The sequence below is a fragment of the Rhinoderma darwinii genome, chromosome 1 (assembly GCF_050947455.1).
Source record: "Rhinoderma darwinii isolate aRhiDar2 chromosome 1, aRhiDar2.hap1, whole genome shotgun sequence".
In the NCBI taxonomy this organism is placed as follows: domain Eukaryota; kingdom Metazoa; phylum Chordata; class Amphibia; order Anura; family Rhinodermatidae; genus Rhinoderma; species Rhinoderma darwinii.
In genome coordinates this window covers 234329327-234401100 of record NC_134687.1, presented here as the reverse complement: position 1 = coordinate 234401100, position 71774 = coordinate 234329327, and the positions used below count along the sequence as shown (strand labels likewise).

General features: G+C 46.1%; 2 protein-coding genes across 9 annotated transcripts; both read right to left on the bottom strand.

Annotated features, from left to right (window-relative positions):
• Nucleotides 1-12533: 12533 nt before the first annotated feature.
• Nucleotides 12534-20805, bottom strand: LOC142759842 (perilipin-3-like). 4 transcript variants are annotated; one of them, XM_075862509.1, is made up of 8 exons: nucleotides 20700-20805; nucleotides 20417-20504; nucleotides 18925-19123; nucleotides 17546-17628; nucleotides 14507-14780; nucleotides 13893-14029; nucleotides 13618-13737; nucleotides 12534-13063 (listed from the first exon to the last, which is right to left on the bottom strand). In XM_075862509.1, exons 2-8 carry the CDS (start codon nucleotides 20471-20473, stop codon nucleotides 12704-12706), a joined length of 1230 nt encoding a protein of 409 aa, XP_075718624.1. In that variant the 5' UTR covers nucleotides 20474-20504; nucleotides 20700-20805; the 3' UTR covers nucleotides 12534-12703. The 4 variants fall into 4 exon arrangements, with proteins under 4 accessions (XP_075718624.1, XP_075718598.1, XP_075718617.1 ...); XM_075862483.1 differs by having other exon boundaries at nucleotides 13830-14029; nucleotides 20700-20803; XM_075862502.1 differs by having other exon boundaries at nucleotides 13830-14029; nucleotides 18925-19120; nucleotides 20700-20803.
• A 15817-nt stretch (nucleotides 20806-36622) lies between these two features.
• On the bottom strand, nucleotides 36623-46762 carry LOC142759805 (perilipin-3-like). Of its 5 annotated transcripts, none has more exons than XM_075862438.1 (8): nucleotides 46660-46762; nucleotides 46373-46460; nucleotides 42762-42960; nucleotides 40347-40429; nucleotides 38619-38892; nucleotides 37998-38134; nucleotides 37723-37842; nucleotides 36623-37152 (listed from the first exon to the last, which is right to left on the bottom strand). In XM_075862438.1, exons 2-8 carry the CDS (start codon nucleotides 46427-46429, stop codon nucleotides 36793-36795), a joined length of 1230 nt encoding a protein of 409 aa, XP_075718553.1. In that variant the 5' UTR covers nucleotides 46430-46460; nucleotides 46660-46762; the 3' UTR covers nucleotides 36623-36792. The 5 variants fall into 5 exon arrangements, with proteins under 5 accessions (XP_075718553.1, XP_075718518.1, XP_075718528.1 ...); XM_075862403.1 differs by having other exon boundaries at nucleotides 37935-38134; nucleotides 46660-46760; XM_075862413.1 differs by having other exon boundaries at nucleotides 37935-38134; nucleotides 42762-42957; nucleotides 46660-46760.
• Between the last annotated feature and the right edge of the window lie 25012 nt (nucleotides 46763-71774).

Genomic DNA, 71774 nt, shown 5'->3' with positions numbered 1-71774 from the left:
CTGTGCCACGCACGCTGAGGGACCTGTCGGGGAAAGTGGAGCTGTGGCGCCAAAAGGCAGACGATCTGGAGAATCGGCTGAGGAGGAATAATCTGAGGATCATAGGCCTCCCTGAAAGGTCGGACGGACCCAGGCCAGATGAATTTGTGGAGAAGTGGCTGAAAGACCTATTCCCGGATACAGTATTTTCAATGGCTTTTGCTGTGGAAAGGGCGCACAGAGTGCCGGCGAAACCACCACCACCCGGGGCGAACCCCAGGCCATTGCTGGCGAGATTGCTAAATTGCAAGGACCGAGATATGGTGCTGCAGGCTGCGAGGTGCAAAGGAGAGATCAGAGTGGAGAATACGACGGTGTCCATCTTCCCGGATTTCTCCCCGGAGTTACAACGACAGAGGGCCTCGTATATGCACGTCAAGAGACGACTTCGGGAGCGTCAGATCCCATATTCTATGGCGTTTCCCGCGCGACTGAGAGTAGTGGATGGAGAGAGATCCGTGTTTTTCACTACCCCAGAGGCGGCAGATGAGTGGCTCACCAGACATGGGCGGTCTCCTCGACGCTGACTTGAAGACCATGTTTTATACGCAGGGGACAGTGAGTTTACATGAATGTAATGTGCATTTTATGAGGGGTCCCTATGCAGTTGATATCTGTTCATGCACAAATATGGGTTATATCCTTGGAAGTATTCCTGATGTACTGAGTATATGTATGTACTAAGCCTTGAAGAAGATAAGGGGAGAGGGGCAGACATATTGATGTGTCATTGGAGTATAAGTGTTATCGTTTAAATAAGTGGATTAACTGCCCTCACATTTATGTAAGCTATGAGTAAGGGAACATGGAATCTTATATGGCTGAAATACAGCTTAAAGGGAATGTGTTGCCAGAAAAACATGTTTTGTTTTTTTTTAATTAAACATTTAGTGTGTAGGTGATTAAACATTGTTCACATTTTTTTTATTTTTTTCACGAGTCAGGAAATATTATAAATTAGATTCTAATTTATAATATTTCCCATTGCTGGTCACTAGATGGAGCTATTCCCAAAATTGCAGCATTGCAAAATTGGGTAAAAAGCCCTCGCTCTAGTGAGCTCTCAGCATCCCCCCCTCCTTTATCCTGGCTAGTGCCGGGATAAACGAGGGGTTTGAACGGTCTAACCTCCTACACTGTGTGTCGCCATTTTTTGAGCTAACACACAGTGTAGTAGGTTTACATACAGTAGTAAACGTACACAAACACGAACATACATTGAAATCTCTTACCTGCTCCTGCCGCCGCGGCTCCCTCCGGCCCGTCCGCTCCGTCTGCTGCCGCTGGTCCAAGTGCACAAGTCCGGAAGCCGCGACCGGAAGTAGTAATCTTACTGTCCGGCCGCGACTTCCGGTCCACAGGAAAATGGCGCCGGACGGCGCCAATTTCAAATTGGACTGTGTGGGAGCGGCGCATGCGCAGTTCCCACACAGACGGCGTACACAAAAGTGGATGGGACGGGACCCGTTCGCAGTCCCTATGGGACTGTGGCTGCCGTATTCCATGTCTGTGTGTGTCGTTAATCGACACATACAGAAATGGAACAAAAAATGGCAGCCCCCATAGGGAAGAAAAAGTGTAAAAATAAGAAAAAGTAAAACACAAACACACAAATAAATATAAACGTTTTTAATAAAGCACTAACATCTTTAACATATGAAAAAAAAAATTGTGATGACACTGTTCCTTTAACAAAGGGTGAAGCCATTGAAAGGTACTATTGTTTATCTTGATTCCTCTGTGTCACTAACCTCAACAGTGGAAACTTCCCCTTTTTTTGCATTCTTATGCCTTGTAGGCTTAAAGGAACAGTGTCACGACCAACTTTTTTTTTAATATGTTATGTGTTTTAGTGTGATAGATCAATAAATTTTATTAATGTATGTTGCTGTGTTGTACTTTTTACGTTTTTAATTGATTTACTTCTCTATGGGGGCTGCCATTTTTGTTTCCATTACTGTGTGTGTCGATTAACGACACACACAGACATGGAATACGGCAGCCACAGTCCCATAGGGACTGCGAACGGCTCCCGTCCCATTGACTGCCGTGTACGGCGTCTGTGTGGGAACTGCGCATGCGCCGCTCCCACACAGTCCTATTCGAAATTGGCGCCGTCCGGCGCCATTTTCCTGTGGACCGGAAGTCGCGGCCGGACAGTAATATTACTACTTCCGGTCGCGGCTTCCGGACTTGTGCACATGGAACAGCGGCAGCAAACGGAGCGGACGGGCCGGAGGGAGCCGCGGCGGCAGGAGCAGGTAAGAGATTTCAATGTATGTTCGTGTTTACTACTGTATGTAAACCTACTACGCTGTGTGTTAGCTCAAAAAATGGCGACACACAGTGTAGGAGGTTACACCGTTCAAACCCCTCGTTTATCCCGGCACTAGCCAGGATAAAGGAGGGGGGGATGCTGAGAGCTCACTAGAGCGAGAGCTTTTAACCCAATGTTGCAATGCTGCAATTTTGGGAAATAGCTCCATCTAGTGACCAAAAATGGGTAGTATTATAAATTAGAATTAATTTATAATATTTCCTGACTATTTCCTGACTCGTGAAAAAAATAAAAAAAATTTGAACAATGTTTAATCACCCACACACTAAATGTTTAATTAAAAAAAAACAAACATGTTTTTCGGGCAACACCATGCCTTTAAGCAGCTCCTGATGAGCTTAGTTGTTCAAAGTTATTGGTTTATGGTTATATACGGTTTTTCATGCCTGCTACATGATGACATGGGAACAGGGCCCCATTATCACTGCTCGCTGATTGTGGTGGGATGGTGCCTCCACATAGAGATATGGTATAGAAAGGAATATGGCGACACTTAAATTTATGTCCTGGAATGTGAGGGGGATGGGAACGCCGGGTAAGAGAAATATGATCTTTTCTGTACTACGGAGTCACATGCCTCATATTATTTGCCTTCAGGAAACGCATCTTACAGCAGATAGGGTGCATATGCTGAGTAAATCTTGGATTCAATGGGGGCAGCATGCCACTAGATCCTCAGCATCACGGGGAGTGTCACTGCTGGTACATAGGAATCTACGCTGGGAGGCATTACATACAAGAATAGATGCTGATGGCAGATATGTGCTAGTTCATGCTAATGTAAACTCTATCCCTTATGTTATAATTGGTATCTACAACACGCCACAGGGCTCAATAAATATAATCAGTGAGGCCATCTCATTTGCATCCACTTATCAGGATGCACGAGTTATATTAATGGGGGACCTGAACCTCACCATAGAGCCTCTGTTGGATCGCTTCACTGCCAGGACTGGCCCCCGGGACCCCATGAGTCCCACGCCGCTAGCATCTCTGATAGAGGAGATAGGATGGTTGGATCTATGGAGAGTGAGCCACCCGGGAATAAGGGAATAAACGTGCCATACTCCGCAGTTTAACGCATTGTCTCACATTGACTACGTGTTTGGATCTCCCGCCATTTTCTCAAGCATGGATTCTATAGAGCACCTGCCCAGGGGGGTGTCAGACCATAGCCCGATTCTTTTACAGTTAAATCAGCGGGCAGAGGGAATGAGGGGAGCTCTTAAAATACACCCATTTTGGTTGCAATTGTTTACGGGGAGTGACAGAATACCTGACCAACTAAATGTCTTTTTAGGGGCTCATTCACAAGAACAAAATAGTGCATTGGTATGGGATACACTAGAGGCATACCTGAGAGGGTGCTTGAGATCCTCTATATCCTATGTTAAACGCTCCTCAGCCAGACAAGAAGTGGATTTAGCACAACAATGCAGGGAATTAGAGGATACTTTTGTACGGGACCCAACCCAGGTTAATAGAGAAGCTTGGCTGGCAGCGGGTAGACAATATTTGCTTCTAGTCAAGGAGAAGGCAGCGAGAAGGATATTCTTCTCCAAACAATCCTTTTTTGAGCACGGTAACCAGTCGAGTAAGCTGCTTGCACAAATAGCGAAACAGAACACCATGTCTCCCCCAGTGCTACGTATATCCCAACCAAATCAGGGTACGGCTACTACGCCATTAGACATACTGAACAGATTCGCAGATTTTTATGGAGAGCTCTACACTTCGCAGGCACAGTACTCTATGGAGGAATTGAACACCTATTTAGATGGGGCAAACTTTCCAGTGTTGTCAGAGGAGAATAGAGTAAAGTTAGAGGCCCCTTTCTCGATACAGGAGATTGAAGAATGCTTATCTTCCATGACAAAAGGGAAAGCGTCGGTCCGGATGGACTCCCCCTAGAGGTGTATATTAAATATGCAGATGTTCTAACACCCCAGTTGTTAAATGTATTTGAGGACGCCTTTCAGAGGGGTGAGCTACCTGACTCGCTGAAAGATGCCACTATAGTGGTCATTTTGAAACCAGGGAAAAGTTCAGAGGAATGAGGGTCGTACCGCCCGATATCCCTACTCAATGTGGATTATAAAATTCTAACCAAACTTTTAGCTAATAGACTCAGCGGCGCTATCACAGACATTATTCATCCGGATCAATCCGGTTTTATCCCAGGCAAATCAACATCGGATAATATCCGCAGAGCTCAGGTGGTGACTCAGATAGGGTGGTGGGAGCAGCAGGATTGGGCGTTGGCCTCGTTGGATGCGGCTAAGGCCTTTGATTCAGTGGAGTAGCCCTTTTTGTTTGAGGTCCTCCGCAGATTTGGATTTGCAGAGAGCTTCCTTAAATGGATTAAAATCCTTTACAAAGATCCAAGAGCATCGGTGGTGGTCAATGGGATTTTGTCCCCCTCCTTCCGTCTCCATAGAGGCACGAGGCAGGGATGTCCCCCGTCCCCCCTTCTGTTCGCGGTGGCTATCGAGCCCCTGGCTATCCGCATCCGTCGTGATGCGGCTTTTCAGGGTATCCGCATAGGACCACGGGAGGATCGGATCGGTCTCTATGCTGATGACATGATTTTGTATATGGCTAATCCAAACGCCTCCTTACCTAGAGCAATGACAATACTGGAAGAGTTCGGACGGTTCTCGGGCCTATATATTAATTGGAGTAAGTAATTTCTTATGCCCCTTAGAACCGATAACTGTGGGTGGGACACGGATTTCCAGGGCCTGCAGGTGGTCTCCTGTTTTAAATACTTAGGAGTCTTTATAGTTAGGGATAGTGTCACTTCATATGATCTTAATATATATCCCCTGTTGACATATCTGAGAGATAAATTTGCTATCTGGAAGGCGCTCCCTATATTGACCGCAGGTAGAATAAATTTAATTAAAATGATAGTGCTGCCCAAAATGTTATATCTCCTAGAACACGCGGACTCCCTGGTCCCTAAACGCTTTTTCAGCCTGGTGGGCTCTTTATTTTCCTCATTTGTATGGGGGGCGAGTCGCCCCAAGCTTAAACATAGCACGCTCCAACGCCCCAAGGAACAGGCTGGGGCCGCTCTACCCGACATGTTCCTGTACTACTTGGCAGGCCAGCTAAGATATATTAAGGCATGGGTGGCTGAGGACCCCATGCCTAATGCGGAACTCCACTTAGCCCATTTTCTTCGGATCCCTTCTTTGTGGCCCATACTTGAGCCGCATGGATATAGCCCTAGGCACTCCTTGCAAATAATCAAACTAGCCAGGCAGGTCTGGTCCCATGCTAAGAAAGTTCTGGAATGGGAGGACATAGTTGCAGAAATGCCACTTTGGTCTCATCAGGGTCTGTCTCATTTTGGGGGGATGCAGGATTCAGATTTTTGGATTGAATTAGGCATAACAAAGGTGCAAAACCTGATAGATGATGAGGGACATATGATATCCGCCAGAGAGATACAGGATACATTCTGGGTACCTGAGAGGGATACATTCCGATGTGTTCAGATTAGACATGCTCTACAATCCCAGTTCAGGGAAGATCAGAGATCCATTTCTTCACTTCCACTCATTGGTATTCTGAGAACACAGGTACCAAGGGGGATGGTATCGGCCCTTTATACTTACCTTCTGTCGCAGAGGGTCGCTCACGCTGAGATGTCGGTTGAGGTTGGATAGAGGGGTCTTATTCCCACATTATCCAGTGAGGACTGGGGGGAGGCCATGGGGTCTCATCTCTTGGTCTCGCCTGCAGCGAATAATAAATTGACGCAATTGTACACAGATGTTATATTACCCCTATCAGATTATATCGGATGGGAAGGGCGCCCAGCACACGATGCCCTAGATGTTCTCAAGACCAGGCTGGCTTTGATCACATGATGTGGTTATGCCCAGTCATAGCCAACTTTTGGAAAGCAGTGACGCAAATAATGTCCTCAATTATGACCAATCCAATCCAATCCCGTGTGAACCAGGTCTCTGCTTATTGGGGCTGTTGGGAGACGGGACGTGGACACACTATGAAGGTATCTTCCTGCGAGAAGTCCTGTTCTTAGCCAGAAAAGCGATAGCTATCCCGTGGATGGGGGACACTTTTCCGGATGCATCACAATGGAAAAGCCTGGTCAATGCTATTCTCCCATATGAAAATATAGTATATAAGCATAGAGGATGCCAATATAAATTCTTGAAAATTTGGGGAGAGTGGTGCTCTTCACCTCTTACTTCTTTCAGCGTGGGCGACCTTAGGCTATGTTCACACGGAGTATTTTGGGGGAGGAATATCTGCCTCAAAATTCCGTTTGGAACTTTGAGGCAGATATTCCTCTCCCTGCACGCCGATTTTCGCGGCGATTATCGCGCCGTTTTCCGCCCGTGGCCATTGAGGGCCGCGGGCATAAAACAGCAAGAAATACGCTTTCTCCTGCCTCCCATTGAAGTCAATGGGAGGTCAGAGGCGGAAGCGCCCGAAGATAGGGCATGTCGCTTCTTTTTCCCGCGAGGCAGTTTTACTGCTCGCGGGAAAAAGACGCCGACGCCTCCCATTGAAATCAATGGGAGGCGTTCTCGGGCCGTTTTTGCCGAGTCTTGCGTCGCGGTTTCCGCGTCAAAAAACTCGGCAAAATACCCCGTGTGAACATAGCCTTAGAGAATCCTTACCACTTCCTGTAGGGGGGAATTGAGATTTATTTGGCTAGATATTTTCTACCCTAGGTGTGATACTGGAGCATGGATTTGGTAGATGATTGCGACCTGTACTTTTGCATGTTCACAAATAAGTGGGACACTGACCTGCCTGCGTGCAGTGGATATTCGGAGTCTCCTGTGACTCACCTTCATGTATAAATGTATAATGTAAAATATTGTCTCTAATGTGCATTCATGGTATGCAGGAATGTTAATGTTACTGTTTTTTTAATGATGATTTCTGTATGTACTATTACAATAAACCGAGTAAAAAAAAAAAAACACACAAAAAAAAAAAAAAAAGAAACTTGCATGGTCTACGGAAACAGTCGCAAAAATCACGTCGTTAGCCCAACAAATAAAAAAGTTAGCCATTTAACGAACACATGCTAAAAAGGGGTGTCTGTTCCTGAAGACGCAAAATAGCCCAGTCCTGAACTGGTTAATTAGATGCCTTCTATGAAGGACCTTGACAGTGTTTGTAACGATCTCACCTAGTGCGCTTTTTTCCCCCCTTTCTGTGAAGGTTATATGCTCTTTTATATTTTCTGGTGTTTTTAATCATGTTGAATAATAAAGTCTCTATTTGAGTTTCATGCTTAACCCGTTAGTGACCGGCCCATCGTCTTTCTACGTCGGTCACGAACGGGCTTTATTCCGATGCCATAGACTTTTTAAGTCGCGGCATCGGAATAAAATAGCGCCGCCGGGGGGAGGTTTAGCTCCCTGCTCTCAGCTGCCGGAGGTAGCTGAGGGCTTGGTGCAGTGACTGGGGACCGCTGTTTGCGGTCCCCATACCGGCGACCGACGTTACAATAAATGTGCCGATGCTAATTATGATTTTATCTCCTCTCACCATGTATGTTTGGTGAGAGGAGATAAAAAAAAAAAACTGCTGCTTAGGCCCCTTGCTGCCTCCGATCGTGTCGTGTCCCCCCCCCGTGCCCCCCCCTAACTGCCGGGAAACAAAAGAAAATGGCGCACGCATGCGCTGTGAGTCTAAGGCAGCTATTCTGCCTGTATATAGAAACTGATCAGGGACCCTGATAATTGGTCCCTGATCAGATGGTCACTGTGATATACCTATCACAGTGACCATAGTCCCATATTTACACAATACAGCACAAGATTTGTGCTCTTTCCCTCCCTCCTCTCACTGTAGTTGATCTGTGAGAGGAGAGAGAGAAATACTATAGAAATCTTGTGCTGTATTATACTCGCCAGTGTTCCGATATTGTCCGTAATCACGCCAGATTACCCGTAATCACGCCAGATTACCGGTAATTACTTGTTATCTCCGTAATTCTTTTTTTTTTCCCCGCTGAATTAGTTTTAGTTGCTGTAATTAACTGCGGTTTACCGTATTTTTTTACGTTAGTGTTGTGTCTATATTATATTAAAAAAAAAAAATACATTTTAAATACAAAATAAAAAAAAAAATCAAAAAAAAATTTACTTGTTAGTTTAGTGTTCGAAAATAATGAACCGCAGAAGCCGCAGAATGTTCTCTGCAGAGCAGGCATACGCCATGCTGTGCTCTAGCGGTTCCGGCAGTGATACAGACACTGCGTCAGAAGCAGAACTTGGCTCAGAAAGAGACACAAGTTCTGCTTCTGCCACTGGACCCCCCAGCCCTATGGTGGTGGACGCAGCGGTCACCGGTTAAGCGTCAGGAGCCGGGCCTAGTACTGCAGTCCCTCTCGCAATGTGGGATCCTGCAGTTTCTTTCTCCCCCCAAATTCCGCCATTTACAGCGACTCCAGGCATCAACTCTGATGTCACAAATTTTACCCCCTATAATTTTTTTAATTTGTTTATAGGCGATCAGGTCCTGGAACTAATCGTCCAGCAGACAAATTTATACGCCAGGCAATTTGTCACCCAAAATCCCAGTTCTTACTATTCCAGAGGATGGATCCCCACAACCATCTGTGAAATAAAAAAATTTTGGGGAATTACCCTAAATATGGGGATAGTAAAAAAACCTTCTATCCGCTCTTACTGGGCTACTAGCGCTATCCATAGCACCCCTGTATTTGCTGCTGTCATGACCCGAACGCGCTATGAGACGCTAATGCGCTTCATGCACTTCTCGGACAACTCCCAAATCCCCCCAAGTTGTGACCCAGGCCATGATCGCCTCAACAAGTTGAGACCCCTCATCTCCCTCCTATCTGAGTCTTTTCTAAATTTGTACACCCCTGGACAAAAAATAGCGGTAGACGAGTCCCTTATGGCCTTTAAGGGCCGTCTATCGTTTCGCCAATATATCCCCTCCAAAAGAGCCCGATACGGAGTGAAACTCTATAAGGTGTGCGAGAGCACAACGGGCTACACCTGTGCCTTTTTCATTTATGAGGGCAGGGACCGCCACCTTAATCCCCCAGGATGCCCAGAGGATATTGGCATTAGTGGGAAAATTGTCTGGGAACTCATGGTGCCATTCCTACAGAAAGGGTACCATGTGTACACTGACAATTATTACACCAGTGTCCCCCTGTATAAGTCTCTCCATGCTGCGAATACAGGGGCCTGTGGGACGGTACGAAAAAATAGAGTTGGCTTCCCTCAACAGCTGGTGTCCAGGCGACTAGTAAGGGGTGCGTCACTCTCATTCACCAGTGACCAGTTGCTCGCAATAAAATTGAGTGACAAAAAGGACATGTACATGCTCTCCACCGTGCACGAGGACACCACAGTGGCAGTGAGAGAGAGGGGCGCTACCTCTGATAAGAGGAAACCGGTCTGCGTGGTGGACTATAACAAGTTCATGGGGGGGAGTTGATCTATCTGACCAGGTCCTACAACCGTACCTGGTCAAGCGCAAAACTAGGGCCTGGTAAAAAAAGGTAGCGATCTACCTTATCCAGATGGCCACTTACAACAGCTATGTGCTGTACAAGACCCAGGGAACGCTCAGTTTCCTCCAGTATCGGGAGAAAATTATAGAGCACCTCCTGTTTGCCTCCCCCGCACCTGGAGACTCCTTTGAGTCAGAGAATGTCAAAAGGCTCACTGAGCGCCACTTCCTTCACCCCGTCCCTGCCACTGAGTAAGGAATACCCCCAAAGGCGATGCCGGGTGTGCAGTAAACACGGAAGGAGGAGGGAATGTGCCCTTCAAATCCAGGCCTGTGCAACTACCCCTGTTTTGAGACCTACCACACCGTTTCTAATTATTAATTTTATCTATCATTTAGGGAACACCAAAAAGGGTGGGGTGGGGGGGGGGGGGGATTCTTTTTAGGGAGTCAATTTCATTTATTCATATTTTATTTTCATTTCTGAGCTTTCCAAGGGAGGGAGGGATTCTCACGGGGAGGTGTATTTATTTCAGACTGTAAAACTAAATTTCCCCTTTGATTTTTTTTATACATTTCTTGGACAATTAAATCCAGGACTTGATCACTCACAAATGAATACTGTTTATTGTGCAGGAGCCCACATCTGTCTATTCAGAACATGGACCCCACAAGTGCTCTTGAAATAAAAAATAAATGTACTGTGTATGTGACATATTGCCGTTAAAAATAGGGATAAATGATAATTTACAAAAAAAAAATTTCTATTTTTTTATTAATTTCCGCAAATCGTATCAGTCTACTTTTACCACTAAAATAAAGTACAACATATGACGAAAAAACAACGTCAGAATTACTTGGATATTCAAAACTTTATCAGAGTTATTTGCTGATAGTCACACATACCAGATTTAACAAATCTGGCTTGGTCATTAAGGCCCAAACAGGCCCAGTCATTAAGGGGTTAAAGGTAGTGTTGTCCCTCACGGTTCGGGTTTTTAAACTGCACATGGTGCCAAAAAAATAAAATCCACTATCTGGATTTGCTTCTGAGACTGGGGTATCAGTCCATTAGCACACTAGGGTTAAACATGGGATATTTCTAAACTGCAGAATCTGTGCAATAAATATTTAATATTTTTCTGGTTAAACCTGTGTTACAGAAAATTCTTATACACAAATTCAATTTGTAAATTTCCCCTCTACTTTGCTTTATTTCCAGTGAAACACCGAAGGGGTTAAGAAAATTTGTTAATGCAGTTAAAGACTTTAAGGGGTGCAGTTTTTAAAATTGGCTGATTTATGGAGACTTTAATATAGAAAGGTCCTCAAAAACCACGTCAGAACTGAACTGGTCCCTGGAAAAATATAGCCTTTGGAAAGTCTTGAAAATGAGAAATTGCTGCTAAAGTTCTAACCCTAGAGAAATGGTTTGCATGTTTTTTTTAATCTAAGAAGGAATATGGGAAACGTTAACTTGTAACTATTTTGTGCTATTACCATCTATTTTACAAGCAGACATTTAAATTTAGAAAAATGCTAATTTTTGGCAAACTATCTAAATTTATTTTTTAACAAATATTGAATTAACTGCATTTTTCCACTAACCAAGCACAATGTGCTGTGAGAGGACTCAGAATCTTAGATAGGTGAAATCATTCCAAAGTTACCACATTACTCGGCCAGATAAAAAAAATAATAAAGTTAAATAAAAAGTCCACAAGGCCAAAACAGGCTGTGTCCTAAAGGGGTTAATTCCAGAGAATAGTAATGTTAATGCTTCCACCTTCGTAGCAGCAGTCTGGTGAAGAACCTTACCATTACTGCATATCAAAAGTGTAAGCACATTGCAAGGTGTCTTCCACTTCATCTAAAGCCAGAAAAAAAAAAAATAATTCACTTTGCTGAGATCGGGGAATAGAAATTCTATGGACTGATTAATTAATACATTACTTTGAGGCCGGATTTACACGAGACTGTTTTGCACGCGCAAAAAGGTACTGAACAGCTCCATGTGTCATAACCATATGATGCGTGGCTGCGTGATTTTTGCGCAGCTGCCATTATGACACTATGTTTGTGAACAGAAAATCACGTGGTGCTTTTCATTCACACTTTACTGCTCTTGCGCGAATCACACAGAAGTGCTTCCGTGTGATTTTCACACACCCATTGACTTCAATGGGTGCGTGATGCACGAGAAACGCACAAATATAGGACATGTTGTCAATTTCAGGCAGTGGCTACCAGCTGCGTGTAAAAAACCAAAAACTAACATAGGTCCGTGCAAGGCGCGTGACAACCACGCGCGTTTCACTGATGTATAGCACGTTCGTCTAAGCCCCGAGTGTTAGGGTACCCTCACAGCAATTCCTGTGGCTCAGCCACAATATGCGAGGCCAAGAGACAGTTTACTGTGGTTTTACAGCTGGTACTGGTGTAGCACATTGTTCACAAAAGCCATTTTTCTGCATACGTTTAATGTATACCAAAATACTATTTAAGCGCCAACAAGTAAAAACCACAACTGTACTGTCCAAGTGTGGTGTGAACGGAACCATTCAGAAAGGCTGTGTGAGGAGTTTAGTTACTAGCCCAATGGTAGTGTAAGCCCTACCTGCAGAATAAGCCTGGTCAGTTACACTAGAAGAAACTACAGACAAATCCAAAGTGACTGCAAAGTACATTTTATAAATTGGCATAACAGTACAAGAACAATGTGGAGTCGATACCCAAGCACTAGTTCTAAAGCAGAGCGATCAGCCATACTGTAGAAGCCTCACAAAGACAAGTCCTACCTCAGACCAAGATTAAGTGCATACATTTGGGGCAACAGATTACTTATTGCCGCCTCTCAGGTTCTTCAGGTGTTTCTGGAAGTTCAACCAGCTGAGGGGCAAAAGGGCCTACCAGCCACGTCAAGGGAGTATTTGCCACCACATAGCTTAAAAGCTCATTCACGTGGTCATGGACTTTTGCGGCTCGTTCTCTGCTTTGTGTCAGAATTCCTGCAGAAATATCTCCAAGTGAGTGAGCAGAGGAGAAGGAAGCATGAAGGTCCTGAGCAGTTTGCCGGAGTTGTTGCATTCGGTCCTGTATGTTGGCTGGAAGACCCTGTGCCCCGGAGACCAGACTAAAGCAAGTAGTTTGTATTTGCTTGGTCAGCATACGGGTCATGGATAACACTCGAGAATCCAAAGGCTGCAAAAAAAAATAAATGGTCACCATCATGTCTTGTACACAAACTTTGCGTAAATCAGTAGTACATGCGAATATAAGACTATGTAATTATCTCTCCACTTACTAGGCTCCTCTCATCACTCACAAGTTACTGCTTTTACTATCTCCTCAAAACAAGATGGGCCATCAGCTCATTGGAGGATCATGCTGCCCATAGAGGGAGAAGATGGAGCAGGGTGAGAGCCAGAGGAACATATGTGGCTGCAGCTTCTGGCAAGTACTACCCAACCCATTGCTGGAGTCACAGCCACACACGCCCTCCATGTTGCTGCAGTTTGAGGGTGTTCTGTAACCTGCTCCCCAACGTATGGCAGACGTGATCGCTAGGCTCCATCCACTAGCTCAGCCAAAACATGATAATTAGCATGTGTTTTACCCATTGAACTTGATGGGGTGGGGGGGGGGTAAAAACCTGCAACAGCAAACTGCAGCAGAAACTGGCATTTTACCACAGAACATATAATGGAAAAAAAATATATACATATTCCACACTGTTCAACCTTCAAATTCATCACCTGTTCAGGTTCAGTCTCCACATCTTCAGATGTGGTTCCCGATTGCTTGAGACTCCATTCCAGCCACAGCTGGTGCAGTTTCTCTTGGCCACCATGAACGCTCTGCTTGACTGTTTCCATCTTTGCAACAAAAAAAATATATGATATAAATCTCTTTAGAAACTACAGTAGAACAACATTTAGATTTTTCTTCTAACAATACAGAATCCTACCAGGTCAATAGTTTGGTGAAGCTGTGCTAGAGTTGCCACAGTGGTGATCTGGGCACTCCTCACCTTGCCCAGAGAATGCTGGTATGCTCGATGACGCAGACGAGAAGACAAAGAACCCAAACGAACATAGTAACTCTGCTGTTCCCTTTGTTGTTGAAGTGGAGTTACTTCAAATCCCTCTACAGTGGAGGCAAGTTCAGCTGTGGATAAATCATTCAATAGTCAGGACCTCGTGTAAAATAGGAGACTTTCCCATAGCAACAACTGTACAATGTGACGAGAGGGAGAGCGGCAATCTAATTCATTAGCATGGGCTACTGATACTTTCCATAGCCTTAGTCTTGATTGTGGTGGTTTATATCGCATTGTTAGAAGTACAGCTGCCTGGAGCAGACATGTTTGTAATGCTTGGTTTTCTGGGTTGAGGTGACATGTTAGTTACAGAATAGAGGTCAGCGTACAATGTTAGTGAGCATTATGCAGCTTCTTATGTAGAACTTACTCCACATTTGAAAACTGCAACAAACATTACAGGATGGGGAGAAAAAAATATATATAATTCTCAAACTAGTCCCTGATTTCCCTGCTAACAAAGATACTGCATACAAACATTACACTGCAAGCAAATAACAGAAATGGGACAAGTACGTTACATGGGAAAACCTCCAGTTACTCACACAGCTCTTCATCTGTCATAGGAAGGTAGTGATCGGCCCACTCCTCAGACTTCCCCAAGACTGTATCCAGGCTGCTGGTTACAAACTGCCCTACATGCGTGTCCATCACTGATGAGACTACAGACCGAGTCACGTCCATGCTTCCCTGTACTGCACCAGCTGCCATGCCCATTATACCAGACACTGCACTTGTGACAGTATCACGGGCACCAGTCACCGTACCAACTACAGTATCACGAGCTCCAGTCACCAGCTCCTTTGTGTCAGACACAACCTGAACAAAGACAAAGTCTCATTTAGCATATCCAGACCACTGTTGCTGAAGTTATTATGTCGAGCGCATTGCAAGTTTAGCACTTTCTTATTGCGGCTCTGAAACCTAGAGATATCGTGGTTAAACTCGATAATAGAATGTTACTCAGATTAACCAGCCCCCCCCCCCCCAACTAAAGGCTAAGTTTACACTTTGTTGCATGTCAAAATTTTTTGTTTTTGATTGATAAACTAGTTGAGGAGCATGAGTTTCTGAAAAAAAAAAAAAAACAGCCACAGTAAGACAAAACAAGGGGGGGGGATTCACACGAGCGTGTATTCGGTCCGTGCGGGCCGCGTGGTTTTCACGCGGCACGCATGGACCAATACAAGTCTATGGGGCAGTACAGACAGTCCGTGCTTTTTGCGCAGCGTTTGTCTGCTGCGCAAAAAGTTCAATAACTCTGCGTATTTCGCGCATCACGCACCCATTGAAGTCAATGGGTACGTGAAAACCACGCAGGTTGCACAGAAGAACTTCCGTGCGAACCGACTGAAACAGCGCACCAGCTGTCAAATTGATGAATGTAAACAGAAAAGCACCACGTGCTTTTCTGTTTCCGACCATCCAAACGGAGTGTCTTTGAGATGAGCGAAGCCGGACAAGCGAACCGAACTTCACCGGGTTCGGACGAACTCGGCAAAAAAAATTATCGGTACGCGACGTCAGGAGATAGTCACTGTCCATGGTGCTGAGAGAGTTAAACTGTTTCAGCACCATGGACAGTGACTTCGATCCCAATATACATGAACCTGTAGAAAAAAAACTAAGTTCTGACTTACCGCTAACTCCCGGCTTCTTCCTCCAGTCTGACCTCCCGGGATGACAATTCAGTCCAAGTGACAGCTCCAGCCAATCACAGGCTGCAGCGGTCACATGGACTGGCGCGTCATCCAGGGAGGTGGGGCCCGATGTCCAGAGGCGCGTCACCAAGGCAACGGCCGGGAAGTTCTCGGTAAGTACGAACTTTCTTTTTTTCTAACAGGTTTTTCGATAGGATGTGTTCGGCATTCACTGTCAAGGGTGCTGAGTTAGCTCTTTCAGCACCTTGGACAGTGACGGCCGTCGACTAGCCTCATCTCTGATGGCGGCTACGCGAAAATCACGCAGCCGCGCATCAGACACGGATGACACGCAGCTGTCAATGGTTTTTGCGCGCGCAAAACGCAGCGTGGTTTGCGCGCGCAAAAACGCAACGTCCGTCTGTATTTCCCCTAAGTGTGAAGCCAGCCTAACTGACTAGTCTCCAAATAGGTCTGCTAATAGAGCGGTCATTGATAAATGCTTTTGTAATTACAGGAAGAGCACAAGAAGCAGTCACTGGATTGCTCACAGCATTTAAGGGGTTAAACAGGCAGAGCGATCACTGTTCCTGCCAGTTAGTCCCAGGTATCAGCTGTAATGCACAGCTGACACCCGCTGTATACAGAACAGGCTCCACAGGTGAGATCACCCCCGCACCACGACGTGCTATTATGTCGTAGTGCAGAAACACGTTAAGAACCATGCGGGAAAACAGGCCACTATAAGGCCAATTCACACATGGCAGTTTTGCCAAATCCAGGAGTTATTTCTAAGTCCACTGTGGTTGGAAAAAGAAAAACCACAATTTGGTGAGTTTTTGCAATGCTGTTGTAAAAATGCTGCTGCACATAAGGCACCAAATAGTGGTAAAGAAAATAAAACTGCAGTGTCAATGGACCCTAAAGGGGGGGGCGGAGTATAAAGAAAGTTAACTAAGTTTTTAAAACCCGCACTGTGAATATGGTTCACGACTGGTGACAAAGGGTCATTGATGCCCCTGTGGCCAGTTCAAATTTTCAATTTCAGATATGAGCTTCTTTAATGATTATATCTTTGAAACTGTTTGGAATATCACAACTATTTTTACTCTGACGACTTGAGGCTTTTAATTCTAGATTGGTTTAAACACAGTCTTCTCCCCGTCAGCCTGGATCGCTGTGACGGGAGAGTAAAGAGGGCTAGAAGGCTATATTCACACGACGTGGTAGAAAGAAAAAAAACAAAATAAACTGCCATTTAGGCTGGGTTCCCTCGTAGCGTAAACTCTGCAGGATTTCTGAAGCGTTTACAGTAGCAGCAGAGTGGCTGAGATTTAGTATCACATGCCACTGCTGTGGAAACAGAAAAAAAACAAGAACTTGACTTGTGGAATTTAATTCCGGAGCATGTGAATTTATGCTGATTTTACGTTGCAGGTTCTCCATTGAATTCAATGAGGATGAAAAACCTGTGACAGAAAGCCAAGCATTGCAACTTCTGCAGCGTAATCGCAGCATTTACACTGGAAAACAACACCATGCCAGAAGAATAAAACTTAGCCAGAACACCCACTTTCCGGCAGTCCGGCCTCCTGGGATGACGTTGCATCCCAATTGAATGCAGATCACAGGCTGAAGCGTCACATGGCCTGTAACGTCATCCAGGGAGGCTGGAGCGGACGTCGGGAGAGACGGGGTAAGCATGAAAGGCTCTTCTGTAGCAGAATGTCCATCCAAAAAAAAAAAAAAGAGCTTTGTCCTAACCACCTGAAAACCCCAGAGCTGTGTAGATAGTGCCTACATAGATAGCACCAGTGTGCCCTGTTAGTGCCCATACAATGCCACTGTGAGCAAGTGCAAGGATGAGTCCGTTTTCTGCAGTTACTTTGTAACAGAAAACCTATAACCCTGAGGGCATAAGAGAATTGAGCAGTTCGCACTTACCTTCTCAGTTGGCTGGTGAAGTATAGGCAGTGTTGATTCCAGTTTGTCTAAACCTTTGCAGGCAAGTTCATTAGCAGTTGCAACTAAGAAGAAAGGCAGAGGTTTTGGCTTTATTTTTATTAATGGGGTTCTTGAAGTGGAGGTGATGTCCGATTGGACAATCCCATATCCTTACGGGGAGAAAAATAAAAAAGACCAGGGTGTCCTGCTGCCGGGATGCCACTAATTGGGAAATTAAGAATTACATGGTTTCCATTGAAATTCATCAGCTGTCAGTGTAAAGCAGAGGCATGCCAGGTCCACCAAAGATCCTCTTGAGGGTGCTGTCCACTCCAACTAAGACACACGGCTGTAAGACTGGGTAATACCAAGAGACAGCTTTTGTTTAACGTGGATCGAAGCAATTGGTCTGTGGTTAGTGGATACTGCCACCAGCTATAGGGGCAGACTATCGGTTCAGCCTCTTTCAGGGGGTAATGATTGGGCATGTGGGGTTTCAATCTGCCCTGATCCTTACTTTCCAGGAGATAAGTGGCTGCGAGAAACATATCTATACACACACAAGATACCGACATAGCAGATCACAGAAAGTATTTTTATGGGGCAGGGAGATTGTTTGGCCAACAGCTGTTGTCTGACACGGCACAATCTACTTAAAGTGGTATTCCCATCAGTTTTTCCCTGCACAGCAGTGCCCTAGCAACCCAGAATGTAGGGAAAGTGTAGAAGGAGATGCAGTTCTAAATCAGTGCTGCAGCCCCTTCATTCTCAGGATCAGTGGGGCCCCCCCCAGAGGTCAGTAAGGCCCCATGCACACGACCGTATTTTTTTTCCCTCCCGTAAACACAGGTCCTTTGTCACACATTTTTAACCCGTATTTACGGACCAATTTTCTCTTTATTCAAAAATTCAAATCAGGCATGAGCCTCCAGACAGGGGAATCCCTTGACGTCGCCTAGCAACGCTCCCGTAATTTAGGGTGCACACACAAAGCCACCCGTAATTACGGGAGCCCCATAGACTTCTATGGGCCTGCCTGTGCCGTAATTACGGCCTAAAATAGGACATGTTCTATATTTTTCAACAGCCCGGGCACCTTCCCGTAAGCATACGGGAAGGTACCCATGGCCGATAGAAGTCTATGGGCCCGTAATTACGGGCTTTTTTACATTCGTGTGCATGGGGCCTTAGAGAGTGTTACTCTACAGCAGCACAACGGTAGGACAATTTCAATAGAGGTAATTACCGTTGCTTAATTTTACATCTAGGTAGCACTTGTTTCTTTTTTTAAAAAGTGCAAAGGGTGTTAATAGCCCATAAGACCAGGCACACGCTTAACAGGAGGGGAAAAATAAAAAGGTTTTGTTAAATATACTCACTTTGCGGCTCCAGTCGGCTTAGAAGAGGCTTTGATCCAGTTACTGCAGCATCAGTTAAGGTCTTTGCTCCTTTCTCAGCAACATGACAAACGTCGCGGATGTACGGGTGACTATCCTTAGTAGAATTGTAGGCCGCACTCACCACACTGCATGCAGAGCTGACAAGAGGTAGATGTGTAACACGTCCCACCACATTCTGCTGTAGACAAGTAGATCGTGAACACTTCTGACTAAAGGGGAAACAACCATTCCCTAGAACGCATCTCACTTATTTTATTAGAGGGAAGGGCCACTGCAGACGACCCCACTTGTTAGAAGGGTCCCTGACAATAAGCTGATCACAGAATGTCCACGTGTGGGCACCCCCAGAAATACAGTAATCTCTGGGCAAACTTTAAAGTGTTACATTTCCCTGCAGTGCCAGAGGGAAAATAAAAAGGTGTTTTCCAGCCCCTGAAAATTGATGGCCTATCCTCAAGATAGGCCATCAATAGCTGATGGGTCAGGGTCCGACTATCGGGACCCCCGCCAATCAGATGTTTTGAAGGGGCCACAGCACTCATACAAGCGCTGCTTCCCCTTCATTTCCTTACTTGCTCACACTATGAATCACCGACACCGCACCCGTTCACAGTATTGCATTCCCACATTGAACAGGCCGCAATACCTGGGTATCACCGCTACGTTCGTGTCAACAATTCAGTGAGTAACTAGAAATGAAAGGGAAACTGTGCTCGTACGAGCGCTGCAGCCCCTTCAAAACAGCTAATCGGTGGGGTCCAACAGTTAGACCCCAACCTATCAGCTATTGATGGCCTATCCCGAGGATAGGCTATCAATTTTTAGGGTCTGGGAAGCCCCTTTAAGCATTATACAGCATCTATCAGTGGGTCGTCTAATGCAGAACCCAGAGCAAGAGACGCCTAGACCACTCTGGCCAAGAGATGAGGATTCTGAACAGGGGACACAGATCACCCAAATATCTGGAAAGGGACCTGAACTGGACAGTCCTTAACCATACCCAGAGAGTTATATTAAATCAGGGGTCCTAATAGTTGCAAGAGGGGCATCTCACCAACACCTGTTTCCAATGGCTCTTCATGCCCTGAGGGGGGGCAGTTCATGCCAAGAGATACTGGAATGTGGGGCAGTAATTTTATTCCCCCCCTGAAGATTTTCTTTGAACTCCTGGAGGTGGATGAATAAGTTATAAACTGGGTGGTCTCATTCCCCTTGCCAATAGGGTGTGTGTAAAATTACTTCCCCACCGACAAGGTGAACAGCAGCTGCCACATTAGCCACATTTCCAGACGGAATAAGAAGGCAGAGCACGATTCAGAGTAACCGGTTCTCCATCAATGACCTAATGTACACACCACAGTCTTACATAGCCCTAAGACGCAAAGGGCACGCGGTTATCGGCACAGAACATGATCACTAGTAGCGGCCAGCGGAGATAATAGAACGTCAAAGTCCAGTCACCACATGTCACCTGTTGCTCGGGAGTCTCATCCACCTGGGCAGAGGGTTCCGTTCCGTTTGTTGACATGATGCCAGGAGATTTGCAGCTGGTATTCAACCTGAGGACAGAGAGCAAGAACACGTAGAAAGTGAACGCAAGACATCAAAGCAAAGGCGCCGCTACACAGAAAACCGAACACAACGGTATATCCACCGCCATGACAGAGACACGGGAAAAACCTTCTCCATCCAGAGGCAACAAACTTAGCGCCCGCACAGGTGACCCCGTGCCCCTCAGCCCGCCCTTCACTCACCGAACAAGTGGTCCGCCTCAGTGCGCTTCACCTCCCTGCACTTGGCCGCTATTTAAAGAGGCGGTGACGTCGCGCCAGCCCCATGAGGGCGGGGTTATCAGGGGGACGGACTGGGCAAACTACCACGTGCTCGGCTATGGAAAGTTTCTGTCGTGAATATTTGGGAAGATTTATAAAATGTAGTTCAAGGAAAAACGCCAATCAGGTCGCACCTTATACATTGCACCAATGAGAACTGGGATTGGATTGGTTACTATTAGCAACTACTCCACTTTAGCACCAGTTTTTATGTTACAGTTTGTCTATGACCTCCAGTCATGTTCTCCACATGAGCCCTATTTACACCAACAGATTCCACCGCACGATAATCGCTTACTGCGAATAGGTGTAGCGACTGAACGACTAGCGATAGAACGCTCCTTGAGCGTACAAATAATCGTTTATACGAACAGAAAAATAATTCTTGGTCGTTCTGACATTGTGGTTTATAAACATGAATCGTTTATTGATAGCAGATGTGTGACAGTGTTAAATAGGCGACCAAACGATACATATTAATATATATTGAGATGATAAACTGTGTAAATACGTGTCCGTAATCGCTATATGATCGCTTACAGCAATCGTATCAAAGGTCGCTAATGCGAATATCTGCACGTGTAAATGAACCTTAAGGGCTCATGCACACGACCGTAGCCGCGTGCACGGCCGTGATTTTCGGGTCGGCCGGCTGCAGACTGTCAGCTGCGAGCCGTCCGCAAATCGCGGGACATGGCCGCGGCCATTATTTTCAATGAGCCCGGACCGCAGAACACGGCCGTAATAAGACAGGTCTGTTCTTTCTGCGGTGCGGGCTCCCGGGCCGTGCACGGACCGTAAAAACTATGGTCGTGTGAATGACCCCATAGAAATGAATGGGGCCGCAATTCACCTGGGACTATCCCTTTTAACCCCTTAACTCCAAGTAAACTATGCATGTATAGTACCAAGTCGCCATTAACTATGTTATGGTTCTGTATATATGTCCATGTTGTTAGGGCCTGTTCACATCAGTGTTTGCCTTCCGTTTGGGCTTTCTGTTCATCTGTTCCGTCAGTGGAAAAGATGAACAGATGAAAGGAAAGTATCGTTTTATTTCAATTCTATATTTTGGGTTTCAGTTTGCTTCTGTTCCGCTAGGTTTCCGTTTTTTTTCACTGAAACAATAGTGTAGTGTGCTGCGTAGGCCCTTATACAACCTACATAGGCCCCTTTCAACACATATTAGTCATACAATTAGATTTTGTTTTATTAATTTTTCTTTGGCAAGAAAAATATGTACACTATCCTGTGCAGCAAAAACAAATGGGATTGTGGGGCATGCAGTTGAATACGTCTGCCATTGATGTCTGTAAAAAACATATAATGTGGTGTACATGTGTATTGTTTGACAGGCAAACATAGAAAGCCATGAATTCCATAAATTATACTTCTGGATATTTTTTTTTGCTAATTATTATGCATTTCCAATCAGAAAACATTGGGGGAGATTTATTATTACTGGCATACTGTCACGGCTGTAGGGTATGTGGACCCACTCGGCAGCTCCGCCGTAGCGGAGAAGTAGCTGGCCAAACAACAGTCAATAACAGTCTCTCGGATATGAGTACCTGGGTAAATGATCAGGCAGATACTCGAAGTAGCATACACGCAGGGGTGAACCTAGCCCCTCTGCTGCCTGAGGCGAACTATAAAAAGGCGCCCCCCCCCCCAATCTATCAGAGTTTTCTCATTACTACCTTTACACATCAAACACGCAATATATAAAAAAATAAATAAATAGGAAAACATTTGTTGTTTATTTGTAAAGTGCTGTTTAACTCCTTAACGCCGAAGGACGGATATATCCGTCCTCAGCAGCTGCTAGTTCGCGCAGGAGGACGGATATATCCGTCCTGTGATCGCGCGGGTACTGACAGCGTACCCACGCGATCAGCGGCAGGAGCACGGCTGTTATACACAGCCTGGCTCCTGCTGCAACTGCCGGAATCGAAGCGCGCTCCGATTACGGCAGTTTAACCCATTAAATGCCGCTGTCAATAGTGACAGCGGCATTTAATGTGTTTGACAGAGGGAGGGAGCTCCCTCTGTCACCCCATCGGCGCCCCCGCAAACAAATCGCGGGTCGCCGTCGGGTTTCCATGACAGCCGGGGGTCTAACAAAGACCCCCAGGTCTGTCTTCAGCATCTGCCTGTTAGGCGATGCCGGAGGCATGACCTAATAGGTTGCCTGTCAGTTTTACACTGACAGGCAATAATGCTTTGGTATACTAAGTATACCAAAGCATTATATATGCGATCAACAGATCGCATAGTGAAGTGTCCTGATGGGACTTAAAAAAAAAATGACAATCCGTTAAATAAAGTTTGTGAATAAAAAAAAAAAAAATTACAGTCAAAGTCAAATAAAACTACTTTTTTGGCCCAAAAAGTGGTTTTATTTAGTAAAACTGTCAAAACAAATCACACATAAACATATATGGTATCCCCGCGATCGTAACAACTTGACCAATAAAATGAACACATTAATTAAACCGCCGGATGAACGGCGTCCAAAAAAACGCAAAAAACAACGGCAAAATTCTCTCTTTTCTCCCATTTCCCCCATAAAAAATAAAATAAAAGTTAATCTATAAGTCCTATATACCCCAAAATAGTACTAATGAAAACGACACATTGTCCCGCAAAAATCAAGCCCCCATACGGCCACATCGACGGAAAAATACAAACGTTACGGCTCTTGGAATGCGGCGATGCAAAAACAAGTAATTTTTTTCTAAAAGGGTTTTTATTGTGCAAACGTAGGAAAAACATATAAAACCTATACATATTTGGTATCCCCGTAATCGTGCCGACCCATAGAATAAAGTTAACATGTTATTTACGCTGCATAGTAAACGGCGTAAATTTATAACGTGAAAATTAATGCTGGAATAGCTGCTTATTTTCAATTCTCTCCTAAAATAAAGTTAATAAAAGTTAATGAATATGTTATAAGCATCTAAAAATGGTGCAATTACAAATACAACTCGTCCCGCAAAAAACAAGCCCTTATACGGCTATGTTGACGGAATAAAAAAAAAGTTACGACTCTTGGAATGCGACCGTGAAAAAACAAAAAATAATCCTTGGTCATTAACGTGCAAAATGGCCCGGTCATTAAGGGGTTAATGTATAGAGAAGATTTAAAGAACTCTTTTTACTGTATTAATTTAGTATCATAGATCAGCAACGCAGCATTAACATTGAAAATGGTTTAACATCTTCTATGCCCCCTTTTTATTACCTAATTGACTTATGATTTTTAACCGAGTTCAGTGGCCCGGCGTGGTCAGCATGATGCAGTGACGTCATCGTGCCGGGCAGTTGACGTCATCAGCGTGCTCCCGATTTCTTGTAGGCCTCAGGCCTAAACCAGGCTGTGGCCTACAAGAGCAAACGGCGGAGCAGGGGTTTCTATTGTGGCAAATTAATTATTTTTTTACATTTTATACTGCTAACTTTTTTTTGGTAGGTTCCGCTGGACCGTTTGGACTACGTCGTAGATTCATTGGACTACTTCAATGATCTACTTTAAAAAAAAAAAATTGTGAAAGAGGGTTGCATGGGGGAGTTTTGATTTCAATAAAAAAAAATCTTATGTCTGTTTTTTTTTAATACTTTATTATGGCCTTAGTAATGGCAGCGGTCTGATTCACAGCATTCAATTACTAAGGCTGGGGCTTAGCATTAGCCAGTAAAAAGGCTATCACTAACCCCTATTATTACCCCGGTTCCCACTGCCGCCAGGGATACCGGGAAGAGTCGAGTACGATTCAGTACCTGGCCATCTGAAACGACTGTTAGGCCGCAGGCTGGTATTATCAGGCTGAGAAGGGCCAAAAAAGTGGCCCTTCCCACCCTGGGGATGCTAGGCTGCAGCTGCTTTATTGTATCTGGCTGGTTATGAAAAATTGGGGAAACCCCTCGTCATTTTTTAAAAATAAATTGAAAAAAATTTACGTGAGATCCCCTCCATTTTTCATAGCCAGCCAGATACAATAATGCAGCAGCAGCCTAGCATCACCAGGGTGGGAAGGGCCATGGTTTTCGTCCCTTCCTAGCCTGATAGTACCAGCCTGCGGCCACCCAAGTACCCTTCACTTCAGATGGTCGGGTGCTGGATCGTACCCAGCTCTTTCCGGTACTCCTGGTGGCGGTGGGTACCGGGGTAATAATAGGGGTTAGTGACGGCCTTATTACTGGCTAACACTAAGCCCCTTCTTAGTAATGGACGCTCTCGATCAGACAGCAGCCATTACTAAGGCGGTAATGAAGTATTAAAAAACAGAGATAAAGTAATTTATTTTATTGAAATGACAACTATTCCACAAAATCCACTTTAACCATTTTATTAAAAAAAAAAAAGAAAAAAAGCTTACATCAGCGAAGTAGTCCAACGAATCTACGACGTAGTCCAAATGGTCCAGCGGAACCTGCAAAACAAAAATTAGCAGTATGAAAAATAAAAATAAAGTTGGCTGCCCCCACAGACATATGAATAAATAGCTACCTTCGGGAACATATTAAAATAATTAGAAAAATTAGGCCCATAAAATAAAACATATCAAATAAAATAAAAAAAATTATAACACCTTTCTTTTAAAGAGAACCTTTCACCTCCCCATACATGTGCAGCTGAGTGCAGCATGTAATGGGGAGGGCCGCACAAACTCTGGGGCACTTTACATATTTTTCCTAGCCACCTTCGTTATTTAGATATCGGTGCTGTAATATTTGGTGCCCGATATTTAAATAACCCCCTGAACTGTCAATGGGGAGGTAATTGGCAAGGGGGCGTGTAACATCGCTGTGACACTGTCCAATCAGCTACAGACAGTTTCAGAGCAAGAGCTGGACAGACAGCGCGTGCGCGCGAGCGCGCAGCTCCGCCACCACTAAGGAACAGAAGAAGAGTGTGAATTCTTCTTCTTCTGTTTCATGGCATCGGAGCTGTGCGCGCACGCACGCTCTCACTCTTTAGCTCTCGGCAGACAAGGACGACAAGACTGATCTCTCACCTGAGATCACAGTCTTGTACTTGCCTGCCGAGAGCTGAAGAGTGAGAGCGTGCGTGCGCACATGCTCTCCTCTCTCCAGCTCTTGCTGTTGACATTGTCCATAGCTGATTGGACAGTGTCACAGCGATGTTACACGCCCCCTTGTCAATTACCGCCCCATTGGCAGTTCATGGGGTTATTTAAATATCGGCGCCAAACATTACGGCACCGATATCTAAGTAAGGAAAGAGGGTAGAAAAAAAAATGTAAAGTGCCCCAGAGTTTGTGCAGCCCTCCCCATTACACGCTGCACTCAAATGCAAATCTGTGGGCAGGTGAAAGATTCTCTTTAAAGTGTAACAACTTTTTAAAAAACTTTTGACATGTCAGAAGTTTTGATCAGTGGGGTCCGAACACTGAGACCCCCCACTAGTCGCTAAAACGAAGCAACAGAAGTGCTCGGGTGAGCGGTGTGCCGCTTCAATTCTGTTTGGCTTTCCTTGGAGCAGTGTACGGGCTCAATAGAAAGTCTAGGAGTCCGTACACCGCTCACTCGGCTGAAAGTCAATCATAAATGAAGCGGCATAGCGCTCACCCGAGCACTTCTGCTGCTTCGTTTTAGCGATCGGTGGGGGCCTCAGTGCTCGGTCCCCCACCGATGAAAACTTCGGACATGTCCCTATGATATATAAAGATATCTATTACTGCGATTGGTGCAAGTTTTAATTACTTTTTATTGAAAATGATTTGTACTTTTTGAGATACAGCTGCTTTGTATCCTGTATACAGAGCAGCTGTATATAGCGCTGAGACCTGAATCCATTAGGTCGCCTATTACCGATCACATCTAAGTTATGAACTTAGATGTGATTGGTAACAGCTCGATTCTGCAGGACTCGCTGACCTGACAGATACAGGATACAGCGCTATATACATTATATAATATATTTATTTTAATTAGCGGGGGCAGGTTTATGGGGAAGGATTAGGGCCTGTTCACATCAGCGTTGGCTTTCCATTCCGGGGTTCCGTGGGAGGTTTCCGTCGGGTGAACCCCGCAACGGAAAGTCAAACTGAAACCACAGCTTTCGTAAACGTATCGATCCTCTCCCTCTGACGGAAGTTCTCCCACTCCTGAGCCTACCAGCCTATCACTGCCTGGCCAGAAGGTTATAGCTCCAGCCCTTGGTCTATGTATACCTTCATTTGCTGCTTGTCCTTTGCCTGTGATTCTCTCTGGTTCCTGGCTCTGCTGTTCCTGCTACTTACATTTGACCTGCTCCATATTGACCCTGCTTGATTTACTACTATTCTTCTGCTCTGCTTTTGTTACCACGTACTCTCCTGGTTTGACTCGGCTCGTTCACTACTCCTGTTGCTCACAGTGTTGCCGTGGGCAACTGCCCCACTTCCCTCTCTCCTGTGTACCCTGTCTTGTGTTGTCTGTCGTGCACATATTGAGTGTAGGGACCGTCGCCCAGTTGTACGCCGTCGCCTAGGACGGGCCGTGCAAGTAGGCAGGGACTGGGTTGCGGGAAGATTAGGGCTCACTTGTCCGTCTCCTTACCCGTCATTACAACGACAGGATCAACTTCTTTTGGCAGTAGACTCTATGGCACAGCAGCTAGGGGCGCTAGCTACTTCCATCTCCGCTCCTCTTCAAGCTCCTCCGATCGATCCTCCTGCTAAACCTCCTAGCAGCTCCGGTTCGGATCCTCGGTTCTCGCTGCCATTGCTACCTCGGTTTCATGGAGACGCAAGTACGTGCAGGGGGTTTCTGAACCAATGCCATATCCACTTGACTCTGCATGCCCGAGCATTTCCTTCGGACGGAGCCAGGATCGCCTTCATTATGTCTCTACTTGCCGGAAAGGCGCTGGCGTGGGTGAATCCAATCTGGGAACGACAGGGACCCGAGACTTCCAGGGGTTTGTGCGGTTATTCTGTTCAGGAGCTTGGATGAGTCTCGTCGGCAGCCACTGCTATCTTTAACCTTCGCCAGGAGGACGCTTCCGTGGGCGAATACACCATCCAGTTCCGGACCCTGGCAGGAAAACAGTCCTGGAACAATGAGGCCTTGGTAGCATCCTTCTGGCATGGCCTATCGCCCGAGATCAAGGACGAACTTGCTGCTCGAGATCTACCAGCTGCCTTGGACGTTGGACGACCTGATTCTACTTGCTACTCGAGTGGACATAAGACTCAGAGAGAGCTCAAGAGGTTCGACAAGAGAGACGGCTTCCTAGACTGGCCCCCAACTTCCAGCAACCCCTCTTGCCTTCTTCTACTGCTCTGCCCGAGGTTCCGATGCAGGTGGAATTGGTCCTGAAGACTAAGAAGTGGTCAGTGATAGGAGATCACTGACCAAAAACGTGGGGGGAACACAAGGAGGAAGGGTACAGGACTGGGTAGTGGATGGGATAGGTGGGATGCCGAAAAAAGTTGTTTTTTAGACTTTTTTTATTTTTTTTTATTTTTTACTTGCTCTTCTCTCTCTCTCTTCTCACAACCGCTCTGAACGCCTCGCTATCTCCAACAGAGGCGTTCAGGGCGGGTGCGGCAGGATGTGATGTCAGGGAGAGGAAGTTTAGACGACGTCGATTGCCACTATTGGACAGTTACTCATTGATTGACCGAAAGTGGCGATCGTTGAGGTGGGACCATCGCAACAGGTCCCGACGTATTGAGCTGTGATAGCCTGCTGTCGGAAACAGCAGCTGTCACAGCTCGTGCACGCGCCGGTGGGAAATGGCAATGCATTTTCCCTGCGACATAATATTCCATCGCTGAGCGCGAACAGGGCGGTCAGCGCGACGGAATATTACGTCGCTGAGCGTTAAAGGGTTAATGACCAGCCTATTTTAAACCTTAATGACCAAGCTATTTTTTAAGTTTTTCTATTGTCTCATTCTAAGAGCTATAACTTTTTTATTTTTGCGTCGACATACACTACCGTTCAAAAGTTTAGGGTCACTTAGAAATTTCCTTATTTTTGCAAGAAAAGCACAGTTTTTTTCAATGAAGATAACATTAAATTAGTCAGAAATACACTCTATACATTGTTAATGTGCTAAATGACTATTCTAGCTGCAAACATCTGGTTTTTAATGCAATATCTACATAGGTGTATAGAGGCCCATTTCCAGCAACCATCACTCCATTGTTCTAATGGTACATTGTGTTTGCTAACTGTGTTAGAAGGCTAATGGATGATTAGAAAACACTTGAAAACTCTTGTGCAATTATGTTAGCACCACTGTAAACAGTTTTGAGGTTTAGAGGAGCTATAAAACTGACCTTCCTTTGAGCTAGTTGAGAATCTGGAGCATTACATTTGTGGGTTCGATTAAACTCTCAAAATGGCTAGAAAAAGAGAGCTTTCATGTGAAACTCGACAGTCTATTCTTGTTCTTAGAAATGAAGGCTATTCCATGTGAGAAATTGCCAAGAAACTGAAGATTTCCTACAACGGTGTGTACTGCTCCCTTCAGAGGACAGCACGAACAGGCTCTAACTGTAAAGGATCTGCCAGGCACTACGTCTGTGGATACTCCCAGGATTAATCAATCGACACCTGAGGCCGGACCTCTTAGACTGACTCCGGCTCCCACCAATCAGGGTGGCAGGCTCAGGAGTGGGAGAGCCTATCGCGGCCTGGTCAGTCGGAGTTAGCGCCGCCCCCTGTCCATTTATACCTGCCGTTTTCTCTTCCTCATTGCTTGTGATTCTTCCTGGTTTCCTGGCCCTGCTACAGCCTTGCTCCAGTCTGCTACTGCCTTGCTTCAGCTTCCGCTTATCCTGCTTCGCTCTGACCCCGGCTTGCTTCTTGCTCTGCGTTCGTATACTTCGTGCCATCCTGTTTCTGACTGGCTCGTTGACCTCTGGTTTCCTCACTGTATTCCGTGGGCTACTGCCCCTTCCCTTGCTTGTTCCCTGTTTGTATTCCCTTGCACTTAGTCAGCGTAGGGACCGCCACCCAGTTGTACCCCGTCGCCTAGGGCGGGTCGTTGCAAGTAGGCAGGGACAGGGCGGTGGGTAGATTAGGGCTCACTTATCCCCTTCCCCTTCTTCCTGCCATAACATAGGGCTGGGTCCAAAAATATTAAGGCTGATGCACTGTCGCGTAGTTTCATGGCCAATCCTCCTTCGGAGAAGGATCCTGCTTGTATTTTACCCCCTGGTATAATCGTTTCTGCCACTGATTCTGATTTAGTCTCTGATATTGCGGCTGATCAAGGTTCAGCTCCCGGGAACCTCACTGTGGACAAGCTGTTTGTCCCCCTGCAATACCGGCTAAGGGTACTTAGGGAAAACCATGACTCCGCACTATCTGGTCATCCTGGCATCTTGGGTACCAAACACCTCATTACCAGAAACTATTGGTGGCCTGGGTTGCCTAAAGACGTTAGGGCTTACGTCGCCGCTTGTGAGGTTTGTGCTAGGTCTAAGACCCCCAGGTCCCGACCTGCGGGCTTACTACGTTCTTTGCCCATTCCCCAGAGACCTTGGACCCATATCTCCATGGATTTTATCACCGATTTGCCTCCATCTCAAGGCAAGTCGGTGGTGTGGGTGGTAGTAGACCGCTTCAGCAAGATGTGCCACTTTGTGCCCCTTAAGAAACTACCTAACGCCAAGACGTTAGCTTCTTTGTTTGTTAAACACATTCTGCGTCTCCATGGGGTCCCAGTCAATATCGTTTCTGACAGAGGGGTACAATTTGTTTCATTATTTTGGAGAGCCTTTTGTAAAAAGTTGGAGATTGATCTGTCCTTCTCCGCCTTCCATCCCGAAACTAATGGCCAAACGGAGAGGACTAATCAATCCCTGGAACAATATTTAAGGTGTTTCATCTCTGACTGTCAATTTGATTGGGTCTCATTCATTCCCCTCGCCGAATTTTCCCTGAATAACCGGGTCAGTAACTCGTCAGGGGTCTCCCCGTTTTTCTGTAATTTCGGGTTTAATCCACGGTTCTCCTCCGTTTCTCCTGGTTGTTCCAATAATCCCGAGGTAGAGGTCGTTCATCGGGAACTGTGCACAGTCTGGGCCCAGGTTCAGAAGAACCTAGAGGCGTCCCAGAGCGTACAAAAAATTCAGGCTGATAGAAGACGTTCTGCTAACCCCCGGTTTGTCGTCGGGGATCTGGTGTGGTTGTCGTCTAGGAACTTGCGCCTTAAGGTCCCGTCCAAGAAGTTTGCTCCCCGATTTATTGGGCCTTATAAGGTCATTGAAGTCCTCAACCCTGTATCCTTCCGTCTGGAGCTGCCCCCATCCTTTCGCATACACGACGTCTTTCATGCCTCCCTCCTTAAATGCTGCTCCCCGTCCTGGTCCCCCTCGAGGAAACCTCCTGTTCCCATTCTCACCCCTGAGGGGGTGGAATTCGAGGTGGCCAAGATTGTGGACAGTAGGATGATCCAGGGCTCTCTCCAGTACCTGGTCCATTGGAGAGGATACGGGCCGGAGGAGAGGACTTGGGTACCTGCTCGAGATGTTCACGCTGGGGTATTGGTCAGGAGGTTCCACCTTCTCTTCCCCACTAAACCAGGTCCTCTTAGTAAGGGTCCGGTGGCCCCTCATAAAAGGGGGGTACTGTAAAGGATCTGCCAGGCACTACGTCTGTGGATACTACCAGGATTAATCAATCGACACCTGAGGCCGGACCTCTTAGACTGACTCCGGCTCCCACCAATCAGGGTGGCAGGCTCAGGAGTGGGAGAGCCTATCGCGGCCTGGTCAGTCGGAGACAGCTCCGCCCCCTGTCCATTTATACCTGCCGTTTTCTCTTCCTCATTGCTTGTGATTCTTCCTGGTTTCCTGGCCCTGCTCCAGCCTGCTACTGCCTTGCTTCAGCCTTGCTCCAGCTTTCGCTTATCCTGCTTCGCTCTGACCCCGGCTTGCTTCCTGCTCCTTGCTCTGCGTTCGTATACTTCGTGCCATCCTGTTTCTGATTGGCTCGTTGACCTCTGGTTTCCTCACTGTGTTCCGTGGGCTACTGCCCCTTCCCTTGCTTGTTCCCTGTTTGTATTCCCTTGCACTTAGTCAGCGTAGGGACCGCCACCCAGTTGTACCCCGTCGCCTAGGGCGGGTCGTTGCAAGTAGGCAGGGACAGGGCGGTGGGTAGATTAGGGCTCACTTATCCCCTTCCCCTTCTTCCTGCCATAACACTAACCAGAGTAGAAAGATAAGTGGGAGACCCCGCTGCACAACTGAGCAACAAGACAAGTACATTAGAGTCTCTAGTTTGAGAAAGACGGCTCACAGGTCCTGAACTGGCAGCTTCATTAAATAGTACCCACAAAACGCCAGTGTCAACGTCTACAGTGAAGAGGCGACTCGTGGATGCTGGCCTTCAGGGCAGAGTGGCAAAGAAAAAGCCATATCTGAGACTGGCTAATAAAAGGAAAAGATTAATATGGGCAAAAGCACACAGATATTGGACAGAGGAAGATTGGAAAAAAAGTGTTATGGACAGACGAATCGAAGTTTGAGGTGTTTGGATCACACAGAAGAACATTCGTGAGACGCAGAACAACTGAAAAGATGCTGGAAGAGTGCCTGACGCCATCTGTCAAGCATGGTGGAGGTAATGTGATGGTCTGGGGTTGCTTTGGTGCTGGTAAAGTGGGAGATTTGTACAAGGTAAAAGGGATTTTGAATAAGTAAGGCTATCACTCCATTTTGCAATGCCATACCCTGTGGATAGTGCTTGATTGGAGCCAATTTCATCCTACAACAGGACAATGACCCAAAGCACACCTCCAAATTATGCAAGAACTATTTAGGGAAGAAGTAGGCAGCTGGTATTCTATCTGTAATGGAGTGGCCAGCGCAGTCACCAGATCTTAACCCCATAGAGCTGTTGTGGGAGCAGCTTGACCGTATGGAACGCAAGAAGTGCCCATCAAGCCAATCCAACTTGTGGGAGGGGCTTCTGGAAGCATGGGGTGAAATTTTTTCCGATTACCTCAGCAAATGAACAGCTAGAATGCCACAGGTCTGCAATGCTGTAATTGCTGCAAATGGAGCATTCTTTGACGAAAGCAAAGTGAAGGAGAAAATTATTATTTCAAATAAAAATCATTATTTCTAACCTTGTCAATGTCTTGACTATATTTTCTAGTCATTTTGCAACTCATTTGATAAATATAAGTGTGAGTTTTCATGGAAAACACAAAATTGTCTGGGTGACCCCAAACTTTTGAATGGTAGTGTAGCTGTATAAGGTCTTATTGCGGGACAAGTTGTGTTTTTTTATTAGCACCATTTTGGAGTACATAGAATTTATTGATTAACTTTTATTAACTTTTTTTGGGGAGTAATAGAAAAAACCAGAAATTTCGCCACACTGTTGTGCGTCCTAAATTTATGACGTTTACCGTGTGGTATAAGTAACACAATAACTTTATTCAGTGGGTTGTTGCGATTTTAACGATACCAAATTTGTATCGTTTTTGTATGTTTTACTACTTTTACACCGTGACACAATTTTCTCAAAATTATTTGTATGTGTGTCTCCATATTTGAAGAGCCGTAACGTTTTTATGTTTGCCGATTCAATTGTAGGAGGCCTTTTTTTTGCGTGACGACTTGTAGTTTTTATTGGTACCATTTTGGAGTAGATGCGACTTTTTGATCACATTTTTTTCAGGCAGGATTATCAGAAAGCAGCAATTTTTGCATTGTTTTTTATTTTTGCCGAGCGGGTTAAACAATGTAATAACTTTATAGTTGTGGTCGTTACGGACGCGGCGATACTAAATGTGTAACCTTTTTTTAAATAAAGCAGTTTGTAAGGGGAAAAAGGTTTTTTTTATTTTTTGCCACTTTTTTACTTATTAACTTTGTTAAACTTTCTTTTTTTACTTTTTGCACCGGTCCCACTAGGGGACTTAACTATGCGATCGTCCGATCGCTATTATAATACACTGCAATACTTACGTATTGTAGTGTATTACTGCCTGTCCGTGTAAAATGGACAAGCATCTGCTAGGCGTCTCAAACTCGGCCGGGTAAGTGGGCCGCATATAGAAAAAATGGGAAGTTGATGGGCCGCATTACTTTCAAATTTGATACAATACAAAATTATTGTTAATCAATTAGTTATTTGAACTACTATAACACTATATTACTATAATACCACTAGGATTAAAATGAGATATTTCTCCACTTGCTTATTTCAACAATCCAGCTTTCCAGTTTAAGTATCGCTAAATGCAGTCCGGCAGCTCAGTTAGCACACATGTCAAGATTGGGCAGCCCCTTTCTAGATGCTGCCACAGTGCCCTCTGCAGATGCTGCCACAGTGCCCTCTGCAGATGCTGCCACAGTGCCCTCTGCAGATGCTGCCACAGTGCCCTCTGCAGATGCTGCCACAGTGCCCTCTGCAGATGCTGCCACAGTGCCCTCTGCAGATGCTGCCACAGTGCCCTCTGCAGATGCTGCCACAGTGCCCTCTGCAGATGCTGCCACAGTGCCCTCTGCAGATGCTGCCACAGTGCCCTCTGCAGATGCTGCCACAGTGCCCTCTGCAGATGCTGCCACAGTGCCCTCTGCAGATGCTGCCACAGTGCCCTCTGCAGATGTTGCCACAGTGCCCTCTGCAGATGCTGCCACAGTGCCCTCTGCAGATGCTGCCACAGTGCCCTCTGCAGATGCTGCCACAGTGCCCTCTGCAGATGCTGCCACAGTGCCCTCTGCAGATGCTGCCACAGTGCCCTCTGCAGATGCTGCCACAGTGCCCTCTGCAGATGCTGCCACAGTGCCCTCTGCAGATGCTGCCACAGTGCCCTCTGCAGATGCTGCCACAGTGCCCTCTGCAGATGCTGCCACAGTGCCCTCTGCAGATGCTGCCACAGTGCCCTCTGCAGATGCTGCCACAGTGCCCTCTGCAGATGCTGCCACAGTGCCCTCTGCAGATGCTGCCACAGTGCCCTCTGCAGATGCTGCCACAGTGCCCTCTGCAGATGCTGCCACAGTGCTGTCAGGGGCTTGCCCAGAGCTGGAGTCCCGGAGCAGAGCCGCTTCTGGCACTCTGCCTGGGATTCTAGCACTGCTCCTGACATCACTGTCCATATATGGACAGAGATGTCAGGGGCAACCCCAAAGCTGGAGTCCCGGGCAGAGCGCTAGTAGGCTCTTCTTGGGACTCCAGCTGTGCTCCTGACATCACTGGGACTCCTGCTCTGGGGAAGCCCCTGACACACTGTCCATATGTGGACAGCGATGTCAGGGAATTACAGAGTCTCGGAGTAGAGCCGATTCTAACGGCTCTGTGTTCCGCGGGCCGCAGATGACAGCCCCAGGGGCCACGTGTTTGAGACCCTTGTGCTAGACCTAGCAGGCATTACTTTATTACGGACGTTAATGTGGTCGTGCGAACCCAGCCTAAGGGGTGCAGTTTTTAAAATTGGCTGATTTATGGAGACATAGAAAGGCCCTCAAAACCAATTCAGAACTGAACTGGTCCCTGGAAAAATATAGCCTTTGGAAAGTCTTGAAAATGAGAAATTGCTGCTAAAGTTCTAACCCTAGAGAAATGGTTTGCATGTTTTTTTTAATCTAAGAAGGAATATGGGAAACGTTAACTTGTAACTATTTTGTGCTATTACTATCTATTTTACAAGCAGACATTTAAATTTAGAAAAATGCTAATTTTTTGCAAACTATCTAAATGTATTTATTTTTTAACAAATAAATATTGAATTAACTGCATTTTTCCACTAACCAAGCACAATGTGCTGTGAGAGGACTCAGAATCTTAGATAGGTGAAATCATTCCAAAGTTACCACATTACTTTGGCAGATAAAAAAAAAAATAAAGTTAAATAAAAAGTCCACAAGGCCAAAACAGGCTGTGTCCTAAAGGGGTTAATTCCAGAGAATAGTAATGTTAATGCTACATCATACAAAGCCATTAGACCATTGTATGCTTCCACCTTCGTAGCAGCAGTCTGGTGAAGAACCTTACCATTACTGCATATCAAAAGTGTAAGCACATTGCAAGGTGTCTTATATAAAATATTCACTTTGCTGAGATCGGGGAATAGAAATTCTATGGACTGATTAAATACATTACTCTGAGGCCGGATTTACACGAGAATGTGCGTTTTGCACGCGCAAAAGGTACTGCACAACGCCGTGTGTCGTCACCATATGATGCGTGGCTGCATGATTTTTGCGCAGCCGCCATTATGACAGTTTGTAAACAGAAAATCACGTGGTGCTTCTGTTTCACACTTTACTGCTCTTGTGCAAATCACACGGAAGTGCTTCCGTGTGATTTTCAGACACCCATTGACTTCAATGGGTGCGTGATGCATGAGAAACAAATATAGGACATGTTGTGAATGTTACGCAGCGGATACCAGCTGCATGTAATAAAAAAAAAAACAAAGAAAAAAAAAAAAGTCTGCACAGCCCCATAGACTAACATAGGTCCGTGCAAGGCGCGTGACAACCACGCGCGTTTCACTGATGTATAGCACGTTCGTCTAAGCCCCGAGTGTTAGGGTACCAACACAGCAATTCCTGTGGCTCAGCCACAATATGCGAGGCCAAGAGACAGTTTACTGTGGTTTTACAGCTGGTACTGGTGTAGCACATCGTTCACCTGTACTCTACAGAAGCCATTTTTCTGCATACACCCTTTAATGTATACCAAAATACTATTTAAGCTCTAACAATTAAAAACCACAACTGTACTATCCAAATGTGGTGTGAACGGAACCATTCAGAAAGGCTGTGTGAGGAGTTTAGTTACTAGCCCAATGGTAGTGTAAGCCCTACCTGCAGAAGAAGCCTGGTCAGTTACACTAGAAGAAACTACAGACAAATCCAAAGTGACTGCAAAGTAAATTTTATAAATTGGCATAACAGTACAAGAACAATGTGGAGTCGATACCCAAGCACTAGTTCTAAAGCAGAGCGATCAGCCAAACTGTAGAAGCCTCACAAAGACAAGTCCTACCTCAGACCAAGATTAATTGCATACATTTGGGGCAACAGATTACTTATTGCCGCCTCTCAGGATCTTCAGGCGTTTCTGGATGTTCAACCAGCTGAGGGGCAAAAGGGCCTACCAGCCACGTCAAGGGAGTATTTGCCACCACATAGCTTAAAAGCTCATTCACGTGGTCATGGACTTTTGCGGCTCGTTCTCTGCTTTGTGTCAGAATTCCTGCAGAAATATCTCCAAGTGAGTGAGCAGAGGAGAAGGAAGCATGAAGGTCCTGAGCAGTTTGCCGGAGTTGTTGCATTCGGTCCTGTATGTTGGCTGGAAGACCCTGTGCCCCGGAGACCAGACTAAAGCAAGTAGTTTGTATTTGCTTGGTCAGCATACGGGTCATGGATAACACTCGAGAATCCAAAGGCTGCAAAATAACAAAAAAAGTCACCATTGTATCTTGTAAGCAAACTCTGCATAAATCAGCAGTACATGCGAAGACTACGTAATGTATCTACGTAATTATCTCTCCACTTACTAGGCTCCTCTCATCACTCACAATATACTGCTTTTACCATCTCCTCAAGACAAGATGGACCATCAGCTCATTGGAGGATCATGCTGCCCATAGAGGGAGAAGATGGAGCAGGGTGAGAGCCAGAGGAACATATGTGGCTGCAGCTTCTGGCAAGTACTACCCAACCCATTGCTGGAGTCACAGCCACACATGTCCTCCATGTTGCTGCAGTTTGAGGGTGTTCTGTAACCTGCTCCCCAACGTATGGCAGACGTGATCGCTAGGCTCCATCCACTAGCTCAGCCAAAACATGATAATTAGCATGTGTTTTACCCATTGAACTTGATGGGGTGGGGGGGGGGGGGGTAAAAACCTGCAACAAACAGCAAACTGCAGCAGAAACTGCCATTTTACCACAGAACATATAATGGAAAAAAAATATATACATATTCCACACTGTTCAACCTTCAAATTCATCACCTGTTCAGGTTCAGTCTCCACATCTTCAGATGTGGTTCCCGATTGCTTGAGACTCCATTCCAGCCACAGCTGGTGCAGTTTCTCTTGGCCACCATGAACGCTCTGCTTGACTGTTTCCATCTTTGCAACAAAAAAAATATATGATATAAATCTCTTTAGAAACTACAGTAGAACAACATTTAGATTTTTCTTCTAACAGTACAGAATCCTACCAGGTCAATAGTTTGGTGAAGCTGTGCTAGAGTTGCCACAGTGGTGATCTGGGCACTCCTCACCTTGCCCAGAGAATGCTGGTATGCTCGATGACGCAGACGAGAAGACAAAGAACCCAAACGAACATAGTAACTCTGCTGTTCCCTTTGTTGTTGAAGTGGAGTTACTTCAAACCCCTCTACAGTGGAGGCAAGTTCAGCTGTGGATAAATCATTCAATAGTCAGGACCTCGTGTAAAATAGGAGACTTTCCCATAGCAACAACTCTACAACGTGACGAGAGGGAGAGCGGCAATCTAATTCATTAGCATGGGCTACTGATACTTTCCATAGCCTTAGTCTTGATGGTGGTGGTTTATATCGCATTGTTAGAAGTACAGCTGCCTGGAGCAGACATGTTTGTAATGCTTGGTTTTCTGGGTTGAGGTGACATGTTAGTTACAGAATAGAGGTCAGCGTACAATGTTAGTGAGCATTATGCAGCTTCTTATGTAGAACTTACTCCACATTTGAAAACTGCAACAAACATTACAGGATGGGGAGAAAAAAACTATATATATATAATTCTCAAACTAGTCTCCCATTTCCCTGCTAACAAAGATACTGCATACAAACATTACACTGCAAGCAAATAACAGAAATGGGACAAGTACGTTACACACGGGAAAACCTCCAGTTACTCACACAGCTCTTCATCTGTCATAGGAAGGTAGTGATCGGCCCACTCCTCAGACTTCCCCAAGACTGTATCCAGGCTGCTGGTTACAAACTGCCCTACATGCGTGTCCATCACTGATGAGACTACAGACCGAGTCACGTCCATGCTTCCCTGTACTGCACCAGCTGCCATGCCCATTATACCAGACACTGCACTTGTGACAGTATCACGGGCACCAGTCACCGTACCAACTACAGTATCACGAGCTCCAGTCACCAGCTCCTTTGTGTCAGACACAACCTGAACAAAGACAAAAAGTCTCATTTAGCATATCTAGACCACTGTTGCTGAAGTTTTGATGTCGAGCGCATTGCAAGTTTAGCACTTTCTTATTCCGGCTCTGAAACCTAGATATCTCGTGCGTAAACTAGATAATAAAATGTTACTCAGCTTAACCAGCCCCCCCACTAAAGGCTATGTTTACACTTTGTTGCATTTCACATTTTTTTTGTTTTTGATTGATAAACTACTTGAGGCGCATGAGTTTCTGAAAAAACAGCCACAGTAAAACAAGTGTGAACCCAGCCTAACTGACTAGTCTCCAAATAGGTCTGCTAATAGAGCGGTCATTGATAAATGCTTTTGTAATTACAGGAAGAGCACAAGAAGCAGTCACTGGATTGCTCACAGCATTTAAGGGGTTAAACAGGCAGAGCGATCACTGTTCCTGCCAGTTAGTCCCAGGTATCAGCTGTAATGCACAGCTGACACCTGCTGTATACAGAACAGGCCCCACAGGTGAGCTCACCCCATACATCATCCCCGCACCACGACGTGCTATTACGTCGTAGTGCAGAAACACGTTAAGAACCATGCAGGAAAACAGGCCACTATAAGGCCAATTCACACATGGCAGTTCTGCCAAATCCAGGAGTTTTCTAAGTCTATTGTGGGGGAAAAAAAAAAGAAAGTTAAACAATTTGGATAGTTTTTACAATGCAGTTGTAAAAATGCTGCTGCACATAAGGCACCAAATAGTGGTAAAAGAAAATACAGTTCTGACCGCAGTGTCAATGGACCCTAAAGGGGGGGGGGGGGGGGGGGGAATAAAATAAATTTAGGCTGGGTTCCCACATAGCGTAAACTCTGCTGCTACTGTAAACACTTCAGAAATCCTGCAAAGTGGCTGAGATTTAGTATCACATGCCACTGCTGTGGAAACCGAAAAAAACCAAGAACTTGACTTGTGGAATTTAATTCCGGAGCATGTGAATTTATGCTGATTTTACGTTGCAGGTTCTCCCTATTGAATTCAATAAGGATGAAAAACCCGTGACAGAAACGCCATGCCAGAAGAATAAAACTTAGCCAGAACACCCACTTTCCGGCAGTCCGGCCTCCTGGGATGACGTTGCATCCCAATTGAATGCAGATCACAGGCTGAAGCGTCACATGGCCTGTAACATCATCCAGGGAGGCTGGAGCGGATGTCAGAGGAGAGACGGGGTAAGCATGAAAGGCTCTTCTGTAGCAGAACTTCCATCCAAAAAAAAAAAAAAAGAAGAGCTTTGTCCTAACCACCTGAAAACCCCAGAGCTGTGTAGATAGTGCCTACATAGATAGCACCGGTGTCCCCTGTTAGTGCCCATATAATGCCACAGTGAGCAAGTGCAAGAGTCCGTTTTCTGCAGTTACTTTGTAACAGAAAACCTATAACCCTGAGGGCATAAGAGAATTGAGCAGTTCGCACTTACCTTCTCAGTTGGCTGGTGAAGTATAGGCAGTGTTGATTCCAGTTTGTCTAAACCTTTGCAGGCAAGTTCATTAGCAGTTGCAACTAAGAAGAAAGGCAGAGGTTTTGGCTTTATTTTTATTAATGGGGTTCTTGAAGTGGAGGTGATGTCCGATTGGACAATCCCATATCCTTACGGGGAGAAAAATAAAAAAGACCAGGGTGTCCTGCTGCCGGGATGCCACTAATGGGGACATTAAGCATTACATGGTTTCCATTGAAATTCATCAGCTGTCAGTGTAAAGCAGAGGCATGCCAGGTCCACCAAAGATCCGAGGGTGCTGTCCACTCCAACTAAGACACACGGCTGTAAGACTGGGTAATACCGAGACAGCTTTTGTTTAACATGGATCAAAGAAATTGGTCTATGGTTTGTGGATACTGCCACCAGCTATAGGGGCAGACTATCGGTTCAACCTCTTTCAGGGGGTAATGATTGGGCATGTGGGGTTTCAATCTGCCCTGATCCTTACTTTCCAGGAGATAAGTGGGAGATGGACACACACACTATTTTTATGGGGCGGGGGAGATTGTTTGGCCAACAGCTGTTGTCTGACACTGCACAATCTACTTAAAGTGGTATTACCATCAGTTTTTCCCTGCACAGCAGTGCCCTAGCAACCCAGAAGGTAGGGAAAGTGTAGAAGGAGATGCAGTTCTAAATCAGTGGTGCAGCCCCTTCATTCTCAGGATCAGTGGGGCCCCCAGAGGTCAGCCACCATAATCAAGTAGTGGCATATCCTAGCGATATGCCATAACTTTAAAAGATAGGAATAGCCCTCTAACTTTCAGGCTGCAATAGTCATTCCTTTCTTAGACCCCCTGACATTCAGTTTCCAACCGGATCCTAGTTTGAGACTTTTCCCACCTGAATATATCTCTCCCAGTAACATGCTGGATGAGTACTGTGACTCCAGGATGGTGCTATCTTTACTAGTTCTCATGCAAAGGCACTGCTACCACTTCTACAGCCCTTTTCTATCCTGGCACTGAAGCGAGTCCCTGCATGGTTGAGGGTTCTCTCCAGTTTATTTACACAGCCCGATTCCCCCTCCCTATCTTCACTGACAGCCTGTGTAATCCGCACTCCCTGAACACTGTTATTTTATTTTTTATAGAGGGAATGGGAGAAAAGAGAGAATGACGTTTTTTGCGTTTTCTTTGGACGCCGTTCATCCGGCGGTTTAATTAATATGTTAATTTTATTAGTCAAGTTGTTACGATCGCTGGGATACCATATATGTGTAGGTGTGATTTGTTTTGACCGTTTTACTAAATAAAACCACTTTTTGGGCCAAAAAAGTAGTTTTATTTGACTTTGACTGTAATTTTTTTTTTTTTTCACAAACTTTATTTAACTGTTTTACATTTTTTTTTTAGTCCCACCAGGGGACTTCACTATGCGATGTGCCGATCGCATATATAATGCTTTGTATACCAAAGCATTATTGCCTGTCAGTAAGACTGACAGGCAACCTGTTAGGTCATGCCTCCGGCATCGCCTAACAGGCAGATGCTGAAGACAGACCTGGGGGTCTTTGTTAGACCCCCGGCTGTCATGGAAACCCGACGGCGACCCGCGATTTCTTTGCGGGGGCGCCGATCGGGTGACAGAGGGAGCTCCCTCCCTCTGTCAAACACATTAGACGCCGCTGTCTCTATTGACAGCGGCATTTAATGGGTTAAACAGCCGGAATCGGAGCGCGCTTCGATTCCGGCAGTTGCAGCAGGAGCCAGGCTGTGTATAACAGCCGTGCTCCTGCCGCTGATCGCGTGGGTACAGTGGCAGTACCCGCGCCATCACAGGACGGATATATCCGTCCTCCTGCGTTAAGGAGTTAATATACTGCATTTCATATGTATCTTTACTTAGAATGACATAAATATTTTCACAATACTTATGGTTGTTAAATTGCAATATTGCTTCAACTCTATACGATGAATTATTGATCGATATGTATGTTTTTGTTGACATTGTCCGTTTTGTACATTTCATATCATATCTGGATATATATTTTGTATTACTTTAGATACTTTATTCAGTTATTCATTATATTTTATTATGTTACTACACATGCTGTATATGTTACATTAATTTAATTTCTCCATTTATAGCGATTGTGATAAAGACCTAGGCTAGGTCGAAACGTCCAGATATAATCGCTTATGAATTATACATAATAAAATCATTTTGAAAAAATTACTCTCAAGGATCATTGGAGTGCTTCTAGGTTATTTTTTGGATCTTTAATTTTACATATAGGTAGCACTTTTTAAAAAAAAAAATTTAAAGTGCAAAGGGTGTTAATAGCCCATAAGACCAGGCACACGCTTAACAGGAGGGGAAAAATAAAAAGGTTTTGTTAAATATACTCACTTTGCGGCTCCAGTCGGCTTAGAAGAGGCTTTGATCCAGTTACTGCAGCATCAGTTAAGGTCTTTGCTCCTTTCTCAGCAACATCACAAACGTTGCGGATGTACGGGTGACTATCCTTAGTAGAATTGTAGGCCGCACTCACCACACTGCATGCAGAGCTGACAAGAGGTAGATGTGTAACACGTCCCACCACATTCTGCTGTAGACAAGTAGATCGTGAACACTTCTGACTAAAGGGGAAACAACCATTCCCTAGAACGCATCTCACTTATTTTATTAGAGGGAAGGGCCACTGCAGACGACCCCACTTGTTAGAAGGGTCCTTGACAATAAGCGGATCACAGAATGTCCACGTGTGGGCACCCCCAGAAATACAGTAATCTCTGGGCAAACTTTAAAGTGTTACATTTCCCTGCAGTGCCAGAGGGAAAATTAAAAAGGTGTTTTCCAGCCCCTGAAAATTGATGGCCTATCCTCAAGATAGGCCATCAATAGCTGATGGGTCAGGGTCCGACTATCGGGACCCCCGCCAATCAGATGTTTTGAAGGGGCCACAGCACTCATACAAGCGCTGCTTCCCCTTCATTTCCCTTACTTGCTCACACTATGAATCACCGACACCGCAGCCGTTCATAGTATTGCATTCCCACATTGAACAGGCCGCAATACCTGGGCATGGCCGGCCTTAGCTATGTTCAACCAGTGCAGTTGCACAGGTCGCCACACGGCAAGAGGGGCGCCAGCGGGTGTGTGTATCCCCGCGCCGTTGCAACTACCAGCGGGGATACACACTAATTGCAGTCGCACCCGGGCGCTTCTTCACTTAGTGGCTACCGCTGTAGCAGCTGCTAGCGGTGACACCGGGCATAAGGGCGGTGGCGCCGCTAGCAGCTGCTGTGGCTGCTATAGCGGTAGCACTATAGCAGAGCAGGGAGATATCTCCCTGCTCTGCTGTCTACTAGCGCCACTGTAGCTCCCTTCAGCTACAGCGGCGCTAGTAGACAGCAGAGCAGGGAGATACCTCCCTTGCTCGGCTATAGTGCCCCCCTGTAGATATCAACCCCCCCCCCCCCTTCCAGGATAGCGCCACAGTAGCTCCCTGAAGGAGCAGAATCTCTGTGTGGCCGGGGATTCCGGTCCTGGAGTGCTGCTTGATGCCTCTGTCCATATATGGACAGTGACATCAGGGAAAACTCCTGAAGCAGAATCCCCGGTTACAGCATTGGAGACTATGATCGGGGATTCCATTCCAGGAGAAGCCAATGACGTCATGGACACAGACGTCAGGAGCTTCTCCTGGAGTGGCATCGACGGTCATAGCGTCTGCAACGCTGTGACCAGGGATTCCGCTTCAGGAGTTTTCCCTGATGTCACTGTCCATATATGGACAGAGGCATCAAGCAGCGCTCCAGGAGCGGAATCCCCTGCCACACAGGGATTCCGCTCCTTCAGGGAGCTACAGTGGCGCTATCTATACTGGAAGGGGGGGTTGCTATCTACAGGGGGGCTGTGGGCTGTGTGGCACTACCTACAAAGGACAACTGTGCAGGAGCACACAAAATACCCAGCTTTCCCGGGTATAAAAAAAAAGTGTGGAAATAAACTAAGATATAACTTTTATTTAATCTAGCTAAAAGGATTAATCCTTTACTCAAACTAAATAAATTATAATTTAGTTTATTTCCACACATTTATTTGATAGCTTGGAAAGCTGGGTATTGTGTGCTCCTGCACAGTTGTCCTTTTTTTAATGTATTGCCTGCCAGCTAGCAGTCATTTTGTAGTCCTTGCACTACCTACAAGGGGGCTGTGGGCAGTGTGGCACTACCTACAAGGGGGCTGTGGGCAGTGTGGCACTACCCACCAGGGGGCTGAGCGGCGCTACCCACCAGGGGGCATGTGAGTGGGGGGCTGATGGTCATTTTGCTGTGAGTGGGGGGCTGATGGTCATTTTGCTGTGAGTGGGGGGCTGATGGTCATTTTGCTGTGAGTGGGGGGCTGATGGTCATTTTGCTGTGAGTGGGGGGCTGATGGTCATTTTGCTGTGAGTGGGGGGCTGATGGTCATTTTGCTGTGAGTGGGGGGCTGATGGTCTACAAGTGGTTTCCACCTCTGACCTCCAATTGAAATAGGAAGATACCTGCGGCGCTCGTTTGGAGCTTTTTTTCCTGCGTCTTTTGCATTCGCTTCAACAGCTTAAGAAAAAACACAAAAAAAAAAAAATCACACAACGCTGTCAGTTGCTGAAGGAATTTTGAGGCAGATTTTTTTTGCCTTACAAAAAACGTGTGAACATGCCCTACGAGTGGAGTGCTTGTCCTTAGCAGTTTTCGGTCTCTCAAAACCATTTTTGGTAGGGGGGCCCCTGAGGAAATTTTGTTTTTCCAGTGCTGCCTCGAGTGCGAAAAGGTTGGGAAACTCTGTACTAGGGTACCATCATGGAGCAGCTCAGTTCATCGTGGGAACGGGGCATAGGGGAGTACAATTTTTGTTTTTGTTTGGAGGCACTGTCTACAAGGGGGAGGTGGGGGACTGTATGGCACTGTCTACAAGGAGGCTGTATGGCAAAATCTACAGGGGGCACTATACTGTGTGGGGGCCACTAAGCGGACATTATACTGTGTAGGGGTACTACAGGTGGCATAATACGAGGACAAAATACTGTGTCCTTGAAGGGGTTGTAATATATTATATTATACTGAATGGGGGCACTAATTTTTTTATGGGGCATTTTTTTTTTTGATGGGGTGGGGCGCCGAAAGATCATTTCACACAGGGCGCCATCTATCCTAGGGCCGGCCCTGTACCTGGGTATCACCGCTACATCCGTGTCAACAATTCAATGAGTAACTAGAAATGAAGGGGAAACAGCGCTCGTACGACCCCAACCTATCAGCTATTGATGGCCTATCCTGAGGATAGGCTATCAATTTTTAGGGTCTGGAAAGCCCCTTTAAGCATTATACAGAATCTATCAGTGGGTCGTCTAATGCAGAACCCAGAGCAAGAGACCCCTAGACCACTCTGGCCAAGAGATGAGGATTCTGAACAGAGGACACCCCAATTCTAATATCTGTAAAGGGACCTAAACTGGACAGTCCTTAACCATAACCAGAGAGTTATATTAAAACAGGGGTCTTAATAGCTGCAAGAGGGGCATCTCACCAACACTTGTTGCCAATGGATCTTCATGCCCTGGGGGGGGGGGGCAGTTCATGCCAAGAGATACTGGAATGTGGAGTCTTGCAGTGACACATAGAGGACCCCTCTCCTCAGATCAGTTTCAGTAAGTAATTTCATTCCCCCAGAAGATTTTCTTTGAACAAGTTAAATACTGGGTGGTCTCATTCCCCTTGCCAATAGGGTGTGTGTAAAATCACTGCCCCACCGACAAGGTGAACAGCAGCTGCCACATTAGTCACATTTCCAGAAGGAATAAGAAGGCAGAGCACGATTCAGAGTAACCGGTTCTCCATCAATGACCTAATGTACACACCACAGTCTTACATAGCCCTAAGACGCAAAGGGCACGCGGTTATCGGCACAGAACAGATCGCTAGTAGCTGCCAGCGGAGATAATAGAACGTCAAAGTCCAGTCACCACATGTCACCTGTTGCTCGGGAGTCTCATCCACCTGGGCAGAGGGTTCCGTTCCGTTTGTTGACATGATGCCAGGAGATTTGCAGCTGGTATTCAACCTGAGGACACAGAGCAAGAACACGTAGAAAGTGAACGCAAGACATCAGACAAAGCAGAGGCGCCGCTACACAGAAAACCGAACACAACGCTATATCCACCGCCATGACAGAGACACGGGAAAAACCTTCTCCATCCAGTGGCAACAAACTTAGCGCCCGCACAGGTGACCCCGTGCCCCTCAGCCCGCCCTTCACTCACCGAACAAGTGGTCCGCCTCAGTGCGCTTCACCTCCCTGCACTTGGCCGCTATTTAAAGAGGCGGTGACGTCGCGCCAGCCCCATGAGGGCGGGGTTATCAGGGGGACGGACTGGGCAAACTACCACGTGCTCGGCTATGGAAAGTTTCTGTCGTGAATATTTGGGAAGATTTATAAAATGTAGTTCAAGGAAAAAACTGGGCAGTTTCTGCAAATCAGGTCGCACCTTATACATTGCACCTCTGAGAACTGGGATTGGATTGGATTGGTTACTATTAGCAACTACTCCACTTTAGCACCAGTTTTTATGTTACAGTTCGTCTATGACCTCCAGTCATGTTCTCCACATGAGCCCTATTTACACCAACAGATTCCACCGCACGATAATCGCTTACTGTGAATAGGTGTAGCGACTGAACGACTAGCGATAGAACGCTCCTTGAGCGTACAAATAATCGTTTATACGAACAGAAAAATAATTGTTGGTCGTTCTGACATTGTGGTTTATAAACATGAATCGTTTATTGATAGCAGATGTGTGACAGTGTTAAATAGGCGACCAAACGATACATATTAATATATATTGAGATGATAAACTGTGTAAATACGTGTCCGTAATCGCTATATGATCGCTTACAGCAATCGTATCAAAGGTCGCTAATGCGAATATCTGCACGTGTAAATGAACCTTAAGGCTTTGTTTACACAGCATTTTGTTGGCGCTAATTTTGTTGGAATCAGCGCCAAAAACAGTCCCAAATCTCCCTTCATTGATTTTAATGGAAGGTAGAGGCGTTTTTTTCAGAGCAGTTTTTGTCCGCTTGCAAAGAAAAAAGCGTCATGCCCTATTTTGGAGGAGTTTCCGCTTCTAAACCTGCATTGAAATCAATGGGAGGCAGGAAAAAAACACGCCATACGTTTGGAGCGGTACATTTGCTAAATTAAAAAAACACGTCAAATAATTTTTTTTCTCCCTGACTAAAGAACGCAGTGTGAACATACCCTTATGCTCCCTTCTGATTTCACGGTAGAAGCAGCAAAGAAAAAACAAAAAAAAACGGAAAATGACTGATCGGTCTAAATATACCCTAAGGGTACGTCCGCACGTGGAAATGTGTTACATGTGGACTGCTCTGAAGGAGTGAAATCCGCGGTGAAAATCGGAGACATTTCCGCAACATAAGGGCTGATTCAGACGGCCGTGGCGTTTTTGCGCACGCAAAACACGCAGCGTTTTGCCTGCGCAAAAGCCACTTACCTGCTCCGTGAGGCAGCATCATATGATGCGCGGCTGCGTGATTTTCACGCAGCCGCCATCATTATGACACGCCATTCGGATGTTTGTAAACAGAAAAGCACGTGGTGCTTTTCTGTTTACATTTATCCTTTTGACAGCAGGTGCGCGAAACAGGCAGTTCGCACGGAAGTGCTTCCGTGCGACCTGCGTGGTTTTCACGCACCCATTGACTTCAATGGGTGCGTGATGCGCAAAATACGCGGAGATATTGACCGTGTCGCGCTTTTTGCGCAGCAGACAAACGCTGCGCAAAAAGCACGGACTGTCTGTACTGCCCCATAGACTTGTATTGGTCTGTGCGTGGCGCGTGAAAACCACGCGGCCCGCACGGACGCAATTCACGTTCGTGTGAATCCAGCCTAATAAGCATGCTGCGGATTTGCAAAGCACGCTCATTTTTATCATGCATATTATTTCCACTACATGTGGATGGGGTTCCAGCGGCCCCCTCTCCATTCATTGTACACCTGGATGCAGCACCCACCTCACCCGGTCGGAAAGGTGTCGAGTGGACCCCCCTTTCTGAAGACCTGCATCTATCACACATTTATCAAACATCCAATGGATATGCCATAAATGTTTCACCTGGGACTATCCCTTTTAACCCCTTAACTCCAAGTAAACTATGCATGTATAGTACCAAGTCGCCATTAACTATGTTATGGTTCTGTATATATGTCCATGTTGTTAGGGCCTGTTCACATCAGTGTTTGCCTTCCGTTTGGGCTTTCTGTTCATCTGTTCCGTCAGAGGAAAAGATGAACAGATGAAAGGAAAGTATCGTTTTATTTCAATTCTATATTTTGGGTTTCAGTTTGCTTCTGTTCCGCTAGGTTTCCGTTTTTTTTCACTGAAACAATAGTGTAGTGTGCTGCATAGGCCCTTATACAACCTACATAGGCCCCTTTCAACACATATTAGTCATACAATTAGATTTTGTTTTATTCCTTTTTCTTTGGCAAGAAAAATATGTACACTATCCTGTGCAGCAAAAACAAATGGGATTGTGGGGCATGCAGTTGAATACGTCTGCCCTTGATGTCTGTAAAAAACATATAATGTGGTGTACATGTGTATTGTTTGACAGGCAAACATAGAAAGCCATGAATTCCATAAATTATACTTCTGGATATTTTTTTTCTTCTAATTATGATGCATTTCTAATCAGAAAACATTGGGGGACATTTTTTATTACTGGCATACTGTCACGGTTGTAGGGTATGTGGACCCACTCGGCAGCTCCGCCGTAGCGGAGAAGTAACTGGCCAAACAACAGTCAATAACAGTCTCTCGGATATGAGTACCTGGGTAAATGATCAGGCAGATACTCGAAGTAGCATACACGTGGTAGAGCAGGCACAGATGATGCTTGGCGTAGCAGATGACACTGGACGTGGCAGATGACACCAGACATGGCAGATGACTCCAGACGTAGCAGATGGCAACAGACGTGGCAGATGACAACAGACGTGGCAGATTGCAACAGACGTGGCAGATTGCAACAGATGTGGCAGATGAGGCACACACCACTCCAACAATAGGCTTAGGCTCAGCAACAAACACAGCAACAGGATACGGGAACACTGGCAGCAGGATACAACTAAAGGACCATTTGCATAGATGAACACAGGAATACAAACAACGCTCAGGCAAGTTGAGGAAGGGTGGAGCCCTTTTTAAAGTCCAAGGTGTTGCTGGGTTGATTGGATAAACATTTTAGACAGGTTCACGCTGCCCCTTTAAGGCCAGGAGTGAGCCCGCACGAGCATCCTACGGCACACAGGAGAACGCTTCCGCAGTGTGTGTCGGCGTCTCTGAGGAGGGAGACGCCTATATGAAGATACAGTCCTGCGGTCATGGCTGCCGGCAAGTGGGACGTGCCAGTAGTCAGCGACCGCAGGCATAACAGTACCCCCGTTACGCCCCCTCTTCACAGGTGCAGAGCGTAAGAGTAACTTTTGGATGAGAACTGGGACATTAATGTTCTCCTCCGGTTCCTAGGACCTCTCCTCAGGAACAAACCCTTTCCAGTCCAACAGAATGTCTTTCCTGCTACCGTCTTGTAGTCCAGAATCTCATTCACGTCAAAGATGTCAGAAGAACCGCTGGGAGCAACTGCAGAATGAGGAGATTTACTGTAGGGGTTCAGAACCACAGGTTTCAGGAGGGACACATGAAATGAGTTGGATATTCTGAGGGTAGCAGGCAGCCGAAGCTTATAGGACACAGGGTTTATTTGTTGCAGGACTTCGAAAGGTCTTAGGAACCTGGGCACAAATTTGTAAGGCCTCATGCACACGACCGTAAAAACTCCCGTTATTACGGGTCGTGATTACGACCCCTAATAACGGGCTCATAGACTTCTATTGGCGACGGGTGCCTTCCCGTTTTCTCACGGGAAGGTGCCCGTGCCGTTGAAAAAGATAGAACATGTCCTATTTCAGGCCGTAATAACGGCACGGACAGTCCATAGAAGTCTATGGAGCTCTCGTAATGACGGGTGGCTACATGTGTGCACCCGTCATTACGGCAGCGTTGCTAAGCGACGTCAGTAAATAGTCACTGTCCAGGGAGCTGAAAGAGTTAACTGATCGGCAGTAACTCTTTCAGCACCCTGGACAGTGACTACCGATCAGTATAAACCTGTAAAAAATAAAAATAAAAGACGTTCATACTTACCGACAACTTCCTGCTTCCTCCAGTCCGGTCTCCCGCCCGTTGCCTTGGTGACGCGTCTCTCTCGACATCCAGCCCGACGTCCTGGATGACGTTTCAGGCCATGTGACCGCTGCAGCCAATCACAGGTCAATCACAGGCTGCAGCGGTCACATGGACTGCCGCGTCATCCAGGGATGTCGGGCTGGATGTGAAGAGAGGGACGCGTCACCAAGACAACGGCCGGGTAAGTATGAATTTCTTTAACTTTTATTACAGAAAAGGCTGTCCCTTCTCTCTATCCTGCACTGATAGAGAGAAGGGGCTGCCGATTAGTGCAGTGCTATTTTGCCGCCAAAAACGTGCTCGTAAATACGGGTGGAATACGTGTGACACCGGACCCATATTTACGAGCACGGGTTCGTAAATACTGGTGCAAAACGGGTGGAATACGTGTGACACCGGACCCGTATTTACGCCAGTATTTACGGGTGGGAAAAAATACGGTCGTGTGCATGAGGCCTAAGAGGAAATTTTTAAGCGGATGTTTTTAGAAGATAACCAGACTTTGGATCCATGGGGAAACTGAGGAGGTTCTTTTCTTCACCTATCATCATTCCTCTTCATGCGGTCGACCGCCTGTAGGATAGATGACCTGGTCAGAGGCCAGATGTGAAGAAAGTCCCCAAACATTGAGTTAACTGCGGGTACCTGTGATGTAGCAGGAACTGGAAGAGGGACCGGACCTGTGGATGTTGGCTGTAAACAATGAGGAATGGAGTAGAGGCAGTAGATTCACTTGTGTGATTCTTGTAGGAGAACACGGCCCAAGGAAAAAGTTACACCCAGTTGTCATGCTGAACAGAAATGAAGTGACAAAGGTAATTCTCCAATTTTTGGTTAATTCTCTCGACTTGGCCGTTAGACTAAGGATGAGAGGCAGAGGAACTGTTCAATTTAACATCAATGAGTTTACAGAGGGCTCTCCAGAATTTTGAAGTGAATTGAACCCCCCGATCGGACACGATATGGAGAGGCAAGACAAGCAGAGTAAAGATATTTTGTATGAAGAGGTTACCCAGACGAGGAGCAGAGGGAAGACTGGTTAGTGGGATGAAATGTGCCATCTTAGAAAAACTCCACCACTCAGTCAGTAGTGCATCCAATTGAAGGAGGAAGGTCCGTTGCAACATCTATGGCCATGGACCGTCGTTCAGACTTACCCTCTGACGGCCCCAGCCATGGACATATGTGTTCTCGGCGGCATCTACATCCAGGGAGACGCCAGCACTCACTTCCGGGTTCTGAGACTGTTTCCCGCAGGGCACGCCCACGCGTGCAAGGCCTTAAAGGGCCAGTACGCATCTAGTTTTTAATAATCAGTAATTAGCCTAGAATGCTGCTGGACTATAAAAAGGGCTCTGCCCACTTGATCCTTGCCTGAGCGTTGTTGTATACCTAAAGTGTAATGACGGGGGTGGGGAGACAGACAAGTGAGCCCTAATCTACCCACCACTCAGTCCCTGCCTACTTGCAATGACCCGCCCTAGGCGACGGGGTACAACTGGGCGACGGTCCCTATGCTCAATAAGTGCACGACAGACAAACACACAAGGGTACACAGAGATAGGGGGAGAAAGGGGCAGTTGCCCAAGGCAACACCGTGAGCAACAAGAGAAGTGAACAAGCCGAGTAAAACCAGGAGAGTACGAGGTGCCAAACGCAGAACAGAAGAGTAGAAAACAAGCCGAGTCAAACCAGGAGTGTACGAGGTACCAAACGCAGAGCAGGAGAGTAGTCAGCAAGCTGGGGTCAATATGAAGCAAGGACATTGGTACAAAAAGCTGCAGCAGGGCCAGGAAACCAAACGAGAAGAATCACAAGCAAAGGAGGAACAGGAAAGGCAGGTATAAATAGACAGAGGGTGGGAGCTAGCTCCGTCTGGCCAGGCTGTGATAGCTTCTCCCACTCCTAAGCCTGCCACCCTGAGTGGTGGAAGATGGAAGGAAACAAGGGGAGAGAAATCCTCCAGCTCACCTGACACAAGGATTGGGTGTCGCTGTCAGCGCCTGGATCTTTTTCGTGTCGGCACACGATGCAGGAACAGAAGTAGCAGAGGAAATGTGGTCCAGCGCTTGGGTAGAAGTAAAATAGAAAAATATTTTTCCAAGTTTAATTAAATTGCGTTAAAAAGTCCATTGTAGTATGGTCTCGGTGTGTGGATAGAAGGAAGAATAACACTACAGCCAAGACTAAGGACGGTGCCTCGTCCGAAACGCGTAGGCTAACCTAACAGGATCATTCTTCCTTCTATCCACACACCGAGACCATACTACAATGGACTTTTTAACGCAATTTAATTAAACTTGGAAAAATATTTTTCTATTTTACTTCTACCCAAGCGCTGGACCACATTTCCTCTGCTACTTCTGGTGGAAGATGGAGTCAGTCTCACAGACATAGAAGCAGGTGCAGACTGATTATCTATGGGCGTTAACTCCGAAGCTGTACCTGGCAGATCCTTTAAAGTACCCCCCCTTTTATGAGGGGCCACCGGACCCTTTCTAAGTGGACCTGGTTTACTGGGGAAACGAAGGTGAAATCTCCTGACCAATATCCCAGCGTGAAAATCCCGAGCGGGTACCCAAGTCCTCTCCTCAGGCCCGTATCCTCTCCAATTGACCAGGTACTGGAGGGAGCCTTGGACCATCCTGCTGTCCACAATCTTGGCCACCTCGAATTCTGCCCCCTCAGGGGTGAGAACAGGGACCGGAGGTTTCCTCGAGGGAAACAAGGACGGGGAGCAGCGTTTAAGGAGGGAGGCATGGAACACGTCGTGTACTCGAAAAGATGGGGGCAACTCCAGTCGGAAGGAGACAGGATTGAGGACTTCAATGACCTTGTATGGCCCTATAAACCGGGGAGCAAACTTCTTGGATGGGACCTTAAGGCGCAAATTTTTAGACGATAGCCACACCAGATCCCCGACCATAAACAAGGGGTTAGCAGAACGTTTTCTATCTGCCTGAGTTTTTTGTATTCTCTGGGACGCCTCTAGGTTCTTCTGAACCTGAGCCCAGACTGTGCACAGTTCTCGATGAACGACCTCTACCTCGGGATTGTTGGAACTACCAGGTGAAACGGAAGAGAACCGTGGATTAAACCCAAAATTACAGAAAAAGGGGGAGACCCCTGACAAGTTACTGACCCAGTTATTAAGGGAAAATTCGGCGAGGGGAATGAATGAGACCCAATCATATTGACAGTCAGAGATAAAACACCTTAAATATTGTTCTAGAGACTGATTAGTCCTCTCAGTTTGGCCATTAGTTTCAGGATGGAAGGCAGAGAAGAAGGACAGATCAATCTCCAACTTTTTACAGAAGGCTCTCCAAAACAATGAAACAAATTGTACCCCTCTATCAGAAACAATATTGACAGGGACCCCATGGAGACGCAGGATGTGATTGACAAACAAGGTAGCTAACGTCTTAGCATTGGGTAGTTTTTTGAGGGGCACAAAGTGGCACATCTTACTAAAGCGGTCTACTACAACCCACACCACCGACTTGCCTTGAGATGGAGGCAAATTGGTGATAAAATCCATGGAGATATGGGTCCAAGGTCTCTGGGGAATGGGCAAAGAACATAGTAAGCCCGCTGGTCGGGACCTGGGAGTCTTGGACCTAGCACAAACTTCACAAGCGGCGACGTAGGCCTTAACGTCTTTAGGCAACCCAGGCCACCAATAGATTCTGGCAATGAGGTGCTTGGTACCCAGGATGCCTGGATGGCCAGATAGTGCAGAGTCATGATTTTCCCTAAGTACCCTTAGCTGGAATTGCAGGGGAACAAACAGCTTGTTCTCAGGAAGGCTCCCGGGAGCTGAACCTTGATCAGCCGCAATTTCAGAGACTAAATCAGAATCAATAGTGGAAATGATTATACCTGGAGGCAAAATACAAGCAGGATCTTCCTCCGAAGGAGGGCTGGCCATGAAGCTACATGACAGTGCATCAGCCTTAACATTTTTAGACCCAGCCCTATAGGTAACCACAAAGTTGAATCTGGTAAAAAATAACGCCCAACGAGCTTGTCTCGGGTTTAGCCTCCGGGCAGATTCTAGGAAAACCAGATTCTTGTGGTCGGTAAGGACCGTTACCTGGTGCCTAGCCCCCTCCAGGAAGTGGCGCCACTCTTCAAATGCCCATTTAATGGCTAAGAGTTCGCGGTTGCCAATATCATAGTTACTCTCAGTGGGTGAAAACTTCCTGGAGAAGTAGGCACAGGGACGGAGATGGGTGAGGGACCTGGTACCCTGGGACAAGACAGCCCCCACTCCCACCTCGGACGCGTCAACCTCCATGATAAATGGCTCCATTTGGTTGGGCTGAACCAGCACCGGGGCCGAGATAAAGCACTTCTTAAGGACCTCAAAAGCCTGGACAGCCTCAGGAGGCCAGTGGAGGAGATCAGCACCTTTGCGAGTGAGATCCGTAAGACGCTTAGCGATGACTGAGAAGTTAGCAATAAACCTCCTGTAATAATTAGCGAACCCCAGGAAGCACTGTAACGCCTTCAGGGAGGCAGGTTGGACCCATTCCGCCACAGCCTGGGCCTTGGCGGGGTCCATGCGGAATTCATGAGGAGTGAAGATTTGGCCCAAAAATTGTATCTCCTGCACCCCAAACACACATTTTTCGGTCTTTGCAAACAGTTTGTTTTCTCGAAGGACCTGGAGCACCTTCCTGACATGCTCAATGTGGGAGGACCAGTCCTTGGAAAACACAAGTATGTCATCAAGGTACACTACAAGAAATAACCCCAGGTAGTCTCTTAAAATCTCATTTATGAAATTCTGGAAGACCGCGGGAGCATTACACAACCCAAAGGGCATGACGAGGTATTCGAAATGACCTTCGGGCGTGTTACACGCAGTCTTCCACTCATCCCCCTCTTTGATGCGGATAAGGTTATACGCCCCCCGTAGATCAAACTTAGAGAACCATTGGGCCCCCTGAACCTGATTAAAGAGATCAGGAATCAGAGGAAGGGGATACTGGTTCCTTACAGTGACCTTATTCAAGCTTCGGTAGTCAATGCATGGCCTAAGACCACCATCCTTCTTCCCTACGAAGAAGAAGCCAGCACCTACCGGAGAAGTAGAGGGGCGAATGTAACCCTTGGCCAGGCATTCCTGGATATACTCTCTCATGGCTTCACGTTCGGGACAAGAGAGATTAAATATCCTACCCTTAGGGAGCTTAGCTCCTGGTACCAAATTGATTGCGCAATCATATTCTCTATGAGGAGGTAACACTTCGGAGGCCTCCTTAGAGAAAACATCGGCGAAGTCCTGAACAAACTCAGGTAGCGTGTTCACCTCCTCAGGGGGAGAAATAGAATTAACAGAAAAACATGACGTCAAGCATTCATTACCCCACTTGGTAAGGTCCCCAGAATTCCAGTCAAACGTGGGATTATGCAACTGCAACCAGGGAAGGCCTAAAACCAAATCGGACGATAATCCCTGCATTAACAGTACAGAGCACTGCTCCAAATGCATGGAGCCAACAAGGAGTTCAAAAACAGGGGTATGCTGTGTAAAATAACCATTAGCAAGAGGAGTGGAGTCGATACCCACTACCGGGACAGGTTTAGGCAAATCAATCAAAGGCATAGCTAGAGACATAGCAAATTCCACAGACATGATATTAGCAGAAGACCCTGAATCCACGAAGGCACTGCCGGTAGCAGACCTACCACCAAAAGAGACCTGAAAGGGAAGCAAGATTTTATTAAGTTTCATATTTACGGGAAATACCTGTGCGCCCAAGTGACCTCCCCGATGATCACTTAGGCGCGGAAGTTCTCCGGCTGCATTCTTACGCTTAGGACAGTTGTTCACTTGATGCTTGTCATCCCCACAGTAGAAGCAGAGACCATTCTTCCTGCGGAAATCTCTACGTTGTTGGGGGGACACAGAGGCCCCGAGTTGCATAGGTACCTCTGAGTCTTCCGGGGAGGAACGAAGCAACGGAACCTCGGGAGGCATCATGGGGGAGTCAGAGGAGAAAACATCAAGACGTTCAAGTCGTCGTTCCCTGAGACGTCGGTCAAGTCATACCACTAAAGCCATAACCTGGTCTACGGAGTCAGAAGAGGGATAACTAACTAGCAGAACTTTCAGGGCGTTCGACAGACCCAACCTAAACTGGCACCTTAAGGCAGGGTCATTCCACCGAGAAGCTACGCACCACTTCCTAAAGTCAGAGCAATACTCCTCAACAGGTCTCTTACCCTGACGTAAGGTCACCAGCTGACTCTCGGCAAAAGCAGTCTTGTCAGTCTCGTCATAGATGAGTCCGAGAGCAGAAAAGAAAAGATCAACGGAGGAAAATTCAGGGGCGTCAGGAGCCAAGGAGAAGGCCCATTCTTGGGGCCCTTCCTGGAGCCGGGACATAATTATACCCACCCGCTGGCTCTCAGAACCTGAGGAGTGGGGCTTTAAACGAAAATAGAGCCTACAACTCTCCCGAAAGGAGAGAAAAGTCTTCCGGTCCCCTGAGAACCGGTCGGGCAACTTGAGGTGGGGTTCAAGAGGTGAGGTGAGGGGGACTACCATGGTAGCATCAGGCTGGTTGACCCTCTGAGCCAGGGCCTGGACCTGTAGGGAGAGACCCTGCATTTGCTGAGCCAGGGTCTCAAGGGGGTCCATAGTGGTGTCAGGGACCAGGGTAGAATAGGTATGGGCTTGTGATTATGTATTGACGGGGGTGGGGAGACAGACAAGTGAGCCCTAATCTACCCACCACTCAGTCCCTGCCTACTTGCAATGACCCGCCCTAGGCAACGGGGTACAACTGGGTGACGGTCCCTACGCTCAATAAGTGCACGACAGACAAACACACAAGGGTACACAGAGCTAGGGGGAGAAAGGGGCAGTTGCCCACGGCAACAATGTGAGCAACAAGAGAAGTGAACAAGCCGAGTCAAACCAGGAGTGTACGAGGTAACAAACGCAGAGCAGGAGAGTAGTCAGCAAGCCGGGGTCAATATGAAGCAAGGACAATGGTACAAGAAGCTGCAGCAGGGCCAGGAAACCAAACGAGAAGAATCACAAGCAAAGGAGAAACAGGAAAGGCAGGTATAAATAGACAGAGGGCAGGAGCTAGCTCCGTCTGGCCAGGCTGTGATAGGTTCTCCCACTCCTAAGCCTGCCACCCTGAGTGGTGGAAGATGGAGTCAGTCTCACAGACATAGAAGCAGGTGCAGACTGATTATCTATGGACGTTAACCCCGAAGCTGTGCCTGGCAGATCCTTTACATAAAGTTTGTCTTGCAAATGGTCTCCCAGTGTTTTCCAGTTCCCAGTGTTACCCGTTCCTGCTGCCTGTACCCTGTATCCCGTGCTACAGTGAAAGTCAATTCGTCCCTTCTGCTGCATCTACTGTGCCATCTACAGTGAAAGTCGAGTCGTGTCTTCCGCTGCATCTACTGTGCCATCTACAGTGAAAGTCAAGTCGTGTCTTCCGCTGCATCTACTGTGCCATCTACTTTGAAAGTCAAGTTGTGTCACTGCTACTGTCTACATTGCCTCAGGTACCCTTTCTGGACTATAGATATTGTTTTGTACCAAGTTTTACCAAGTTGGCCCGCACCGTGACAGTACACTCAGGCCATGGACCCCGCTGGTCAATTCAAGGGCCTGTCACCCTCCCAAGCCATGCAGGCGGACCTGCAAGATCTGCGAGCATGACAGGATCAACTTCTTTTGGCAGTAGACTCCATGGCACAGCTGCTAGGGGCGCTAGCTACTTCCTTCTCTGCTCCTCTTCAAGCTCCTCCGATTGATCCTCCTGCTACACCTCCTGGCAGCTCCGGTTCGGATCCTCGGTTCTCGCTGTCGTTGCCACCTCGGTTCCATGGAGACGCAAGTACATGCAGGGGGTTTCTGAACCAATGCCATATCCACTTCACTCTGCATGCCCGAGCATTTCCTTCGGACGGAGCCAGGATCGCCTTCATTATGTCTCTACTTGCCGGCAAGGCCCTGGCGTGGGCGAATCCAATCTGGGAACGACAGGGACCCGAGACTTCCAGGGGTTCGTGCGGTTATTCCGTTCAGGAGCCTGGACGAGTCGGCAGCCACTGCTATCTTTAATCTTCACCAGGAGGACGCCTCCGTGGGCGAATACACCATCCAGTTCCGGACCCTGGCAGGAGAACTGTCCTGCAACAATGAGGCCTTGGTAGCATCCTTCTGGCATGGCCTATCGCCCGAGATCAAGGATGAACTTGCTGCTTGAGATCTACCAGCTGCCTTGGACGACCTGATTCTACTTGCTACTCGAGTGGACATAAGACTCAGAGAGAGCTCAAGAGGTTCGACAAGAGAGACGGCTTCCTAGACTGGCGTCCAACTTCCAGCAACCCCTCTTGCCTTCTTCTACTGCTCCGCCCGAGGTTCCGATGCAGGTGGAATTGGTCCTGAAGACTAAGAAGTGGTCAGTGATAGGAGATCACTGACCAAAAATGTGGGGGGAACACAAGGAGGAAGGGTACAGGACTGGGTAGTGGATGGGAGAGGTGGGATGCCGAAAAAAGTTGTTTTTTAGACTGTTTTTTAACTTGCTCTTCTCTCTCTCTCTCTTCTCACAACCGCTCTGAACGCCTCGCTATCTCCAACAGAGGCGTTCAGGGCGGGTGCGGCAGGATGTGATGTCAGGGAGAGGAAGTTTAGACGTCGATCGCCACTATTGGACAGTTACTCACTGACTGACCGATAGTGGCGATCGTTGAGGCGGGACCATCGCAACAGGTCCTGGCGTATTGAGCTGTGATAGCCTGCTGTCGGAAACAACAGTTGTCACAGCTCATGCACGCGCCGGTGGAAAATGACGATGCATTTTCCCTGCGACATAATATTCCATCGCTGAGCGCGAACAGGGCGGTCAGCGCGACAGAATATTATGTCGCTGAGCGTTAAGGGGTTAATGACCAGCCTATTTTAAACCTTAATGACCAAGCTATTTTTTACGTTTTTCCATTGTCTCATTCCAAGAGCTATAACTTTTTTATTTTTGCATCGACATAGCTGTATAATGTCTTGTTTTTTTATTAGCACCATTTTGGGGTACATAGAATTTATTGATTAACTTTTATTTACTTTTTTTGGGGAGTAATAGAAAAAAAACAGCAATTTCGCCACACTTTTTTGCGTCCTAAATTTATGACGTTTACCGTGTGGTATAAATAACACAATAACTTTATTCAGTGGGTTGTTGCGATTGCAACGATACCAAATTTGTATAGTTTTTGTATGTTTTTCAAAATTATTTGTATTTGTGTCTCCATATTTGAAGAGCCGTAACGTTTTTATTTTTTCGCCGATGCAATTGTAGGAGGCCTTTTTTTTTTGCGGGACGACTTTTTGATCACATTTTTTTCAGGCAGGATTATCAGAAAACAGCAATTTTTGCATTGTTTTTTATTTTTGCCGAGTGGGTTAAACAATGTAATAACTTTATAGTTGTGGTCGTTACGGACGTGGCGATACCAAATATGTGTAACTTTTTTTTTTTAATAATAATAAAGCAGTTTGTAAGGGGTAAAAGTGTTTTTTTTTCTTTTTTTCCCCACTTTTTTACTTTTTAACTTTGTTAAACTTTTTTTTTTAACTTTTTGTACCAGTCCCACTAGGGGACTTAACTATGCGATCGTCCGATCGCTATTATAATACACTGCAAAACTTACGTATTGTAGTGTATTACTGCCTGTCCGTGTAAAATGGACAGGCATCTGCTAGACCATGCCTCTGGCATGGTCTAGCAGGCATTACTTTATTACTGTGACGCGATCAAAGCCCACAACTCGTATGGCCAGACAGCCCAGGGTCCATTGAAGGACCCCAGGGCTGTCTGAACATATTTCCTGTTGTTAGGGCATACTGAGGTATGCCCTAACAACTGCCTGTGTATAATCAGTAACAGGCTAATGTACTGGCATATAGATCTATGCCAGTACATTACAGTTACAAAATCAAAATCAAAATGATAAATCGCTTTATGGGATTAAAAAAAAAAGTTAAATGAATGTAAAAAAAAATGAATGATAAATCAATAAATAAAAAGTAAAAAAAATACACAGAAACACACATTTTTTATAATACATAAACTTTTTAAAATAGAAGTCCCAAAACATGAAATAATATAGACATATTTGGTATCGCCACGACCGTAACAACCTGTACAACAAATGTATTACATTATTTATGATGATCAGTGTATGGTGTAAAAAAAAAATATTAAAACTGCAGCGGAACTGCTTTTTTTCTGCATTTTCGCCAAGATAAAAATGTATAGAAATTAAAAGATAATGTATTTGTACCAAAAAATGGTACCTACATAAAGTACAACTCGTCCTGCAAAAAACAAAGTCTCATACAACTACGTCGTACAAAAAATAAAAGAGTTATGAGCGTCGGGATGCAAAGAGGGGAAATGTAAAAAAAATTGCTGTGTCCTCAAGGCCAAAATTGGCCGTGTCCTTAAGGGGTTAATGGCTCCCTGCTCTATTTATTTATTCTGATCCAGCGCCGTAAAAAGGCGTATGCATCGGAATAAAGCCCTTTAGTGGCCGACGTAAAACCACTATGGGGCGCTCTCTAATGGGTTACTTCTCTGCAATCAGGGATAAATTCTATATCTTACCTAGCATGTTTAATTGATCTAAACTATTCATATTTTATAACTAGTTAGGATTCTATTACATGATCCTGATTGGACTATGTTGATAAATTTAAAATAATGCACCTAGGATACAATAGTATTAATGCACATACATTAAATAGAATAAAACTGGGGATAACAGAACAGGAGAAGGACCTGGGTTCTCTGGTAACAAATAAGCTAAGCAGCAGCACTCAATGTCAAGCAGCAGCTGCAAAAGCAAATAGGATTTCAGGGTGTATAAAGAGAGATAAAGACCTGTGATTCAAGCATATTACCCCTCTATAAATCCCTTGGAAGGCCACATCTTGAATATGTAATTCAGTTTTGGGGTCCACATTGTAAAGAGCTCAAAAGGCCGGCAGCTAGATTAAATGGGATGGGAGGTGTCGCTTACAATGAAAGGCTAGAAAAATTGGGCTTGTTCAGCTTGGAAAAAAAGATATTTTAGAGGTGTTCTTATTAGCATGTATAAATATATGTGTGGTCAATACAGTGAACTAGCACATGATCTGTTCCCTCCAAGGACTCTACAAAGGACCAGGGGACATCCATTGCATGTGGAAGCAAGACATTTCACACATCAATATAGGATAGGGTTCTTAACAGTTAGTCAGCAAGCTATGGAATGTCAGACGCCAAGAGTTAGTGATGGCAGATACTATGTCAGCATTTAAAAACAGGCTAGATGCTTATTTATTGGAGGGCATTGAGAGTTAGATTTAATCAAGCAAGGAATGATGGGTAATTTATTGGGAAACATTGAACGCGATGGACTGTCTTTTCAACCTATGTAACTTAACGCCAACTAGCCATATTTGATTTTGGCTATTTAGTACTATTAGTGATATATTGCATATTGTCTTTGTCTCTGCTCATACATATACAGTCATCTATTCTCACACAACATGCAAGGGTTATTCATACTGGGTGTTTTCCTCAAGTGCTCTGACTCTACAGATGTATGTAACAAGCATGTTTGCATTCATGCCTTAGGCCTCATGCACACGAACGTATTTTTTCCCTCCCGTAAATACTGGCATAAATACGGGTCTGGTGTCACACGTATTCGACCCGTATTGCACCAGTATTTACGGACCCGTGCCCGTAAATACGGGTCCGGTGTCAACAGTATTCCACCCGTATTTACGGGCACATTTTCGCTGCAAAATTGCACTGCACTAATCGGCAGCCCGTTCTCTCTATCAGTGCAGGATAGAGAGTAGGGGCAGCCCTTTCCGAGGTAAAAGTAAAAAAAAATCATACTTACCCGGCCATTGCCTTGGTGACGCGTCCCTCTCTTGACATCCAGCCCGACCTCCCTGGATGACGCGGCAGTCCATGTGACCGCTGCAGCCTGTGATTGGCTGCAGTGGTCACATGGGCTGAAACGTCATCCCGGGAGGCCGGACTGGAGGAAGAAGCAGGGAGTTCTGGGTAAGTATGAACTTCTATTTTTTTTACACATTGATCTATATTGTGATCGGAAGTCACTGTCCAGGGTGCTGAAACAGTTACTGCCGATCGCTTAACTCTTTCAGCACCCTGGACAGTGACTACTGACGTCGCCTAGCAACGCTCCCGTAATTACGGGTGCACACACGTAGTCACTGATTACGGCCTAAAATAGGACATGTTCTTTATTTTTCAACGGCCCGGGCACCTTCCCGTAAGCATACGGGGAGGTACCCGTGGCCAATAGAAGTCTATGGGCCCGTAATTACGGGCCGTATTTCTCCAGCGGACGTTTTTTACATTTGTTTCAATACATTTTGAGGCAAGTTAGTTCAGACATTGCGGAAAACTCTGCTGCAGACCATAGGCTGTGGTGCGGAATTTTCCCTCTGCAGCATGCACTGTCTGTTGCGGAGAAGAAGTGGAATTTCACAGCTGATTTCAGACTTTGCAATGCAAAAACTGAAATCTGGGGCAAGTCCGCTGTCTTTTCTGCAACGTCTGAATTACCTGTCAAATATACAAATGTTAGTGCAGATTCATTGCGTAATTGCCCCAAATCTGCACCAACATTTGCAGCGGAAAAACTCTGCAACGTGTGAACATGCCTTTAGTGTAGCGAAATAAACATCTTAGGCCTCATTCAAACGGCAGGGTTTCCCGTCCGGGTGCCGGCCGTTCATAAATCGGCCGGCACCCGGCTGCATTAGGAATGATAGACCCCTAATGGGGCTATTCACACGACCGATTTTTTGACGGCCGGAAAATCCGGCCGTCAAAAAATAGGACATGCTCTATCTTTGCCCGGACACCCGGCCGCCCGGCTCCCATAGAAGTCTATGGGGCCGGGTATTACACGGCCATCACCGGAATGTGTTCCGAGTGATGGCCGGGTTTCCCGGCGCTTGCGCTCTATCTCCTCCTCCTCACAGCGCAGAGTGCATGTGAGGAGGAGGAGTTGATGCCATTCTGACGAATGGCATCGCTGCACACTGTGTTGCAGGGCCGGGGTGTACAGCAGGTGGAGGGAGCGCTGCGCTGGCTCCCTTCCCCTGCTTGTTAAAAGCACCCTGGCTCGGCGACACCTTAGATGGCGCCGCTAGTAGCAGCAGCTGCTGCGGCTGCTACTACTGCAGCGACGCCACTATAGCAGAGCGGGGAGGTATCTCCCCGCTCTGCTATGTGCTAGCCGCACTTTAGCTCCTTGAAGGAGCGGAATCCCCGTGTGTTCGGGGATTCCGCTCCTGGACAGAGCGCTTGATGTCTCTGTCCATATCTGGGCAGTGACATCAGGGGAAACTCCTGAAGCGGAATCCCCGAACACATGGGGATTCCCCTTCAGGAGCTGCCGCTGATGTCACTGTCCGGATCTGCCCGGCCCGGCACGGATGCATAACTTTATGCAAACCGGCCGGGCAGAATGGCCGATTTTACCGGCCGGCACTCGGGCTCGGACCCGACCCGGTCGTGTGAATCCCGCCTCAGTTTATCACACTTTATCAATGAACTGCTGGATTTTTCAATTGCCTTTCTTGAGGAAGCTCCAGCCTATCATAGAGCTAAGTAGGACCTTAGCAGGGTAATTTGTGAAGGTCTGCTATCCATATCAAGTAGAAGTAAATCAACAGAGTGAGAGATGCATGCAGGGCGTCCCGGAAATATTGATGAACTGAGATTTGCAGAGCGGAATGGTTTAAAATCTCAGCCTTGTGAGAATCTTCTATTGCAACTACAGGAAACATTTGGTGGAAATGACGTTGCTTGAGTGGCATAACCTATAAAATACACCAGGGATGTGTTCTACTCGATAAATCCCATTTCACTATCTGATGGCCGAATCTCGGTTTAGTGGATACCAGGACAACGCTACTACCAGAATGCATGGTGCCTACTTAAATATTTGTTGGAGGCATAATTGTCATAATTGTTTGGGGGTGCTTTCAATGTTTGGGATAGGCCCCTTTAATCCCTAGCTGCACCACTCAGTAACTATACGTCGTCACAGGAGGCTACTTCCAGGGCCGCATCTACCATGAGGCGAGTTAAGCCTCTGGCCTCAGGTGGCACACTGCAGTGTCTCAGAGGGGGCGGCATTACAGAGCCGATGGCTGAGGTTTCCTCCACTTAGCAGCTGCAGGATGTGCTGCCTCCTTAAGAACAGCATATCTCTCCTGGGCCACCTTAATAACCCCTCCCTGACCCCCCTCCCTTGCTCTTCACTCTCCTGTCGCCATTGTAATGCGATCCTGCTCAGTGTCGGGACAGAGAGGGAGGCGCGCAGAGTGTCTGCTCTGCAACTGAAGGGAAATCCTGTGATGGACTCACCAACACTTGCTAGTAGTTTACTCCGGAGTCTCCGTACACAGCAAGCGAAGATCCATATAGGCAGCTGCCTGCACAAAAGGTAAGTGTGTGTAATGTATGTACTGTATGTGTATAGTGTATGTCTAGTGTGTAATGTGTTTATTGTAGTGTGTAATATATATACTGAATGTGTATAGTGTATGTCTAGTGTGTAATGTATGTACTTAATGTGTATAGTGTATGTCTAGCGTGTAATGTATGTACTGAATGTGTATAGTGTATGTGTAGTGTGTAATGTATGTACTGAATGTGTATAGAGTATGTCTAGTGTGTAATGTATGTATTGTAGTGTGTAATGTCTGTACTGTAGTGTATAGTGTGTAATGTATGTAGTGTAGTGTGTATTGTAGTGTATAGTGCATGTTTAATGTGTATATTGTAGTGTATGTGTAGTGTATAAATGTATGTACTGTGTATGTCTAGTGCGTAATGTATGTACTGTAGTGTGTATTGTAGTGTATAGTGCATGTGTATATTGTAGTGTATGTGTAGCGTGTAATGTATGTACTGTGTATGTGTAGTGCGTAATGTATGTACTGTAGTGTATAGTGCATGTGTAGCGTGTAATGTATGTATGTACTGAATGTGTATAGCCTATGTCTAGTGTGTAATGTATGTATTGTAGTGTATGTGTAGTGTGTAATGTATGAACTGAATGTGTCCAGTGTGTAATGTATGTATTGTAGTGTAGTGTAGTGTAGTGTAGTGTATAGAGCATGTGTAGCGTTTAATGTATGTACTGTACATTCGTTTCTTGCCCTGCAATTCAGCTCTTTTCAATAACGCAGGCGGTCGGTGACGTCATCATGCTGCTTGCATCATTCAGCTCCAGCAGACCTGCTCATTAGAGAGCAGGCCTGCGTTGTTAGAGGACGTTGCGGGAACAGGATCAGGTGAGCATGTAACGTTTGTTTGTTTTATTTAAAGGGGTTGTCGACTACCGGACAACTGATGACCTATGCACCAAATAGGTTATCAGTATATCATCGGTGCAGGTCCGACACCCGAAACCCTGCACCGATCAGGCGCTCCGGTGGCCTGCGAGCAGCGGATGTTATTGCCCATTATGCGATGTACAGAGCCGGAAGCAGTTGCCTCCGTACATAGCAGCGGAGCTGCAGAACTGCAGCTCTGCTCCTATTCACTTGAATACTGCAGCTTGGCCGCTATTCCGTGGCCGGAGCCAACTGATTCCGGCATGTACGGAGGCAGCCAGAGTGGCTTAACGGTAGTGGACAATCCCTTTAACAGTGTGAGTGGCTTTATCTACAGGGGGCTCTATCGGGCAATATCTACAGTGTACAACCAATCTCTATAACTATAGTTCCAAATATCAAATGATAACAAAATGAGAATATAAATATCTTTATTAATAATCCATTAAAAACAAGAACAGCTGTAAACAGACAATTAAAATCAACAGAGTAGTAGGACAATGGGGGACACAGCAGGTTTGATATGTATGAATACAATGCCTGGGAGCAGTATATACGGACACAAATACAAAAATAGATATATAGCCCAAATATTATAGTACAAAAAAGAAGAGTCGAATTTAGGCTATACACGTATATATAATAATATTCCAAAATTAATCATCACTAACAATGTGTGCGTTTTTAGGTAGGTCACTAAAGATAGGGTATGCACAATTAGTGTCAAATTTCCCAAACAATGGTGATCGGTCCAAATAATGTATATACTATGATTTGAAACCCCTATCTATATGTAAGGCCTCATGCACACGACCGTAGCCATGTGCACGGCCGTGATTTTCGGGTCGGCAAATCGCAGGCTGTGCCCATGGCCGCAGCCATTATTTTCAATGAGCCCGGACCGCAGAACACGGCAGTAATAAGGCTTGCCCGTTCTTTCTGCGGTCCGGGCTCCGGGGCCATGCTCGGACCGTGAAAACCACGGTCATGTGCATGGCCCCATAGGAATGAATGGGGCCGCAATTCTCCTGTGGATATTCGGGGGAATTGCGGCCGCAAATTCACGTTCGTGTGCATGGGGCCTTAGGCCTTTTTAACACTAGCATTAGTATCAGTTTACCTTTCTTTCGTCAGTGGAAGAGAGGATTAAAACATTAAACGGAAAGCACCGATTCCGTTAGAATTACCATTGATTTCAATGGTAATTCTTTTGTTTCAGTTGCTTTCCATTTGTCTCCGTTCGCTAGGTTTTAGTTTTTTTTTTTGGCGGATGCAAAAGTGCAGTCTGCAGAACTTTTGTTTCCAGGAAAAAATTCATTTAGTGACCTACCTAAAAACGTACACATTTATGAGTGATGATTAATTTTGGAGTATTATATACATGTGTATAGCCTAAATCCTACTCTTATTTGTACTATAATATTTGGGATATTTATCTCTTTTTGTATTTGTGTCAGTATATACTGCTCCCAGGCATTGTATTCATACATATCAAACATGCTGTGTTCCCCATTGTCCTAATACCCTGTTGATTTTAATTGTCTGTGTACAACTGCTCTGGTTTTTAATGGATTATTAATAAATAGATATGGATTCTCATTTTGTTATCCTTTGATTTTTAGAGATTGGTTGTATATTTAAGTAGTACCTAGTATCCATATCACGTTACTAATGGTTATGTACCTTCTGTTATTTATAGTTTGTCACTATCTAAAGGGGGCCCTATTTACAGGGGGCACTGTGCGTGCGCGCGTGCGTGCGACACAGCATTTGGCAACATGAGAATTTTATCTTCGTTTATAGGTGCGGAACGGTTTGAAAAGCTGAAGAAATCTGAGCTACAAATTGCAGAAACGGGTCGTGGCCGGGAGAAGTCATCATAGTGATCTGGACCGGATGGATAAGGTAAGAGAAAAAGAACGTCTAGAATCTGAGAAGTCACCACCTGTGAGTCACTCAATGTAAATGTTTATTCTTCCCCTAATCAGTACTGTAGTCACTGTTAAATCTGGTGAAACTGCATCTACCAGCATATCCTTACCATTGTTTGGGCCATGCTGGGAGCTGTAATTTTACGCCATACAAACCTATACGGCAGGGATTAAACTGAATTTGCAAACGATCTCTGTACTGAGCTGTATTTATGCTGAGAAATTATATATATATATATATATATATATATATATATATATATATATTGACCTCGGTTCTGTTGCTGTATATCTGCACAGAGCTCGGGTCTGGTGCTGTATATCTGTACTGAGCTCGGGTCTGGTGCTGTATATCTGTACTGAGCTCGGGTCTGGTGCTGTATATCTGTACTGAGCTCGGGTCTGGTGCTGTATATCTGTACTGAGCTCGGGTCTGGTGCTGTATATCTGTACTGAGCTCCGGTCTGGTGCTGTATATCTGTACTGAGCTCGGGTCTGGTGCTGTATATCTGTACTGAGCTCGGGTCTGGTGCTGTATATCTGTACTGAGCTCGGGTCTGGTGCTGTATATCTGTACTGAGCTCGGGTCTGGTGCTGTATATCTGTACTGAGCTCGGGTCTGGTGCTGTATATGTGTACTGAGCTCGGTTCTGGAGCTGTAATTATATAGGATATATTTATAACAGCAAAATTGTAGGGCAGATGGAATGGTTTTCAATTTGTTGTATATTGAATGGGAACCTGTCAGATCGGTTTAACCCCTTGAACCGCCACCATGCAGTAATACATGACCTCACAATATTTCCAAACATTCCCCTGTATGTTTTTTTTTCAGATGCAGCTAAACATATCAAATCAACTGATTAAAACAGCACACGCTATATGCTAATTACTCTATAAAGGGTCATGGGTCGGTGCCACTATCCTGAAGAGTCATAGTCCTGACTCCAAACACATCTTTCCATGCTTAAGTGACATCCTCCTGGCTGTTCCACATCACTACCAGTCTCCTCCAACTTTCCCCAGATGCACCATTGCATGGGCACGCATTGTGCAGCGAGGCATTTTTTGCCCGACTTCATTGCTGCACCGTGTATGCCAGGGAAGTATAACACAATGGCGCATCCGAATGCATTGGAGGAGGCTAGTGATGTACCACAGCTTTGGGCCCTGACTACTTCCCACACGAGGATGTATAGTGGTAGTTCCCAGTGCACTGTTGGCGACTGGGTGTACCGTGAGATCATGTCCTCAACAGCTGACGCTCCACATTGGCATTTTTCAGTCAAAGTGGTTTTATTATGCAAAACAAATCTACATACGGTATCGCTGCAATTGTATCAATCTGCTGAAGTAAAATGTAGTTTATAGTGCATGCCGCAAGGTGGAAAAAAAATAAATTTAAACCGCCCACTCAGACGAAGCTTCAGCAAAACGTCAGGTGCGAGGCGGTGTAGGAGTGTCTGGTCCTTCCATGGTGCTAATGTTTTGTGTATGTCCCACACAGGGTTAGCTATATGTATGCATTGTACCATGACACTGTTACTATCCTGTTTGTGTAGGTTTATCATGAATTACCTGTGCTGGGATGCTTTAACTGGTTCCGGACCGCTGGCTGTGTTTTTACAACCAGCGGTCAGGGTCCTTAAAACCCGAGCCATAGACTTTTTACGGCTCGGATTTTAGCTTGCTGCCCGTGCGATCGGGCAGCTGAATCTCTGGTCTACGGCTGTCAGTGACCGCCGGGGACCCTGAGGAGAAGATGAAAGCAACTTTCACTGCTTCTGTCTTCTCTGATGACTTGTACACAGCGCTCAACGAACGCTGTGTATAGGAATAGACAGCAGCAGCGGCGCTGTCTCTATTCCTCCCGGTGTTCATGTGACTGGTCACATGATCGCCGGGTGCCGTTACTGAGAGACTGCTGCTGGGTCTTACAAGACCCAGCACAGCCCTATTAGTGACAATCGTCACTATGAGAGGGCTGATTTCCCCTGTAACTGGGGAAAAACATGGTGTAAAAGAAAAAAAATTATATAAAGTTCCCCAAAGGTCTTTTTAGACCTTTGAGGGACAGACCATAGTAATAAAAAAAAATAAGTAAAGATAAGTGCAAAAAAAAAAAAATTTAAACACACAAAATACCCACCGCAAAAACAGTTGTCGCCCCCCCCCCTGCTGCCAATCATTTTTGTAACTCTAGCGCTGACCCAGTTACCCTAATATATTAACAATACGGTAGACACTGACGATGACAAATAAAAGGTCTATTTTAGGGTAAAACTATTACCAAAGGGGGGCGTGGCCAGGCACGGATGTGAGCGGTCACACTGAACCTTAGCTCCGTGTGCTGAACCCTGTATTTCATCCTGTGGAGAAAGTATTTCAGCCAAAATTCCTTACCTGTTGAGAAAGAAGGGTAGGAAACCTACTCGGCACACTATGGGACCCTCCAAGACTTCGGGAGCAGTGGAAAAACTGAGAGAGTTCGCCAGGAACTCGGGACAAGATGGCGCCCGGGGGGAGAAGTCCTCGTCGGCACATGTTCAGGAGGGACAGCCTGCTATACTCACCGCTGCAGGGGAAGCTGTGCCCTCCGAGTTAACGCTGAAGCAGGTGACGGAGACGCTCCTGGCGGCAATCCTGGAGACACGTACCTCGGTTACAACGAAAGTGGAGGAGGTGAAGGTGGATGTCGGTCTGATGCGGCAGGACCTCCATAATCTGAGGGACCGGGTAACTCGGACCTGGAGGACGTAACGGCAGCTGTGCCACGCACGCTGAGGGACCTGTCGGGGAAAGTGGAGCTGTGGCGCCAAAAGGCAGACGATCTGGAGAATCGGCTGAGGAGGAATAATCTGAGGATCATAGGCCTCCCTGAAAGGTCGGACGGACCCAGGCCAGATGAATTTGTGGAGAAGTGGCTGAAAGACCTATTCCCGGATACAGTATTTTCAATGGCTTTTGCTGTGGAAAGGGCGCACAGAGTGCCGGCGAAACCACCACCACCCGGGGCGAACCCCAGGCCATTGCTGGCGAGATTGCTAAATTGCAAGGACCGAGTTATGGTGCTGCAGGCTGCGAGGCGCAAAGGAGAGATCAGAGTGGAGAATACGACGGTGTCCATCTTCCCGGATTTCCCCCCGGAGTTACAACGACAGAGGGCCTCGTATATGCACGTCAAGAGACGACTTCGGGAGCGTCAGATCCCATATTCTATGGCGTATCCCGCGCGACTGAGAGTAGTGGATGGAGAGAGATCCGTGTTTTTCACTACCCCAGAGGCGGCAGATGAGTGGCTCACCAGACATGGACAGTCTCCTCGACGCTGACTTGAAGACCATGTTTTATACGCAGGGGACAGTGAGTTTACATGAATGTAATGTGCATTTTATGAGGGGTCCCTATGCAGTTGATATCTGTTCATGCACAAATATGGGTTATATCCTTGGAAGTATTCCTGATGTACTGAGTATATGTATGTACTAAGCCTTGAAGAAGATAAGGGGAGAGGGGCAGACATATTGATGTGTCATTGGAGTATAAGTGTTATCGTTTAAATAAGTGGATTAACTGCCCTCACATTTATGTAAGCTATGAGTAAGGGAACATGGAATCTTATATGGCTGAAATACAGCTTAAAGGGAATGTGTTGCCAGAAAAACATGTTTTTTTTTTTTTTAATTAAACATTTAGTGTGTAGGTGATTAAACATTGTTCAAATTTTTTTTTTTTTTTTCACGAGTCAG

What these genes read in the sequence shown, in the direction of transcription:
- LOC142759842 (XM_075862483.1), bottom strand. Translation starts at nt 20,473, where the DNA reads ATGTCAACAAACGGAACGGAACCCTCTGCCCAGGTGGATGAGACTCCC. An exon ending in ATGAGACTCCCGAGCAACAG is followed by an intron (nt 19,124 to 20,416) that starts GTGACATGTGGT and finishes ACTTGTCTACAG; the next exon opens with CAGAATGTGGTGGGACGTGT. An exon ending in AAGCCGACTGGAGCCGCAAA is followed by an intron (nt 17,629 to 18,924) that starts GTGAGTATATTT and finishes CTTTCTTCTTAG; the next exon opens with TTGCAACTGCTAATGAACTT.
- LOC142759805 (XM_075862403.1), bottom strand. Translation starts at nt 46,429, where the DNA reads ATGTCAACAAACGGAACGGAACCCTCTGCCCAGGTGGATGAGACTCCC. An exon ending in AAGCCGACTGGAGCCGCAAA is followed by an intron (nt 40,430 to 42,761) that starts GTGAGTATATTT and finishes CTTTCTTCTTAG; the next exon opens with TTGCAACTGCTAATGAACTT. An exon ending in TTCACCAAACTATTGACCTG is followed by an intron (nt 37,843 to 37,934) that starts GTAGGATTCTGT and finishes TTTGTTGCAAAG; the next exon opens with ATGGAAACAGTCAAGCAGAG.